The sequence below is a fragment of the Gopherus evgoodei genome, unplaced genomic scaffold (assembly GCF_007399415.2).
Source record: "Gopherus evgoodei ecotype Sinaloan lineage unplaced genomic scaffold, rGopEvg1_v1.p scaffold_31_arrow_ctg1, whole genome shotgun sequence".
NCBI lineage: Eukaryota > Metazoa > Chordata > Testudines > Testudinidae > Gopherus > Gopherus evgoodei.
The window spans coordinates 4757513-4825994 of record NW_022059983.1 but is presented as its reverse complement, the minus strand read 5'-3'; the positions used below and the strand labels follow the sequence as shown (position 1 = coordinate 4825994).

At 54.3% G+C, this 68482-nt stretch overlaps 6 protein-coding genes across 7 annotated transcripts; 1 reads left to right on the top strand and 5 right to left on the bottom strand.

Annotated features, from left to right (window-relative positions):
- Nucleotides 1–9201: 9201 nt before the first annotated feature.
- On the top strand, nt 9202–10257 carry LOC115640492 (free fatty acid receptor 2-like). Its single transcript, XM_030543309.1, has one exon. It carries the CDS (start codon nt 9229–9231, stop codon nt 10255–10257), a length of 1029 nt encoding a protein of 342 aa, XP_030399169.1. The 5' UTR covers nt 9202–9228.
- Nucleotides 10258–17116: 6859 nt separating this feature from the next.
- On the bottom strand, nt 17117–18159 carry LOC115640491 (free fatty acid receptor 2-like). The gene has a single exon (XM_030543308.1). It carries the CDS (start codon nt 18143–18145, stop codon nt 17117–17119), a length of 1029 nt encoding a protein of 342 aa, XP_030399168.1. The 5' UTR covers nt 18146–18159.
- Nucleotides 18160–32814: 14655 nt separating this feature from the next.
- Nucleotides 32815–33772, bottom strand: LOC115640411 (free fatty acid receptor 3-like). The gene is given in 3 exon segments (XM_030543152.1): nt 32815–33143; nt 33146–33295; nt 33298–33772. Coding segments are annotated over 3 exon segments (954 nt in total).
- Nucleotides 33773–40184: 6412 nt separating this feature from the next.
- On the bottom strand, nt 40185–45124 carry LOC115640497 (free fatty acid receptor 1-like). Its single transcript, XM_030543315.1, has 2 exons — nt 43123–45124; nt 40185–42274 (listed from the first exon to the last, which is right to left on the bottom strand). The coding sequence occupies exon 2, from the start codon at nt 42225–42227 to the stop codon at nt 41241–41243; it is 987 nt and encodes a 328-aa protein (XP_030399175.1). The 5' UTR covers nt 42228–42274; nt 43123–45124; the 3' UTR covers nt 40185–41240.
- Nucleotides 45125–46102: 978 nt separating this feature from the next.
- On the bottom strand, nt 46103–62604 carry LOC115640470 (B-cell receptor CD22-like). 2 transcript variants are annotated; one of them, XM_030543243.1, is made up of 14 exons: nt 62380–62604; nt 61050–61145; nt 60206–60610; nt 57973–58263; nt 57373–57639; nt 55952–56215; nt 53976–54239; nt 51369–51632; nt 50919–51191; nt 50652–50751; nt 50373–50436; nt 49573–49712; nt 49307–49400; nt 46103–46582 (listed from the first exon to the last, which is right to left on the bottom strand). In XM_030543243.1, the coding sequence occupies exons 2-14, from the start codon at nt 61081–61083 to the stop codon at nt 46403–46405; spliced, it is 2640 nt and encodes an 879-aa protein (XP_030399103.1). In that variant the 5' UTR covers nt 61084–61145; nt 62380–62604; the 3' UTR covers nt 46103–46402. The 2 variants fall into 2 exon arrangements, with proteins under 2 accessions (XP_030399103.1, XP_030399102.1); XM_030543242.1 differs by lacking the exon at nt 62380–62604 and having other exon boundaries at nt 61050–61373.
- A 2251-nt stretch (nt 62605–64855) lies between these two features.
- LOC115640506 (protein NKG7-like) lies at nt 64856–66819 on the bottom strand. The gene is made up of 4 exons (XM_030543332.1): nt 66511–66819; nt 65758–65904; nt 65414–65542; nt 64856–65122 (listed from the first exon to the last, which is right to left on the bottom strand). Exons 1-4 carry the CDS (start codon nt 66683–66685, stop codon nt 65076–65078), a joined length of 498 nt encoding a protein of 165 aa, XP_030399192.1. The 5' UTR covers nt 66686–66819; the 3' UTR covers nt 64856–65075.
- Nucleotides 66820–68482: the final 1663 nt, after the last annotated feature.

Sequence of the window (68482 nt, the reverse complement as noted above, 5' to 3'; positions counted from 1 at the left end):
CTCCCCAATTTTTTTTTAAATGGTTGATCGGCAGCTGCTGCTGGGACAAAGAGGGAGGATGAGCTGCGGGCAGCAGCCGTCAGCCCAGGGTGTCCCCCGGGTCAGTGCGCCGCCACGGCAGCCGGCAGTCCAAGGGATCCCCTGGCCCAGGGAAACCCCAGGCTGCCGGCTGCCGTGGAGGCGCGCTGACCCTGAGTCAGTGCTCACCGCCACGGCAGCCGGCAGCCCAGGGAGTCCCCTGGGTCAGGGCGCCACTGCGACTGCCCAGAGGTTCAGGCTGCCAGCGGCGCGCTGACCCAGGGGAATCCCTGGGCTGCTAGCAGAGGCTCAGAAATCAGAATCCCTCTCCCTCCCAGAGCAGGGGCTCCAGCCTATGCAATTTTTCTCATGGGGGGGGCAGTTGGGCAGAGCTGCGCAGCTCTGCTTAGCGCATGTGGTAGGAGCCCTGTGAGCGCGACACAAGGGCTTTTGGAGGAAAGCGGGGGCTACCCCCTGGCTCAGTCTCCACATCAGCCCCAGCGAGGGGCAGGAGAAGAAAAGAGCCTCAGCGGTGGTCTGGTGGAGTGGAGGAAGAAAGAAGACCCTGACTCTCATGTGCTGGGCAAGGCCAGCAAGTGCTTCCCCACAGCTCGGCCTCAGGCGCCTGTGCTCCTGCCCCCTTGGTCCTTGGCTGGTCCCTGCTCCTGCTCCCCTTGTATGTGGGCAGCTGGAGAGAACAGCAGCCTGCAGAGCTGAGCTGCCCCAGTGCCCCCAGGCACCCCTCTTGACCCCATCCCCCCCCCCACAGCCCTGTCCCCCAGCTCCGAGCCCAGCCCCTCTGAGCTGGACACCCCCCTGACCCCATCTCCCCACATCCCTGAGCCCAGCCCCTGTGAGCTGGGCACCCCTGAACCCAGAGCCCAGCTCCCCACCCAGCCATGGGCAACAACAGCACCAGCCCCAGACAGCAACAGCCCATTGGTACCAACCGTCACAATCACCCATCATCTGCCCATTATGTAATTGCAAACGTATACAGAGCATTACAGCTTTTAATGTTTTTAAATAATGTATTTAGTGTATTTTCAAATTATTACAAGTTAATTTTTGAATGTATTTCACTAGTTATTTTTTACATTTCCTAATACATGTTACTATAGTATTGCAAATGTTTTATGGAAGGAGCCCCCAATTTTGCTTTTCCCAAGGCCCCCTGAATCCTCTGGGCAGCCCTGTCTGAGTTTTAAGCCCTGCTGCTGTGTTTTGCCTGCGACAGGCAGGCCTAAGCCTGTGAGTGACCCCATAGCAGCTGCCTGAAGAAGTGCTTGGGGGAATCATGCAGAAGGAGCGTGATATTTATTTGAGTTCTCTCCTCATGGAGGCTGTGCTCCACTTGGTGCAGGACAGCAGTCTCAGCGGGACTCTAGGCCCAGCATCTTGCCTCAGTTTGTGGACTTGTACTGCACCCATCATCGGGCTCAGTCTGGCACCGCTACCCCTCACCAGTGCCTAAGAAGCAGTCAAAAAAGTTGGATGGACTGGTTAGGTTAGTTGTCGTGCTGTTGCTTGGCCAGTGTAGAGGCCACTGAATGCATAATATTCCTCTGTGATGTTCTGTCCTGAGCACAATTGGCATGTTACGAGGTAGTGCCTATGAGGGACAGGTGTCTGTTTATGTCATCCAGCCATCATGTCTTAGGTCTTCTGGGGGGGAGCTTTTCCATCCTGCTTTCATTGGATCAAAGTCAAAGATTATTTTCACAGGGAAGTTAGTAGGCATTTAGAGCAGATGAACATACCACCACAGAGAGCACTTGGCAACCATTTGAGTGTGTGTGACCTATTTAGTTAGAAAATGGAATTCTTCATTCAAATTCAGTTTGTACCATTTGATGTTTTTAATCATTTGGAGGTGCATGGCTGGTTAGGCAGAATGGGTTCCGCAGCACTCCCAGTCAGATTTTGATATGAAGGAAGGACGTATATGTGACTAAAAAAGGTGTATTTCTGATTACAATCAACATTGCTTAATTTTAAGGGAAAGTCATCTTGATCTCTTAATCAATATTTACGTCAAACAGTTGATGAAATTCAAATAGTTAATTATAGTAAGTGACATGCATTCTCTAGCCTTTACTTTTAATAATGAACAAGAAAAAGGACTGATAGGAATAAAATTTCATTTTTTTTCATTTACAGTTGATGCAGCCTCATGGCAGATTAAAAAAAAAAGGTCTGGGACACAATTTCGTGATCGTGTATTGTGTATAATGTATGTGATTTTGGGGGGGGGGACACAAGATGGAAGTTTCGCCTAGGGCGCAAAATATCCTTGCACCAGCCCTGAGCACGAGGAAGTAACAATTGTATCTCTCGTCCTTTCTGCGTGGATTTCCGAGGAGAGGGACTGGTGGTGTTTCCTGGGGCACAGCCACAGACACAACATAACCAGCTGACTGGGCTACAAAACACTCACTCCCCAGCTGGGATGCAGGAAACCAGCCACCAGCTCGTCCCTTACATATTGCCTGGGGTGGCTCCCAGCCTGGACACTTGGGTTCCAGCCCTTCTCAAGTCCCCAGTGCACTGGCTGGTGGAGAAGAGGTGAGGATGGGTTCTCTAGCTACTTGGGTCAGGGCTCATTTGGAAGGGAGTGGGGACTAGTGGTTAGGATGGGGGAGCATTGGGAGCCAGGACTTCTGGGTTCTATCACTGGGCCTGGAAGAGGACTTGATCAGAGCAGAGAAGGATCAGAGAAAGAACTGATGGATTCCTTTCCCAGACCTGGGAAGTGAGTGGGGTCTAGTGGTTAAAGCTACGGGCCAGGATTCCTGGGTTCTGTTCCCAGCCCTGACCAGTATGCATTTGCCTTCATCAGTCATGGCCAGGCCTCTGTGCAAAATTTAATTTAATTTTTGCAAAATTAAAACACAAACAAGCAACAAAGTAAAATGGAGATTGCTGGCTCAGCTGACCAGGGGATTCTAGCTCCAGTGTGGGAGAGGACTGGAGTGGAGTGGCTAGAACAGTGGGGGTAGCGAGTCAGGACGCCTGAGTTCTATCCCAATCTGAGATTGGGGAGAGTGTAGTCTAATCATAGAATAATAGAATCTCAGGATTGGAAGGAACCTCAGGAGGTATCTAGTCCAACCCCCTGCTCAGTGCTGGACCAATTCCCAAGTAAATCATCCCAGCCAGGGCTTTGTCAAGCCTGACCTTAAAAACCTCTAAGAAAGGAGATTCCACCACCTCCCTAGGTAACCCATTCCAGTGCTTCACCACCCGCCTAGCGAAATAGTGTTTCCTAATATCCAACCTAGACTTCCCCCACTGCAACTTGAGACCATTGCTCCTTGTTCTGTCATCTGCCACCACTGAGAACAGTCTAGATCCATCCTATTTGAAACCCTATTTCAGGTAGCTGAAAGCAGCTATCAAATCCCCCCTCACTCTTCTCTTCTGCAGACTAAACAATCCCAGTTCCCTCAGCCTCTCCTCGTAAGTCATGTGCTCCAGCCCCCTGATCATTTTTGTTGCTCTCTGCTGGACTCCCTCCAATTTTTCCACATCCTTCCTGTAGTGTGGGGCCGAAAACTGGACACAGTACTCCAGATGAGGCCTCACCAGTGCCGAATAGAGGGGAATGATCATGTCCCTCGATCTGCTGGCAATGCTCCTACTTATACAGCCCAAAATGCCATTAGCCTTCTTGGCAACAAGGGCACACTGTTGACTCATATCCAGCTTCTCGTCCACTGTAACCCCTAGGTCCTTTTCTGCAGAACTGCTGCTTAGCCACTCGGTCCGTAGCCAGTCCATGGGATTCTTCCGTCCTAAGTGCAGGACTCTGCACTTGTCCTTGTTGAACCTCATCAGGTTTCTTTTGTCCCAATCCTCTAATTTGTCTAGGTCCCTCTGTATCCTATCCCTACCCTCCAGTGTATCTACCACTCCTCCCAGTTTAGTGTCATCTGCAAACTTGCTGAGGGTACAATCCACGCCATCCTCCAGATCATAAATGAAGATATTGAACAAAACCGGTCCCAGGACTGACCCTTGGGGCAGTCCACTTGATACTGGCTGCCAACTAGACATGGAGCCATTGATCTCTACCCATTGAGCCCGATGATCTAGCCACCTTACTATCCACCTTATAGTCCAATCATCCAGCCCATATTTCTTTAACTTGCCAGCAAGAATACTGTGTGTCATGGTATAATTCCTGACTCTGAACCTTAGCGTCCAAAAGATGGGGTACCAGCATGAATTCCTCTAAGCTCAATCACCAGCTTAGAACCTGTAGCGCTGCCACCAACCAGGAATTCCAGTGCCTGGTACACTCTGGTCCCCCCAAAACCTGGCCCAGGGACCCCAAGACCCAGACCCTCTGGATCTTAACACAAGGAAAGTAAACCCTTTCCCTCACCGTTGCCTCTCCCAGGCTTCCCCTCCCTGGGTTACCCTGGAAGATCACTGTGATTCAAACTCCTTGAATGTTGAAACAGAGAGGAAAATTCACCTTCCCCCCTCCTCCTCTTTCCCCCTCCCAGACTCTCCCTGAGAGAGAAAGTAATGGTCCTGCCATGAGGGCAGGGGACTGGACTCGATGACCTCTCAAGGTCCCTTCCAGTCCTAGAGTCTATGAGTCTATGAGTAATCCTATCACAGAGAGAAATTAACCTCTCTTTCCCACTTCCCTCCTTTCTCCCCACCAATTCCCTGGTGAATCCAGACCCAGTCCCCTGGGGTCTCACCAGAATAAAAACAACAATCAGGTTCTTAAACAAGAAAAGCTTTTAATTAAAGAAAGAAAAACAGTAAAAATTATCTTTGTAAATTTAAGATGGAATATGTCACAGGGTCTTTCAGCTATAGACACCGGGAATACCCTCCCAGCCTAAGTATACAAGTACAAATTAAAATCTTTTCAGCAAAATACAAATTTGAACTCCTTCCAGCCAAATACACATTTGCAAATGAAGAAAACAACCATAAGCCTAACTCGCTTTGTCTACCTAGTACTCACTATTCTGACCCTATAAGAGCCTGTAGCAAAGAGATTGGAGAGAAACCTGGTTGCACGTCTGGTCACTCTGAGCCCCCAGAACAAACACCAAAAACTTACAGCACACACACAACTTCCCTCCCTCAAGATTTGAAAGTATCCTGTCCTCTGATTGGTCCTCTGGTCAGGTGACAGCCAGGCTCACTGATTTTGTTAACCCTTTACAGGCAAAAGAGACATGAAGTACTTCTGTTCTATTAACTCTTACTTATCTGTTTCTGACACTGTGGGAGACCGTAATGGTTACAGCAGTGGGAAGCCAGGACACCTGGGTTCTTCCCCGGGCATGGCCATCTCCTCTCCCTGCTCTGACTCTCTGTTCTTTCACTGGTTAAATGAAGATGAAAAATTATGACCTACTTTTGCAACGATGCTCGCTCATCAGCAGGCAATCAGGGCTGAGTGAAGCTGACCCGGGGGTGGAAATTTGTCTAGCTCAGCTAAGTAAGCGCATGGTGAGGACAGGGAGAGGGGAACCCCAAGACAGGAAAACACAGGCGTCCACATACAGAGGGCACCCAGCACTGGGATGGGCAGGTGCCAGTCAGGATATGGGGCATGATCATTAAATCCCCCACAGAAAGGATCCTCCACTCGGAGAAAGAGACTCGAGGGGGCGATTCCTTCCCGCCCAGCAGTGGCTCCATTACCAAGGGTTCTGGGAACAGACCCACCAAGTCTGATCCGCTCGCGGTTCCATGTCCTGCCACCACTTCTCACCAGTGAGACAAGCTAGGAGGGAAAGTGGGTTTCCCACCATTAGGGAGAGCGGAGGAACTGATGGTTTCTAATTGTAGGAGGACACAACTCTTGGAGAGATGTGATGGCTGGAGCATAAACCCAGCCCTGTTCCTAGAACCAGGAACCCTGGCTCCCAGCCCCCCGCTCTGATCACTAGACCCCACTCCCCACACAGAGCCAAGGATAGAACCCAGGAGTTCTGGCTCCCAGCCCCCTGCTCTAACGCACTATGCAATTGGTAGGGGAGCGAGGGACTGGTCGGGCTCAGACAATGGTTTATTTTATGGAAGAGGCTTATTAACATCGCTTTAATGAGGCTGTTTAACGATTGATCCCCACAGCTAGGAGGCGGGAGTAGAGCTACCTGCACCCTGGGGAAGGAGGGGCCCATCACAGCTTGGTGTGAGGGCACCCACAGCCTATCTGGAGCATGGGTTCAGGACGCCCTGGCCCTGGGAATGGCTCAGTGGGTAGAGGGGGGAGCCAGGACCCCTGGGTTCTCTCCCTAGCTCTGGGAGAGGAGTGGGGTCTAGTGTGTTGAGTCAAGAAAGGTCAAGAATCCTGGGTTGTATTTCCTACTTCTGTGCATTGACTCCTTATCCCTTATTTTAAGCAAAAAAATCACCCCTGAGAACCAGGGATAGAACCCAAGAGTCCCCCTTCCCCCGCTCTGACCACTAGACCCCACTCCGCTCCACCTTTGATAATATTTATGAAAATTTCCCTAACAACCACTTCCACGTTGTCTGAGCTGCCTGCTTGGCCCCCACCCCCCACGCCCATTCCCTGTGTGTTTGCTTACATGATCTCATGCATCCCAGGTCCTCCGATCTCTCCGACTTTCACATCTGCGCCTGCCTCGGGCTAAACAGGAAACCGAGCTGAATAAATACGGGAGCCGACTACATAAATTCCAGCCATATGTCTAGTGTCAGCTAATGGAATGGGAGCCGGGAGGTTGCTCTCATGGCTATGAGTAAGGAGGGATGTAAGCCAGGACCCCTGGTTTCTAGCCACATGTTTGGGAGGAGAGTGAGATCTACTGGGTTAGTGCAGCCAGGACTCCAGGGGTCTATCTCCAGTCCAGGCAGCATGTGACAGATGCAATGGGTTCTATCCATGCCACCTGGAAATGGGGTACCACTGAGCCCCCTGACCCACCAGCCTGGGCTCCCTCTCACACTGTGCTCCTATTGACAAGCTACAAAGCCCTCCAGCCTGCACTTACACCAGCATGTATACAGGTAGGGACACAGCCAGCTGCTCAGGCACACACCCCCCCTCTGGAGTATAAACCCAAACTGAACATCATAAGCTCATAAAATTCGCCTCCTCCCTCAATGTGGAGAGGAATATGCAACAGCCTTTTGCCCCTGAGTTATGATTCCCAGACACTGGTTTAGATGAAGCAAAAACAAGTTTATTAAATACAAATGATAGATTTTAAGTCATTATAAGGAATAGCAAACAGATCAAAGCAGATTACCTAGCAAATAAACAATAAAACACAAACTATGCTTAATATTGTAAATCGATTGGATGTGAGCAGCAGATTCTCAGCCTAAGAGCTGATACAAGCAGGCTGCAGTTTCTAAATGAACAGCTTGGAATCCCCAGGCTAGAAATCCCTTTAGCCCAGGTCCAGCACTTCCCCCAGTTCAGTCTTTATTTCTCACACATTTCCAGGGATCTTCATGTGTGGGGGGTGAAGAACCCCAGATGATGTCACTCCCCGCCTGGTATAGCTTTTGCATATGGTGAGAACCCTTTGTCCCCAAAGCTTGGTTCCCGTGCCCGGTTAGTGGAAAAACAGTGTCATCCCAAAATGGAGTCTAGAGCCATGTGATCACATCTCATGGCCTTGTAGAGTCACAGCAGCCATTACTCAGAGACTGTCTGTAACGTTCTCAGGAAGGCTCCCCAGATGGGAGATAAGCTTCTTCTAAGGCCTATTGCTTTTTCCTAATGACTCATTGCCCTGAACAGGCCCTTCCCCACCCACTAGACTGAAAGCATCTTGGCTAGTGGGTGTTACCCAGGTGTAACTACATTTGAAATACAGATTCATAATTAATAGTCATAACTTCAGATACAGAAACGATCCATGCATACAAATAGGACAATCATATTCAGCAAATTATAACTTTTCCGATGACATCTCACATGAGCCATCTTGAATAAAATGCATCATAATTATGCCATAATAATATCACTGTGAAGAATATGGGGTGCAGTGTCACAACGGGGTCCCTGGGATGCAGCCCGGAACTCAGGTACCACTGAGCCTCCTGTCCCACCAGTCAGGGCTCCAACTCACACTGTGATAAGCTACAAACCTCTGGCAGGTACTGGACTTACACAGCCATCCCCAGGCAGGGACACACCTTAGTTACATGAATGCTGCCTTCAGCTGCTCATGAACCAACAACAAAGAGGATCCAGCCAATTCTCCCCAGCTCCCCAGCCTAAGATCCCACACCTGTACTATCCTGCCGTGGTCAGAAGCCTGAGCAGTGCAAGTTCTTTACCCAGTCCGTCCCCCTCGCCCCAGGCCTCTCCATGTGGAGAGGACGTGAACACGCCTTTTGTTAACTGAGCTAAGATTTCCAAGCATTTCAACCAAAATTCATTATTTTAGATAAAGTGTAACACAGATTTGTTAACTGCAGATAGAGTCTAAGTGATTATAAGTGGTAGTTGTAAAAAGCATTGACAGTTTACCAAAGAAAACAAACTAAACTTGCAAGCTAAATCTTCAACCTCTAAGACATGAGGCAGTATTTAGATCTAGCAGTTTTCTCCACTCAATGGATGTTACAGTTCACAATTCGCAGGTTTCTCTCTTGTTGCCTCTGCTGAAGTTCTCTCTCTTCTTCGTGTCCTTGTTGCTTGCAGCTTAGGTGAGGGAGGAGAAGAAGCGAAGCCATGCAGCCTCTGTCCCTTATTTTATATCCTTAGCCCATGTGCTTAGAAGACACTTACCCAGACCCATCCTGGTGGGCTTTGCTGAGTCACAGTGAACAAGTAAATCCCACATTGTGTGATGCTTGTGCAACTGTCATTGAATTGTAAATCCCTTGATTGCAACTCCCCTGTAGATGAATGGCCAGTGAATGCTCACCTGAGCGGGGTCACCACCCTTTTAGGAAACACTTTCAAACTTACAACATATTTCACTGACAACAATACAGTAAAATCTTAAAAGTCCATACACAATAAAGATACACATATTTGGACAGAACAAAGGCTTTCAGCAGATCATGACCTTTAATATGATATCTTACATGGCATGCCTTGTATGACACATAGCAATCATATGACATTGGTGAATATGGGGTTCCAGGGTGTTGCTTTGGGGTACAGAGTGCCACAGAGGGGAGTGGGATCTTGTGGATTGGAGCAAGGGGGCTGGAGCCAGGACTCCTGGGTTCCTTTGGCAACTGATGAGCCCATTCTCCCCTGTAGGAGCCGAGAAGATGAGTTTGAACGTTTCCATCCCGTTGATTCTCACCATCTACATCTTCACCTTCCTGACCGGCCTCCCATCCAACCTCCTGGCCTTCTACACCTTCCTGGTGAAGGTCCGCCAGAAACCCACCCCTGTCGACATCCTTCTCCTCAACCTCACTGTCTCCGACATCTTCCTCCTCATCTTCCTGCCCTTCAAGATGGTGGAGGCTGCCTCAGGCATGGAGTGGTCCTTGCCTGCTTTCCTCTGCCCATTCACCAACTACTTCTACTTCAATAGCATCCACATCAGCTCCTTCTTCCTCATGGCTGGCAGTGTTGATCGCTACATGGGGGTGGCCTTTCCCAGCAAGTACAAGCTCCGGCGCCATCCAGGTTACGCCGCTGCCACCTCCGTGGTCTTCTGGGTGGTCACCTGTGCCCACTGCAGCTTTGTCTACATTGTCCAATACGAGGTCCTGAGCCCCAATGGGACCGCGACCTCCAATAACATGTCCCACTGCTATGAAGATTTCTCCCCTACACAGCTCCAGATCCTGCTCCCTGTCCGGCTGGAGTTCTTCATCGTCCTCTTCTGCCTTCCCTTCACCATCACCATCTTCTGCTACGTCAACTTCGTCCGCATCCTGGTGGCCCTGCCCAACATCCCGGCCCGGAGGAAGCAGCGGGCCGTGGGCCTGGCTGTGGCCACCTTGTTCAACTTCATAGTCTGCTTCACCCCCTTCAACTTGTCCCACGTGGTGGGCTTTGTCCAGAACAAGAGCCCCTCCTGGAGGGTGTATGCTCTGCTCTTCAGCACCCTCAACGCCGCCCTGGACCCCGCCAACTTTTACTTCTCCTCCAGTGCCATCCAAACGGCCTTCGCCAACTGCCTAGCCACCCTGTGGTACAAACTCAGCACCATCTTGTCCCGGTGCCATCTCCCCTGCTTCACTCGCTGCGGGGAAGGGGGCAGAGAGGTGAAAGTGACCAGTGGGATGAAGGCTGAGGAGTTGATGACTTGATTTCCTGGAGGAGACCGACTCTTTGCTTCCTCCACAAAACCTTCCTTGTCCCATGCTCCACAGAAGCAAGAGATCCTTCACTTGAGTTTGGTGTGATGGGTTCCCCCTCCCCTTCCAGAACTGGGGTACCACTGAGCCTTCTGAGCCACCAACCTGGGCTTCCTCTCACACTGTGTTGCTGTGACAAGCCATCAAACCTGCCAGGCTGCACTTTCACCAGCATACATACTGGTAGGAACCCACCCAGCTGAGTTACAAGCAGCTCTCGGACCAGCCCCTGCATGGGAAAGCTACTCCCAGGTGCTCAGGCCTCACTCGCGCGCACACACACACACACACACACGCTCACACACACATACACACACACAGTATAAACCCAACATGATAAGGCAACTGTACAGCGTAAGCTCATAAAATTCGCCCCCACCCTCAATGTGGAGAGGAATATGCAACAGTCTTTTGCTCCTGAGTTATGATTCCCAGACACTGGTTTAAATAAAGCAAAAACAAGTTTATTAACTACAAAAGATAGATTCTAAGTCATGATAGGGGATATCAAACAGAGAAAAGCAGATAAACAAAGAAACAAACATCCATTGAGTGGAGAAAACTGCTAGATCTAAATGCTGCCTAAAGTCTTAGAGATTGAAGTTTCAGTGGTGCTGGGTCCACACTCAGAACGGGCTCTGGCACCTGCCCCTCCACCCTGCTATGCCCCGAGGCTCCACCCCTGCTCGGCCTCTTCCCCCCAAACCCCGTTCTCTGTTTGCTCCTTCCCACCCCCTATGCCCTGTGTGAACGAGGCTGAGCAGGGGCAGGGCTTTGCGGCAGAAGGAGGGGCCATGGTCTGGGCACCAGGGCCCACAAAAGATTAATCCGGCCCTGGTCCCGCCGGACTTCGGCCTACTTCAGCTTTGGAGTAAATGTCCCAATTTCCACAAGGATCCGGTCTCTCTCTGTGTCAGAGTCACCACGGCATCAAGGGCGTTCCTAGACCTATTTCAGCTGGAGTGTCCCCCCGGTGCCCTCCACCCACTCCAGGTTTTCCCTTCTCCATGGTTGGGCCCATGGGCAAGCAAGCTACAAGCAAGGGGGGAACCAGGTGGGGTTGCTTGAGGGAGAGCAAACAGGCTGGGCTGAGCTTGTCCCATTTCAGGAGACCATTTAGTGGCAGATGAACAAGGACCAGACTCCGTGAGGGGCTCGTGGCCCCGAGTTTGCCCTTGTTGAGCTATGGAGAGCGCCTCCTTCTTGGCCTCTAGTATTAGTGCATGTTGGCCTCTGTGGAAATGTTGTTACTGCCTTGGTAGGACTGGAACGTGAGAGGCTGCAGCCCAGCTCGCTACTGCTTGAGCTAAGGAAGAAATGCCGTGTGTTGGCAGCAGTAGTAAGGCTATTATCTGCCATGTGGATGGGAAGGACTTGGACTCTGGACCTCAACCATCAACGCATGGCACAAGTGGAAGGGCCCACACCACTTGGTAGCAGTAGTGGGAACAGGCTGTTATTAACTAGGATTTGAACGCAGGACTTCCAGCACCACAGTGAATGGCTCCCGTGATCTAAAAGCGAAGTGCCTTTTGCAGCAGTAGTAGGGCTGTTATCCTCCAGGATGGTGGGGGATAGGCGATTAGCAGGCACATGTACAATGGACACTGGTCCCTGCGGGTCTGTTCCAGGTCTGTACGTAGAGCTGAGATCTCCCTCGCCCAAGGTCCTGCACCTCCTCCCTTCACTGGTGGATTTGGTGCCCCCCAGGGGAGTGGCTTATCTACATATTAAATAAAATTATTGATTTATTACCCAATTGAGATTATATTCTTATTATTCTTCAGGGCTAGTGGAGTGGGGTCTGTGGGTTAGAGTCGGGGGCGCTGGGGACCAGGACTCCTGGGTTCTATCTGTGGGAGGGGACCATGTCTAGGAAGTAGGACACACACATTGTCACTGGTGACTTTTAATTAACGGCAGGGCTAGCACCGCAGGTGAGCAAATAGCGTTTCCGTGGCGCCGATATTAACCAGGGGTTAAGGGACAACTGGGCCGAGCAGTGCCTGGGGCAGCTTGGTGATCTCGCATGGGCAGCTGGAGGAACCACTGGCTTCCAGATCATGGGACACTGCCACGGAGATGACACTCCCCACCCCGGGCTTCCGCAGAGCTGGAGCCCACTCACACAGCCCCCTGTAAACACAAACTGTAAGCAGTGGCAGAGCGGGGGGGGGGGGGAGCCCAGGGCTTGCCTAGCAGGGGGCTGCGGGTCAGAAGTGAGGGACACCCACAGAGTGCAGGGGGTGGGAGGGATCCCCAGGCTGGGAGAACAGGGGGCTGCAAGCGGAATTGGGCTTGTTTTTGTTAAAGTCGCTTTCATTTTTGGAGCGTTGGGGATTTGGGCTTTTTTAATTTGGAGGTGGCTGATTTGGCCTTGAAGATCGGCTGGGCTGGGCTGCCTCCCCTCCAAGGTCTCGACACTCTGCTTACACCCTGTGCAGGGTCCGGGCGGTGTGGGGGGAGGCGGGATCTGCTGCCGCTCAGTTTGCTCCGGGTGGGGCTCTACAGCGGTCACTGAGTGCTGGCAGCCTGAGAAGGGCAGTCCCAGCCCAGTGAGTGTCCTGGGGGAGGCGGTGAAACCCGACCAGCCAGGCATGGCCCAGCTCTGGACTAGCGCCTGCTGGGTCTTTGCCCAGAGAGGGGTCAGCGGAGGAGGGGCCAGCAGATAAGGTTGCCAGGCCAGAAAGCCCGGTCAAATAGGGACCCTGGCACACATTTCTTATTGTCATATTTTTACTGGGTCACTGGATGTTGTAGGCAGTAAAACTACTAAAATAAATTATGAATCCCCACCCCACCCGCTTCCCTCCCTCTGAAACGGGCTGGGCTCGGCTTAAAAGGCAGAGTCACTTTTTCTTCTTGTGACACCCCTGCTGCACAGTGCCCCTAGCGCCACCCTGGGATCTGCAGGCGTGCACACACTGTCCCATACGGCTGCTGTGAGCATGTGGTGTGTGAATGTCCTATGAGTGTGTTAGTGTGGTGAGATTTTGTGCAGCTGTGGGTGTGTGTATCGCCCTGCACTGTGTGTGTATAAACAGGCACACCTCCCTCCCCACACACCCCTTCCCACCCCAGCCCATTACACACACACACACCCTGACGGGACAGGCCCAGGGACACAACCACACAGCCAGCTGCACCACACTCCCCCCACCCCACACATCCTCCTAGTGCCAAGATGGGAACAGGCGTCCAAGGGAGAGACAGCCCCTGATATAAACCCTTGTGCTCAGCCTGACACTCCCCCCAGCTCTGCCGGTGCCCCTCACTCAGTGCCAGGTTTACAATGGCACCAGTGGCTCCATGGAGCAGGGCCCATGCTCAGAGGGGCCCCAGCCTGCTCTGCTTGCACTGCACCCCAAGACCTCGCTGGCTCCCCCCGCCCCCACTTGCTCCTCGGGCTGAGGGCTCCTCTCTGCCCCCTGGCCAGACGTCAGTGCCCCTCCGGCTCCAGGCAGTCTCTGCTTCCCAGCATCTGTGGGGCCCTACCTGTGTCCCCAGAGCTGAGTTGCCTAGGACTGGTGCAGAAGCCTGGCCAGTCTCAGCCAGGTGTGTGGGGGGAAGTGACAGTGGTGGGGGCTTGGTTGGGCCCCTCCATGCAAGAGGGGCCTGAGGGAGCCCGGGCAGAGCAGGCCCTGGCCTGGCTGATCGCGGCACTGCCGAGGGGCCAGAGCGGTTCCCCGCCCCGGGACTAACCCTGGCTGCGCTGCTGGCTCAGCCCGGCACACACAGTCACCTCCCAGCAGGGCCAGTGAGTGCAGCCGGGAGCCAGGAGTGGGGAGTGGGTCTCTGGGGGTGCTGGGCTGCGAGGTGACGGGGAAGATCTGTGTGTGCTGGGCACTAGGGAATGGAGCTTCTGTGCAGGGTGCTGGGCAGTTGCGGTGGGCAGGGCTGTCCTTAGGCATTCGCAAATGTGTAGGGCACCCGAAAATTTGGGCCACCACCGGGACAGCAGGGGTTCTTCTGGGGATCCACAGGTGGGGGTGGTGGCTATGCCCCAACTTGGGCATAGGGACCCCAGTTTAATAATACTGTGTAGGGCCGCACAAATCCTAAGGACGGCCCTGGTGGTGGGGCTGTGGGCAAGGAGGTGCTGGGCGAGGGTGGTGTTGTGCAGGGTGCTGTACATTTGTAGGGGGTGTGAGGGGAGGTGCTGGGCATAGCCAGTCCGGGCGGGCTCTGGCTATAGGGAATTGTGGGGGAGGGGGGGTGTTCCAGTGTTGCGGGGAGGGCTGTGTGGCTCAGCATGGGCCTGCCCCCAAGAGGAAGGGGAACCTGGCAGCACAGGGCAGGTTGGGCACTGTACATCTGGCAACTGCCCGTTTGTAATCAGTGCCCGTGCCATGCCAGGCCCCATTGCCTCTGGCTGGCCCCTTGCTCTGGGGACCAACCCCCCGCACCAGGCTCCATTGCCTCCATGGGGGCCCACAAATGTGTTTGTCACCAGGCCCACAAAACTTTCATCCGGCCCCGCAGGGCCGCAGCCCCTGCTAGCCCAGCCCTGGGCTCCCCTAGAAGCTCTGCCAGTGCCCCTCAATATCAACCTGCAGCCCCCTGCTGCCCCAGCCCTGGGATCCCCCCTCTCCCTCTGTCCACACACAGCTCCCCTCCCCGCTGCCCATGTGCATGAGGGGTTGGGGGCCCCTGTGTGGGTGTGGGGGGGGGGTTGCAATGCAGCGTGGGGGGGAGGGGTGCTCCCGGTGCATGTCTGCACCATGCTCATTTGTTTATCTGCTAACAGCTGCTCTTGGGAGCTCGCTGTGCAATGAGGTTTGCTGGGTCTCAGCCTCATTAGGAGCAGGAGCCAACCTGCACCCAGCTTCTCTCCCCCCCCCCCCCCCCTGGCCCCCTGCAAGGAACTGGACAGGCCTTGGTGACTGAGCCCAGGAGAGGAGGCTACATGTGTGATTCAGGGGGCTCTGTGTGGGTGGTAGGGTTGCCAGGCATCTGGTTTTTGATCAGAACGCCCAGCCGAAAAGGGATCCTGGCGGCTCCAGTCAGCACCACTCACCGGGCCGCTAAAAGTCCAGTTGGCTGCAGCCCCAGCAGGGCAGGCGGGCTCCATACCTGGCTCCACGTGGCTTCCGGGAAGCCGCCGGCATGTCCCTCCAGCTCCTAGGCGGAGGGGCAGCCAGGGTGTCTCTGCGCACTACACCCACCCCAAGCGCTGGCTCCACAGCTCCCATTGACTGGGAACTGAGGCCAATGGGAGCCGCAGCTGAGACAGCGCGCGGAGCCCCCTTGGCCGCCTCTCCATCTAGGAGCTGGATGGACATGCCAGCCACTTACTGGAAGCTGCACGGACCTCCTCTGTCCCCGGGAAATGCCGGGGCTGCCTGAGGTCACCGGAGCCTGCACCTCAACCCACTGCTCCAGGCCCGAGTCCTCCCCCTACACTCCAAACCCCTCAGCCCCAGCCCGGAGCCCCCTCCTGCTTGCTAAACCCCTCATCACCAGCCCCACCACAGAGCTCACCACACCAGCTGGAGCCCTCACCCCCTCCTGCACCCTAACCCCCTCCTGCACTCTGAACCCCTCAGGTCCAGCATGGAGCCCCCCCTGCACCTCAAACCCCTCATACCTAGACCCACCCCAGAGCCCTCAGCCCCAGCTGGAGCCATCACCCACTCCCGCACCCCAACCCCCTGCCACAGCCCAGTGAAAATGAGCGAGTGAGCAAAGGTGGGGGGATTGAGGGAGCGGGGTCAGGGCCTTGGAGAAGGTGCAGGCAGGGACGAGGCCTTGGGGAAGGGGCAGGGCAGGGTGCAAGGCAAGAGTGTTTGGTTTTCTGCAATTAGAAGGTTGGCAACCCTAGTGGGGGTGCCAGATCCACCAGCGAAGGGAGGAGGTGCAGGACCTTGCATGAGGGAGAGCTCAGCTCTACTTCTGGACCTGGAACAGACCCGCAGGGACCAGTCTGCCCTCCCTTAACCAACCCCCACTTGGTCGTCCCCTTGCAGTTACAGCCCACAGTAGCTTGTTTGCCCGTGGGCCCAACCATGGAGAAGGAAAGACCTGGAGTGGGTGGAGGGCGATGAAATATGCCAACCACTCATGAACCAGCCGTGGCAAAGGAAGGCCCTTGACGCCTTGGTGACCCTGACACTGAGAGAGGCCGGATCCTTGTGGAAGTTGGGACACTCGCTCCAAAGCTGAAGTAGGCCAAAGTCTAGGGGGTGCTTGGCCAACCACTCATGGCCAGGGCCAAGGATGGACCGTGGCCCAACCCCTCGCTCTGTCCCAAGGCCAGACCCTGCTCAGCCTCTTCTCCCTTGAGGCCCTGCTCCCACTTGGCCCCTTCCCCCCGAGGCCGCGCCCGCCACTCGCGCTGGTCGTAAGGGGTGGAGAGGACTGAGTGGGGGGAAGCTGAGGAGGGGGTGGAGAGGAGCTAACAGAAAGTGCAGGATTGGGTGGAAGAGGCTCAGGGGGGCCTCAGGCTGCAGCAGGGTGGTGAGGTCATGGTCCCAGCACCAGGGCCCCTTCTAAGTGTGGGCCAGCTCCTTTGGCACCACTGTAAAGCCAGTACTGCTCGTGGCCCGGCAGTGGCAAAAGAAGGACCTTGACGCCAACTGGAGGTCGGCCAAACCCCTGTGCAAGTTTGGCCAACCAAACTGAAGCTCGAGTAGGCCAAAGCCTTGTGGAAGCTGGACACCAGCTTCAAGCCCCGCCACATGCTGCTGTCTAAGGAGGCCTATGGCCCTCTCGGGAGGTGCAGGGAAGGATAGAAGATGCCGTCCCTGGCTAAAGTGCAGGATCTCTAGGAAGGCTCTGCGGAAGAAGCAGAGAGTCCGTCTCATCCTGGGAATCAAGTTGTTGACTCCTCCACCATTTTCCCACTGGCTGCCTTCAACTCGCTGCCCCCTTCCCCGTAGCGAGTGAAGCAGTGGAGATGGAACCGGGACAAGATGGTGCTGAGTTTGTGCCACAGGGTGGCCAGGCAGTTGGCGAAGGCCCTTTGGACGGCACTGGAGGAGAAGTAGAAGATGGCGGGGTCCAAGGCCGCGTTGAGGGTGCTGAAGAGCAGAGCGTACACCCTCCAGGAGGGGCTCTTGTTCTGGACAAAGCCCACCACGTGGGACAGGTTGTAGGGGGCGAAGCAGACTATGAAGTTGAACAAGGTGGCCACAGCCAGGCCCACGGCCCGCTGCTTCCTCCGGGCCGGGATGTTGGGCAGGGCCACCAGGATGCGGACGAGGTTAACGTAGCAGAAAATGGTGATGGTGAAGGGAAGGCAGAAGAGGACGACGAAGAACTCCAGTCGGACAGGGAGCAGGATCTGGAGCTGTGTAGAGGAGAAATCTTCATAGCAGTGGGACATGTTATTGGAGGTCGCGGTCCCATTGGGGCTCAGGACCTCGTATTGGACAATGTAGACAATACTGCAGTGGGCGCAGGTGACTACCCAGAAGACCACGGAGGTGGCGATAGCATAAGCTGGATGACGCCGGAGCTTGTACTTGATGGGAAAGGCCACCCCCAGGTAGCGATCAACGCTGACAGCCATGAGGAAGAGGGAGCTGATGTAGATGCTACTGTAGTAGAAGTAGTTGGTGAGTGGACAGAGGAAAGCAGGCAAGGACCACTCCATGCCTGAGGCAGCCTCCACCATCTTGAAGGGCAGGAAGATGAGGAGGAAGATGTCGGAGACGGTGAGGTTGAGGAGAAGGATGTCGATGGGGGTGGGTTTCTGGCGGACCTTCAGCAGGAAGGTGTAGAAGGCCAGGAGGTTGGATGGGAGGCCGGTCAGGAAGGTGAAGATGTAGATGGTGAGAACCAGCGGGATGGAAACTTTTGAACTCATCTTCTCAGCTCCTTCAAAGGAGAACAGGCTCATCAGCTGCCAAAGAAAGCCAGGAGTCCTGGTAGCCAGCTCCCTCCTCCTCCAGACCCCTAGATCCCACTCCCCTCCCAGCACTGGGGATAGAACCCAGGAGTCCTGGCAACCAGCCCCCTCCTGCTCCAACTCATTAGGTCTCACTCCCCTCTGTGGCACTTTGTACCCCAAAGGAATACCCTGGAAACCCATATTCACCAATGTCACATGATTATGTTATGTGTGATTCAAAGCATGCGTGTGAGATATCATATGAAAGGTCATGATCTGCTGAAACCCATTGTTCTGTCCAAATATATGTATCTTTAGTGTGAATGAAGTTATAATATTTTGCTGTCTGGTTGTCAGTGAAATATGTTTTAAGTTTGAGTGTTCTTCCTAAAAGGGTATTGACCTCTGCCTACGTGGTAGTTCACCGGCCATTCATCAACAGGAGAGTTGCAATCAAGGGATTTACAATTCAATGACAGTTGCACAAGCAGCATACAATGGGGGATTTCCTTGATCACTTTGACTCAGCAAAACCTACCAGGACGGGTCTGGGTATTAAGGGACAGAGGCTGCATGGCTTGGCCTTTTCTCCTCCCTCACCTAAGCTGCAAGCAACAAGGACACGGAGAAGAGAGAGAACTTCAGCAGAGGAGACAAGAGAGAAACCTGTGAATTGTGAACTGTAACATCCATTGAGTGGAGAAAACTGCTAGATCTAAATACTGCCTTATGTCTTAGAGGTTGAAGATTTAGATTGCATGTTTATTTTATTTTCTTTGGTAATTATCTCTAACTTTTGTGCCTACCATTTATAATCACTTAAACTCTCTCTATCTGCAGTTAATAAATCTGTGTTATATGTTATCTAAAACAATGACTTTTGCTTGAAATGCTTGGAAATCTTAACTCAGTTAACAAAAGGCGTGTGCATGTCCTCTCCATACAGAGAGGCCCGGAGGAAGGGGGACGAACTGGACAAAGAACTTACACTACTCAGGCTTCTAACCAATGCAGGATGGTATAGCTCCAGGGTCCTAGGCTGGGGAGAATTGCCTGGAGCTTCTCTGCTTTTGGTTCATGAGTGGCTGAGGGCAGCATTTCATGTAACTCAGCTGGGTGTTTCCTTCCCTGGGGATGGCTGTGTAAGCCAGACCTTTGTAGCTTGTCACCGAAACACAGAGTGAATGGGAGCCCAGACTGGTGGGGCAGAGAACGCAGGGGTATCTGAGTTCCAGGTTGCACGCCAGGGATCCTGTCACACCCTCCCAGGACTGCGGATAAAACCCAGGAGTCCTGGCTCCAGTCTCCCTGTCCTAATCCACTAGATCCCACTTCCCTCCATGAGCTGGGAGAGTACCAGGAGTCCTCCTCTTAGACCCTCTGCTCTAACTCTTAGATGCCCCTCCCCTCCTTACCCGTAGCCATGTGTGCCCCAGGCTCCCGTTCCATTAGGAGACATAAGCCTGGAATTTATGTAGCCAGCTTATGTATTTATTTAGCACAGTTTCCTGTTTAGCCAGCGGCGGGCACGGGAGGTCCGGGGGCAGCATCAGAGAGAGACCAGAGAGTGTGGGATGCATGAGAGCCTGTGAGCAAACACACAGGGATGGGCTGCAGGGGGGCAGGCCAAGCAGGCACCGTGAACAACAGGGAAGTGTTTGTTACTCAGAGGGAAATTTTCATAAATATCATCAAAGGTGGAAGGAAGTGAGGTTAGAGAAATGGTCTGAGGTAAACAGGTTGAAGTTCAATAAAGATAAATGCAAAGTGCTCCACTTAGGAAGGAACAATCAGTTTCACACATACAGAATGGGAAGAGACTGTCTAGGAAGGAGTATGGCAGAAAGAGATCTAGGGGTCATAGTGGACCACAAGCTTAATATGAGTCAACAGTGTGATACTGTTGCAAAAAAAGCAAACGTGATTCTGGGATGCATTAACAGGTGTGTTGTAAACAAGACACGAGAAGCCATTCTTCCGCTTTACTCTGCGCTGGTTAGGTCTCAACTGGAGTATTGTGTCCAGTTCTGGGCACCGCATTTCAAGAAAGATGTGGAGAAATTGGAGAAGGTTCAGAGAAGAGCAACAAGAATGATTAAAGGTCTTGAGAACATGACCTATGAAGGAAGGCTGAAGGAATTGGGTTTGTTTAGTTTGGAAAAGAGAAGACTGAGAGGGGACATGATAGCAGTTTTCAGGTATCTAAAAGGGTGTCATCAGGAGGAGGGAGAAAACTTGTTCACCTTAGCCTCCAATGATAGAACAAGAAGCAATGGGCTTAAACTACAGCAAGGGAGATTTAGGTTGGACATTAGGAAAAAGTTCCTAACTGTCAGGGTAGTTAAACACTGAAATAGATTGCCTAGGGAAGTTGTGGAATCTCCATCTCTGGAGCTATTTAAGAGTAGGTTAGACAAATGTCTTTTAGGGATGGTCTAGACAGTATTTGGTCCTGCCATGAGGGCAGGGGACTGGACTCGATGACCTCTCGAGGTCCCTTCCAGTCCTAGAGTCTATGAGGTCTAGTGGTTAGAGGGTGGGGGACTGGGAGCCAGGACTCGTGGGTCCAATCGCTGATTCTAAGGGAGTGATTTTGTGATAAAAATAGAAAATAAGGAGTCAATGCACAGAACTAGGAAATACAACCTAGGATTCTTGGCCTTTTAGCCCCAGTAGACCCCACTCCTCTCCCAGAGCTGGGGAGAGAACCCAGGAGTCCTGACTCTCAGCCCCTGACTGCTCTAACTGCTAGCCCACACTCCTCTCCCAGAGTTTGGAATAGGAGAAGTTGATAAGCCTCTCCCGTAAAGTAAACCATTGTCTGAGCCCGGCCAGTCCCTTGCTTCTCCATCCATCATGATGGGGCTTGTGGGTTAGAGCAGGGGGCCAGGAGCCAGAACTCCTGGGTTCTATCCTTGGCTCTAGGTGGGGAGTGGGGTCTAGTGATCAGAGCAGGGTGCTGGGAGTCAGGGTCCCTGGGTTCTCCTGGACTATAAGGTGGATAGAAACATGGCTAGATTGTTGGGCTCAGCAGGTAGTGATCGACAGCTCGAGGTCTAGGTGGCAGCTGGTATCAAGCGGAGTGCCCCAGGGGTCAGTCCTGGGGCCACTTTTGTTCAACATCTTTATTAATGATCTGGATGATGGGATTCACTGCACCCTCAGCAAGTTCGCAAATGACACTAAGCTGGGGGCAGAGGCAGATACGCTGGAGGGTACAGATAGGGTCCAGAGTGACCTAGACAAATTGGAAATCTGATGAGGTTCAACAAGGACAAGTGCAGAGTCCTGCACTTAGGACGGAAGAATCCCATACACTGCTACAGGCTGGGGACCGACTGGCTAAGCAGCAGTTCTGCAGAAAAGGACTTGGAGATTACAGACGATAAGCTGGATATGGGTCAGCAATGTGCCCTCGTTGCCAAGAAGGCCAACAGCATATTGGGCTGAATTAGTAGGAAATTGCCAGCAGATTGAGGGAAGCGATTATTCCCCTCTATTTAACACTGGTGAGGCCAAATCTGGAGTATTGCATCCAGTTTTGGTCCCCCCATTACAGAAGGGATGTGGACAAAATGGAGAGAGTCCAGCAGAGGGCAATGAAAATGATTAGGGGGCTGGGACACATGACTTATGAGGAGGGGCTGAGGGAACTGGGGTTATTTAGTCTGCAGAAGAGAAGAGTGAGGGGGGATTTGATAGCAGCCATCAACTACCTGAAGGGGATTCCATAGAGGATGGAGCTCTGTTGTTCTCAGTTGTGGCAGACGACAGAACAAGGAGCAGTGGTTGCAAGTTGCAGTGGGGGAGGTCTAGGCTCGATATTAGGAAACACTATTTCACTAGGAGGGTGGTAAAGCACTGGAATGGGTTCCCTAGGGAGGTGGTGGAGATCCTTAGAGGTTTTTAAGGCCTGGCAGGCATGATTTAGTTGGTGTTGGTCCTGCTTTGAGCAGGGGGTTGGACTAGATGACCTCCCGAGGTCTCTTCCAACCCTAATATTCTATGATTCTAGGAACAGGGCTGAGTGTATACACCAGCCAGCACATCTGTCCAAGAGTCGTGCCCTCCTGCACTTAGAAATCGTCAGTTCCTCCCCTCTCTCTAACGGAAGGAAACCCACTTTCTCTCCCAGCCTGTCTGGCCACTCAGTTGTGGTGGACAGGACCTGATGGTTCCATTCCGAGAATGCTTGGTAAAGCAGATGCTGCTGGGGGTGGGGGAGGAATCATCCCCTTAAGTCTCTGTGAGTAGGAGACCCATTCTGTGGGGGATGGAATGACCACACCCCAGATCCTGACTGGCACCTCCCCATCCCAGTGCTGGGTGCCCCCCGTATGTGGACTGTTGTGTTCTCCTGTCTTGGGATTCTCCTCTCCCTGTCCCCACCATGTACTTGCTCAGCTGAGCTAGATAAATTTCCATCTCCCCAGTCCCCTCCCCCGGTCAGTTTCGCTCAGCCCTGATGCCCAGTGCAGGGCGAGGGTGTTGAAAAAGTAAGTCACAAACCTTCATCTCCATTTTACCAGTGGAAGAACAGACAGAGCAGGGAGAGGAGATGGCCATACTGGGGAAAGAACCCAAGAGCCCTGACAGTTAAGGGTTAATGCCTCTTTTACCTGTAAAGGGTTACAAGCAGTGAACCTGGACCACCTGACCAGAGGACCGATCAGAAGACAAGATACTTTCAAATCTCGGTAGAGGGAAGCCTTTGTTTTGTGTTGTTTGTTTGTCTGTTGTTCTCTCTGGGTTCTGAGAGTGACCAGACGTACCTACAGGCTCTCTAATTTTCTGTTCAAGTAGTAAGTACCAGTAGAAAGGCGGTTTAGTCTTTTTGATTGTTTTCTTTATTTGCAAATGTGTATTTTGCTGGAAGGATTTGTATTTGTGCTGGGGGGAAGGCTTCTCTCTAGTGTCTATAAGCTGAAAGACCCTGTAACATTTACCATCTTGATTACAGAGACAACTTTTACTTTTTTTTCTTTCATTAAAAGCTTTTCTTTTTTAAGACCTGATTGATTTTTCCCCTTGTTGAGGCTCAACGAAATTGAGTCTGTACTCACCAGGGAATTGGTGGGAGACAGGGAGAGAGAAGGGAGGGGGGAAGGTGGAATTCCTCTGTTTTAGATTCACAGAGCTTGAATCTGTATTACCTCTTGGGGAGGGGAAAAGAGGAGGGGAGAAGGTGCATTCCTCTCTGTTTTAAGATTCAAGGAGTTTGAATCACAGTGATCTTCCAGGGTAACCCAGGGAGGGAAAGCCTGGGAGAGGCAACGGTGGGGGAAAGGGTTTACTTTCCGTGTGTGAGATCCAGGGGGTCTGGGTCTTGGGGTCCTCTGGGAAGGTTTTGGGGGGACCAGTGTGTACCAGGCACTGCAAGTCCTGGTTAGTGGCAGCGCTACAAGATTTAAGCTGGTAATTAAGCTTAGGGGGATTCATGCTGGTACCCCATCTTTTGGACGCTAAGGTTCAGAGTAGGGGTTATACCATGACACCCCTACTCTAATGACTAGACCCCACTCCTTGCCAGAGCTGGGACTAGAACCCAGGAGTCCTGACTTCCAGCCCCCACTGTTCTAACCACTACACCCCGCTCCTCTCCCACATTGAAGCTAGAATCCTGTGGTCAGCTGAGCCAGCAATCCCCCTTTTACTTTGTTGCTTGTTTGTTTTTTGATTTTGCAAAAGCAAAATTAAACTTTGCACAGGGGCTTGGGCATGCCTGGTAAAGGCAAATACACACCCATAAAGGCTGGGAGCAGAATCGAGGTGTCCTGGCTTGCACCGCCCTAGCTTTAACCAGTAGACCCCACTCACCTCCCAGAGCTGGGAAAGGAATCCAGCTCTCCAGTCCTTTCTCTGGTCTCTCTCCTCTAACCCAGTCTTCTTCCAGGGTCAGTGATAGAACCCAGGAGTCCTGAATCCCAGCCACAACCCCTGCTCTAACCTCTAGACCCCACTCCCCTCCTTACAAGCCCTGACCCAGGCAGATAGAGAGCCCATCCTCACCTCCTTTCCAGCAGCCAGTGTGCTAAGAGCCTGCAGAAGGGCTGGAATCCAGGTGTCCAGACTGGGAGACACCCCAAGTGATGTGTCAGGGACGAGCTGGTGGCTGGTCTCCTGTGTCCCGGCTGGGGAGTGAGTTTTCTGTAGCCCAGGTGGCTAGTTACGTTGTGGCTGTGCCCCAGAAAACCCCACTGTTCCCTCTGCTTGGAAATCCACGCAGAAAGGATGAGAGATGCAGTCGTTACTTCCTCGTGCCTTGCGGGAGGTGTGACTTGGCACATCCTTGAGAGGGTGTGGTGTCCCCGCCCCCCTCACCTGGTTACTGCATCCTGCTGTGGGCGAGGACTCCTGGGTTATATTCCTGGGAAGGGGAGTGGAATCTAGCAGTTAGAGCAGGGCGGGCTGGGAGCCAGGACTCCTGGGTTGTTTCCTCAGTTCAAGCGGGGGAGGGGGTCTAATGGTTAGAGCGGGGATGGGGGCTGGGAGCCAGGATTTCTGGGTTGTCTCCCCTATTCCAGGAGGGGAGTGGAGTCTAGTGGTTCTACCACAGGGCACGGAGGAGAGGCTGTGCTGAATTTAAGGTTCTTTTGATCCCCCGGGCTGCAGCATCTTTCAGAAGCGTGATATTAAATAAACAAACAAATTCAAGTTCATATTTCTTCGCTCGGGCTCCAGGGCACATACAAATCCTGCACGGAGCACCGAGTCACAAACAGTGGCCACAGCTGAGTGGGAGGGAATCCTGACTGACTGCTAAAGACAGAGGCAATGGGGTCAGATCCCAGCTGGGGTCAATCAATATAGCTCCCTTGGAGTCAATGGTGCCAGATCCCCCTTGGTGAAAATCGGCTCCATCAGTTTGATGAGCTAATGCCTGGAAAACAATGAGACGTCCCAAGACTTTGTGAGCCATCCCAAGGCACCTTGGCCAGGGGGGCTGGGTGAGGGGATGGGGTCCCCAGCCTCAGCCCCCCACACCCAGGGCCTTGCTTTGGGGAGGGATGAATGAGCTCCAGGAATGCAGACCCTCACCCTGGCCTCGTGCACGGCTCTGGGTTCAGTGTCCTGTCCCTCCCCCATGGTGGAGCCGCATCAGTCACTATTTGCATAGTTCTGACAGCATCGGTGCTGTGAGACAAAGGTGAGGTCCCGGGACAGACGGACGTTCATGTGGGAGTGCCATGGGCTGGCTTACCTGTCCTTCCAGAGGGGAGATGGGGGTTACAGATGGGGGCGTTTAGCACTGCAGGGTTCACGCTTGGCATCTATGCACCCACCCTGTGCTCTTTTGCCATGATAGCCCTTGCCCCAGAAGTCCAGGCTCCCAGCCCTCCCCCAGCTCTAACCACTAGACCCTACTCCCCTCCCAGAGCTGGGGAGAAAACCCAGGAGTCCTGGCTCCCAGCCCCACCCCACCCCCCAGCAGCTCCAACCAATAGACCCCAAGCGGAGGAGCCGAATCCTGCCTGTCCCATGGTGGTTGGTTGCCCCATTAGGTGCAGGGAAGTTAGTCTGGGCGGATTCTGCCCTCGGCGAGACAGGAGGAAATGGCTGCCCACAGCAGCTGCCAGAGCTCATGCTGCACCCAGTGCAAGGACTCTGTGGTCAGGGCTGATATGGGGCCTTTGTACAACCCTCAACACCCAGACTTCTGGAAAACCAAACGGCGCTACAAACTTCTGCCCACAACATTTCCACAGATTTCCCCTAGGGGGCACTATGTCCTATCCAGCCCCTGGGTGGGGACTGGTTGGCTTGGGAATGGGGAGTGGGACAAGAGGAGGGGAATCATGAGGGGTGGAGTGGGGAGCATTTAGCCAGCTGGTGCCAGAGGGAGAGGTAACCCTGAGATCCCCTCCTTCCTTTCCTCGCCCAGCTCCCAGCCCCACCTGCTCTAAAGCATTAGGCTTCAATCTTCTCCCGGAGCTGGGGGTAGAACCCAGGAGTCCTGGCTCCCAGCCCCTCTGCTCCAACCCACTAGGTCCAACGCCTAGTAGAACCCAGCAGTCCTGACTCCTGGGCTCTCACGTGTCTCCCCGCCTTTGCTATGACCCCGGCAGGCTGGCGTGGGTGCCCAGCCTCCAGCTGCTCGCTGTGACAGGAGGCAAGGCAGACTCACTGGGGGACATAGCGGGGGGCTACATGCAAGGACCCCAATTCTGAGCTCGCCATGGCCCCCCTTCCTTTGCCCAGTTCCAAGAAACAGACCCCCCCCCTTCCTGCCCCAAGACACGGAGAACTGGTTCCACCTCACACAGGGTGGTGGCCTCATTGGCACGGCCACAGGTGCCCCTGGCACCTCACATTGGACATCAGCCCAGCCAGGGTTATGTTCTGCCAATGAGATTTTTTGTTAGTGACACTGGGGTTTATTATTTCTTTACGAGCCCACCGGGGAAAATCTCATAACATTGGACAAAGGTCATAAAATTCCTTGTGAGCAAAGAGCCCCATTGGGTGAGGTTTCTCCACCATCTTGGGAAGCAGATTGGCCTTGTCACTGGTGGGGCTGGGCCCTGTCTCCCTTGAAAAGGCCCCCCCACTCAGTGGGAAGCCCAAAGACTCCAGTTGGACTAGACTAAACCCTGTGCCCCAGGGACAGATGAGGAGAGACCGAGACCAAGGCCCTTGAGCAGAGGGTATCTCTGGGGCCACTCGAAACATTCCACAGTTCCACAGGCGAAGCCCTCAGCTGTTGTGCTAAACACAGCCGGGCGTCTGGGACACGAGGCAGATATTACTCAGCAGCCTCGACACACCTCCATCTTCCCAGTGCGCGCTCCGCTGGTGCGCTGCAGCTACACAGGGTGGACTCCTTTCTGCAGTCAGGGCTGTCCAGTGACAGGTCCCATCAGCCAGGGGAGTGGAGAAGCTAGGTCTCCTGGAAGGACAGGCAGAAGTCACATCACCCTACCTGGCCGTGGTCCATTGTTCATTGCAAGAAGTTGGGCTAAGTTTCTAAATCTCCTGCCTCCAGCCCACCCCAATATGGGTGAGCTGGCCATAGAGATCAGCCGGGTCTTAGAAAACCATGGAGAGACCCTGTCTTGTTGATGAGCTCTGAGGTCCTGGCGTGGGGAGCAAAGAATAGACAGATGGGTCCCATCAATGCCCCCATTTCAGGAACCTTCAGCGTGCCCCACCAACAACAACCTCCTCAGCATCACCCTCCTGCAAGCAGCATGCACCTCCACAATAACCGCCCCACAGTTTATCTACCAACCCTGAACGGGCTAGGTCCTGACCAGCAGCAATTGTGGGTGACCAATTTCCAGATGACGAGAGCCACGTGCTTCTCCATGCTGAGGGAAACTCTCCTGTTGCTATTCCATTCCTGCAGCTCCGGGGTGAGCTCTGCGCAGATCTCTGGGGGCCTGGCCTGTCGCCCTGAAGTACTGCCACCCCACTGCTGCTCACTCCAGGATGGGTGGTCCCGTCCCACCGGTCAGCTCTAGTTGACTGAGCCCAGAAGTGGTGCCCCACCAAGGGAAGTCACTCCTGGGAGCCCATGGACACAAACTAGCTGCTTGATTTCCTCTCTTATCCGTATCATTATGGCTGTTTCCAGCGCCATCCGGCTCTGTGATGGGCAATACACGTGCATCTGCCTGTTTGTATTACTGACCACCAGGATCCTGGTGTCCAGAATGCTGCCCCATAGCCAGAGGTTTGGAAGTGTATCTGGTTTGCCAAAGCCAAGCCAGAGGACCCGTCAGTCCCAGAATTCTAGGGGCAGCCCACAACATGTGAAATCCCAGGATGCATAGAGGCGAGTGGCGGGAGGTTGCGGCAAGAGACACTTTCCTGGAAGGCTGTGTGTTTATTTGATAAGTGCGTGGCCAGCGGGGCTGTGTGGATGCAATGATTCAAAACATCTGTGGGGTAAGACAGCATCTGTGGGGTAAGTGACTGTCTGCAGTGTTTGGGTTTGTGTGTGTGTTTGGGGGTTACTTGCTGTGTGCTGAGCTTGTGTTTGTCAGTCTGTTTTGGTTTGTTTGTTTGAAGGACCGTGTGCTGTAGCTGGCAGTTGGAGGTGGAGCTACTAGGAAGGTTTGAAAGCTAGAAGCCTCTGGTAATTGGCTGAACCTTAACCAGTGGGCGGGGCATTCACTCAGGCCAGGGCTTTATAAAGCTGCGCACAAGCGACCAGGGAGCTTAGCGAACAGGAGCTGCTAACAGGGAGTTTTGCAAGGGAGTTTTGGAAGGGGGGGGGTCCCTTGTCGGTCTCATCTGTGACCCATTGGTCCCCTGAACCCATAACCTGAGCCACATCAAAAATCTTTCTGTTTACAGCAGAGAGGAGCGGACAGGGAACTGTAGACCGGAATTTGCGAGAGTTTGACAGAGGGAAGCTTACAATGGTGAGGAGGACCCGCAACACCTGTGCCAGCACTGCTTCTGTCTCATCCACCTGCGCCTGTAGCCAGACAGAGCACCAAAGCATGGATGCTTTTACCCAGATTCTGGTGTGGGCTTGCAAAGACTGTAATTTGCAATTTCCACTTACTGATATCCAGGCTGGGGGTGGCATCCAATGTGAAAGGTGCCTGCTGGTGGAATCTCTCAGGCAGCAGGTGGGAGAGCTACAGGAGGAGGTGGCCAGGCTGAGGAACATCCATGTCCATGAGCAATTCCTGGACAGTATCCATGTGGAGACAGCTGATGGTGTTGTCCCAGTTGACAGGACTACCGACACACCAGTGGAGGAGGAGATGCCTCAGGGTGTATCTGACACACCAGTGGAGGAGGAGGCTCAGGGTGGACACAGCCAGCTGGTTACTTCTGGCAGCAGGCAGTGCTCCACCGCTGCTGCGAACCCTCCTGTTGTGGTAAAAGATAACCATTATGCTCTTCTTGATACAGGAGAGAAGAAATCACCCCCAACAGTGAAGGGGGTGAAGCCTCGTACCCCTAAGGCTGGGAGGGCTGCTGCCACCACTGATAAGAAACGTAGGGTAGTGGTGGTTGGAGACTCTTTGCTGAGGGGGACGGAGACACCCATCTGTCGCCCTGACCGTTCATCCCGGGAGGTATGCTGCCTGCCAGGGGCCCGTATCCGAGATGTTACAGAGGCTTTGTCGAGGATTATCCGGCCTTCTGACTACTATCCCATGCTACTCATCCATGTGGGCACAAATGATACTGCGAGGTGTGACGCTGAGCAGATCAAGAGTGACTACAGGGCTCTGGGAGTACGGGTTAAGGAGTTTGGAGCGCAGGTGGTATTCTCTTCGATTCTTCCTGTTGAAGGTAGGGGTCCGGGCAGAAACAGATGCATCGTGGAGGTGAATGCCTGGCTGCAAAGATGGTGTCGCCAGGAGGGCTTTGGCTTCCTCGACCACGGGATGCTATTTGAGGAAGGACTGCTAGGAACAGATGGCGTTCACCTTTCGAAGAGGGGAAAGGCCTTATTTGCGCACAGACTGGCTAACCTAGTAAGGAGGGCTTTAAACTAGGTTCGACGGGGACAGGTGAGCAAAGCCCACAGGTAAGTGGGGAACAAGACCTGGGAGATGGGTTGGAAACAGGAGGGAGCACGGGCTATAATGGCAGAGAGGAAGGAGGGTCAGGGCGAAGCTGGGAGGCAAGATCAAACCAGTATCTTAGATGCCTTTATACAAATGCAAGAAGTATGGGTAATAAGCAGGAAGAACTGGAAGTGCTAATAAATAAATACAACTATGACATTATTGGCATTACTGAAACTTGGTGGGATAATACACACGACTGGAATGTTGGTGTGGATGGGTATAGTTTGCTCAGGAAGGATAGACAGGGGAAAAAGGGAGGAAGTGTTGCCTTATATATTAAAAATGTACATACTTGGACTGAGGTGGAGATGGACATAGGAGACGGAAGGGTGGAGAGTCTCTGGGTTAGGCTAAAAGGGGTAAAAAACACAAGTGACGTCGTGCTGGGAGTCTACTACAGGCCACCTAATCAGGCGGAAGAGGTGGATGAGGCTTTTTTCAAACAACTAACAAAATCATCCAAAGCCCAAGATTTGGTGGTGATGGGGGACTTCAACTATCCAGATATATGTTGGGAAAATAACACCGCGGGGCACAGACTATCCAATAAGTTCCTGGACTGCATTGCAGACAACTTTTTATTTCAGAAAATTGATAAAGCTACTAGGGGGGAAGCTGTTCTAGACTTGATTTTAACCAACAGGGAGGAACTTGTTGAGAATTTAAAAGTAGAAGGAAGCTTGGGTGAAAGTGATCATGAAATCATAGAATTTGCAATTCTAAGGAAGGGTAGAAAGGAGTACAGCAGAATAGAGACAATGGATTTCAGGAAGGCGGATTTTGGTAAGCTCAGAGAGCTGATAGGCAAGGTCCCATGGGAATTAAAACTGAGGGGAAAAACAACTGAGGAAAGTTGGCAGTTTTTCAAAGGGACGCTATTAAGGGCCCAGAAGCAAGTTATTCCGATGGTTAGGAAAGATAGAAAATGTGGCAAAAGACCACCTTGGCTTACCCTTGAGATCTTGCGTGACCTACAAAATAAAAAGGCGGCATATAAAAAATGGAAACTAGGTCAGATCACGAAGGATGAATATAGGCAAATAACACAGGAATGCAGAGGCAAGATTAGAAAAGCAAAGGCACAAAATGAACTCAAACTAGCTATGGGAATAAAGGGAAACAAGAAGACTTTTTATCAATACATTAGAAGCAAGAGGAAGACTAAGGACAGGGTAGGCCCACTGCTCAATGAGGAGGGGGTAACAGTAACGGGAGACTCGGAAATGGCAGAGATGCTTAATGACTTCTTTGTTTCGGTCTTCACTGAGAAGTCTGAAGGAATGTCTAGTATAGTGAATGCTTACGGGAAGAGGGTAGGTTTAGAAGAGAAAATAAGGAAAGAGCAAGTAAAAAAGCACTTAGAAAAGTTAGATGCCTGCAAGTCACCAGGGCCTGATGAAATGCATCCTAGAATACTCAAGGAGTTAATAGAGGAGGTATCTGAGCCTCTAGCTATTATCTTTGGGAAATCATGGGAGACGGGGGAGATTCCAGAAGACTGGAAGGGGGCAAATATAGTGCCCATCTATAAAAAGGGAAATAAAAACAACCCAGGAAACTACAGACCAGTTAGTTTAACTTCTGTGCCAGGGAAGATAATGGAGCAGGTAATCAAAGAAATCATCTGCAAACACTTGGAAGGTGGTAAGGTGATAGGGAATAGCCAGCATGGATTTGTAAAGAACAAATCGTGTCAAACTAATCTGATAACGTTCTTTGATAGGATAACGAGCCTTGTGGATAAGGGAGAAGCGGTGGATGTGATATACCTAGACTTTAGTAAGGCATTTGATACAGTTTCGCATGATATTCTTATAGATAAGCTAGGAAAGTACAATTTAGATGGGGCTACTATAAGGTGGGTGCATAACTGGCTGGATAACCGTACTCAGAGAGTAGTTGTTAATGGCTCCCAATCCTGCTGGAAAGGTATAACAAGTGGGGTTCCGCAGGGGTCTGTTTTGGGACCGGTTCTGTTCAATATCTTCATCAACGATTTAGATGTTGGCATAGAAAGTACGCTTATTAAGTTTGCGGACGATACCAAACTGGGAGGGATTGCAACTGCTCTGGAGGACAGGGTCAAAATTCAAAATGATCTGGACAAATTGGAGAAATGGTCTGAGGTAAACAGGATGAAGTTCAATAAAGATAAATGCAAAGTGCTCCACTTAGGAAGGAACAATCAGTTTCACACATACAGAATGGGAAGAGACTGTCTAGGATGGAGTATGGCAGAAAGAGATCTAGGGGTCATAGTGGACCACAAGCTTAATATGAGTCAACAGTGTGATACTGTTGCAAAAAAAGCAAACATGATTCTGGGATGCATTAACAGGTGTGTTGTAAACAAGACACGAGAAGTCATTCTTCCGCTTTACTCTGCGCTGGTTAGGCCTCAACTGGAGTATTGTGTCCAGTTCTGGGCACCGCATTTCAAGAAAGATGTGGAGAAATTGGAGAGGGTCCAGAGAAGAGCAACAAGAATGATTAAAGGTCTTGAGAACATGACCTATGAAGGAAGGCTGAAGGAATTGGGTTTATTTAGTTTGGAAAAGAGAAGACTGAGAGGGGACCTGATATCAGTTTTCAGGTATCTAAAAGGGTGTCATCAGGAGGAGGGAGAAAACTTGTTCACCTTAGCCTCCAATGATAGAACAAGAAGCAATGGGCTTAAACTGCAGCAAGGGAGATTTAGGTTGGACATTAGGAAAAAGTTCCTAACTGTCAGGGTAGTTAAACACTGGAATAGATTGCCTAGGGAAGTTGTGGAATCTCCATCGCTGGAGATATTTAAGAGTAGGTTAGATAAATGTCTGTTAGGGATGGTCTAGACAGTATTTGGTCCTGCCATGAGGGCAGGGGACTGGACTCGATGACCTCTCGAGGTCCCTTCCAGTCCTAGAGTCTATGAGTCTATAAAAGGGAAGTTGCTTAAGCCGGTGCAAGCCAGTGTTCACACGTAGCTTTGGGAGAGTTATCCCTGATTAAAGCGGAAACATCAAATCTGAAATAACTTGCAAGCGTAGACAAACCCTCGTTTGGGAATATTCCTTCCCAGCCTTCAGTTCAGGGCTGGCAGGAACCATAACATGTCTTAGACCTGGTGGAGGTGGAACCGTGGTCCCTACCCCATCCAACTCACTGCACCATCTGTGAATCCTCCGTGGCCACGGTCTCCGTGGCCTCCATCCAGACCCCAGGGCAGAGCCGGCCAAGCTGGAGCTTCTCCCAGGCAGCCTGCAGACATTCCAGGCAGATCTTCTGGAAAGACGAGGAGGAGAAGTAGAAGATGATGGGGTCTAAGCTGGCGTTGAAAGTGCTGAGGAGCAGTACGTAGACTCTCCACTCTGGGCTTTTATTCTCCACGTAGCCCACCACGTGGGAGATGTTGAAGGGGGTGAAGCAGACCAGGAAGAGGAGAAATGTAGCTGCCACCAGCCCGATGGCCCGGCGCTTCCTCCTGGGCTCACCAGTGGCAGGGAGAGTATGATGATGATGAATCTGGTGTAGCAGAAGGTGGTGATGCCCAGTGGAAGGCAGAAGAGGACCCAGAACATCTGCAGGCGGACGGGCAGCAGGACTGCCAGCTGGTGGTCAGTGAAGGTGGCGTAGCAGCGGTGAGGTTGCCCGCTGTGTCATTGCCCCTGGCTTGGTACTGGACTACGTAGATCACGCTGCAGTGGAAGAAAGCAGTCACCCAGAACAAGGCCACGGCCACCATGGCATAGGGCGGCCGGCGCCTCGCCTTGTAGCGGAGGGGGAAGGCCACGCTGAGGTAGTGGTCAACGCTAAAACCAGTGAGCGAGAGGGTGGTAAGGTAGATGCTGCTGAAGAAGAGGAGGCCGGAGAAGGGGCAGAGGAAATCTGGCATCTTCCACTTCATCTCCCAGGAGGCCTCGGCAATGCGGATGGGCAGGAAGGCCAGCAGCACCAGGTCGGACACCGTCAGGTTGAGGAGCAGGACGTCGGCTGGCAGCAGGCGCCGGCGGGCCTTCACCATGAAGACGCAGAAGGCCAGCAGGTTAAGGGGCAGGCCTGTTATGAAAGTCACTGTGTAGACAGCCCGGGAGAGCCGGGGGCTGCTGATGGAAGGCATGGTGGGAAGAAGGGGGTGGCAGGGGCTGGATTGACAATAGCAGCCAGGGATCCACTAGGCCTTGGGATGAGGATGGAGATGGATCTGGGTTGCCAATAGCAATGGGGCACACACTAGGCCTTGCGATGGGGATGGAGGTGGCTCGGGGTCACTAATAGCAATGGGGGACCCACCAGGCTTTGGGATGGGGATGGAGATGGATCTGGGTTGTCAATAGCAACCAGGGATCCACTAGGCCTTGGGATGAGGATGGAGATGGATCTGGGTTGTCAATAGCAACAGGGGACACACTAGGCCTTGGGATGAGGATGGAGGTGGGGCTGGAGGCAGGGCCAGGTTGCCAGTAGCTACTAGGCCTTGGGGTAGGGCTGGAGGCAGGGTTCCCGCAAGGCTCATTCGCTGCAGAGAAAGGAGAGACAGGTGGGGTTAGCGAGCCCCCTTCGAGACCAGTCCTTAGACCAGTGGTTCTCAAACGTTTTTACTGGTGATCTCTTTCACACAGCAAGCCTCTGAATGTGACCCGCCCCCCCTTTACAAATTAAAAACATTTTTTAACATATTGAACACCATTATAAATGCTGGAGGCAAAGCGGGATTTGGGATGTAGGTTGACAGCTTGCAACTCCCCATATAATAACTTCACGACCCCCTGAGGGGTCCCGGCCCCCAGTTTGAGAACCTCTGCCTTAGACAAACTCCCTGGGGCTGGGGGGCAGCTCTTCGCTCTGTCTGTGCAGTTCCTGGTGCAGGGGGGTCTCGGGGCACCTGGGTGATACTGTAATGCATCTAAATAGCACTAATAACATACAGCGCCTGGCGCATGGGGGTCCTGGGCCAGGGCTGGGGTGCCTGGGTGCACAGCACTAATAACATACAGCACTTGACACAATGAGGTCTTGGTCCATCATTAGGGCTCTTGGGAGCTACCATAATGCACCTAATAAATAGCACTAATATAATGTACAGTGCCTAGCGCAATGGGGTCCTGTGCCATGCCTGGCAACCCCTCGATCCTACTACAGTACAGATAAGAATATTATTCATCATTCCATTTGGTGGGAAACTTGCAAAAGCACTGACCCTGCCCCCTTCCACTCAGAACTTTGTTTTCTGAGAGACAGTTTTGAAAGCTTTTTCCAAGAATTTGGGAGGAAAAAACCCAAGCCCACACCCACACTTTGTCTCAGTCTCTGCCCCCCCCCTTTTTTATTCCCTCACCTCAGAAAAGAGGGTAGGAAAATTACAATAGTGAGTGAAAGTGGGGAAATAAAAACACTTTCATTCCCCCTCCCCCTTTTATCTCACTGGGGGAAAAAATCGCAAATTCATAGATTCCAAGGCCCAAAGGGACCATTACGGTCATCCAGTCCCATTCTGAGCAGCACCCGATCCACGACCCCACGCCATCGGTGACGGATCACTCCATCTCTGAGGCAGCGAGTCCCTGGGCCCAGCGCCCCACGGCGCCTCATCCCGCCTTGACCCCGCCTTTTATGTCCACTCCAGCACTCTAAGTTGTTTACATTGTTCCTGGCCTGGAGCGAAACTGTTACTGTTCCCCAAAAACTGCTATAAATCCTCCCGGCCAACAGCTTGACGTCTCTCCCAGTCACGTTACGGCATGAACAATGTGTTCCACCTTCCTATGTCTCACCTCTAGGGGGCTCTGGTTACTCAGGACCCTGGGGTCTATCCCCAATTCTCTGAGGGGAATGGAGTCTAGTGGTTAGAGCAGGGGAGGCTGGGTAGGGTTTAGTGGTTAAAACAGAGGGCCTGGGAACCAGGACTCCTGGGTTCTGTGCCCAGCTCTGGGAGAGGAGTGCGGTTTAGTGGTTAAAGCAGAGGAGCTGGGAGCAAAGACTCCACCGCAGCCACACCTGTCCCCGGGATAATGGCCCTGCCAGCCAAAGAGCAATGGGCAGAGGCTCCCAGCGTTCTGTGTGGGCCGAGTGAGCACCATGCTCCCGGGGCAGTGGCTGGGGAGCCCTGTGGGGCTTACAGGTTGAGTCCAGACAGAGGAACGAGGGTAGAGAGATGCCCGGTGACCACAAGGCCAGGAGCTGCCACCCAGATGGCTCCTGAGTTCTCAGAGAAACCACAACACTGAGCCAGCCCCTGGGTTATGATGAATGGAGCCCTGGGGGGGGAGAACATGCCCGGAGCCAGCCCGTCCCCCACCCTGGGGCCAGATTGGAACTGGTGCCCCATAGAGGGGAAAAGGCCCCATGTCCCTTTCTCCACCCATCTCTCCTCTGAGCATTCACAGATCTCTTCCTGATCTAAAAACTTACCAGGGCCCATCTCCTCAGGAGAGATATATAGATACAGTGTACAGAGATGGATAGGTAGAGAGGGTGTATGGGACTAGACGGATGGATGGATAGAGGAGGGTGTTTGGGGATAGACAGACAGATGGATAACCTCAGTGCAGTCCCTTACCCCATGGCCATCTCCGATTCTCTACAGACCAGTTCCCTGAGCACAGCAGATCTTTCCTCTGGCCCTAGCTGGGTAAATCAGCCTCCTGTCCGGGACAGGGTCGATGTGAGAGCTCATAGGGAAAACACTTTGGAGCCCAAAATAAACCTAGGTGTCGATGCTTCAGGCAGCATAGGTGGGGGCAGGAAGAGGTGACCAGAGCACCAAAATAGACACCCTGTTCTCTGTAGCTGCTGCTGACATCGGCACTGGGAAACTTCCCCACCCCCTGAGAGTGGAGAACCTGCCTGTTCAACCACTAGACCCCACTCCCCTCCCAGAACTGGGGATAGGACCCAGGAGACCAGGCACGCAGCCCCCACTACCCTAATCCCTAGACCTCCCTCTCCTGCCAGTGCCAGGGATAGGACCCAGAAGTCCTGACTCCGAGCCTCCCTGCTCTAACCGCTAGACCCCACTCACCTGCCAGAGTTGGAGATAGAACCCAGGAGTCCTGTCACCCAGTCCCCATTCCTTTCTAACAAAAGGCACTTCCCCTGAGCTGTAGTAACCAAAGTCCTTTTCCTGGTTCCTTTTCCTACTCACTGGAGCAGTATCTCGCACCCTCACCTGTCCTGATCTGGATCAGCCCCCACACCAGTATCCCGGCCCGGCCAGCCAGTGGGCACAGGATGGACGGCTGGGAGCCAAGCTCTGGAGCCTGCATGGACCCCTTCCCCAACCAGAATTGGAGCCCACTGCCAGGCACTACACAGACACTCAGCAAGCAGCTAAGAGATGAGCACCCCAAACTTGGAAGGCTTTGAGGTGGTGGGCTATGGGACACAGGCCCTTTCCCTTCCAGGAGGTGCTGGCTCCCATCTGGCTCCATGCCAAGTGGACTGGTGGGTTTGCGGGGGCAGGCAATGGGGCATGGGGCCTTTCCCCTTTAGGGGGTGCCAGCTCCGTTTTGGCCCCAGGGCTGGGAACTGGCAGGGTTTTTTTGGGGGGGGGGGCAGGGAATGGCGCACAGGGCCTTTCCCCTCTAGTTTTGCTCTAGTGGCTCAGAGACCAACTCTCCCTCCCCCTGCCAGTGTCCTGGGTCACGAAGCATCGCTAAGCCCTGGGAAACCGCCCTCCGAGCTTGTTGGCTGAACTGCAGAGACAGCAACGGGTGGGGCTGCTAGGCAAGACCTGAGCAACCAGGGCAGAGTTGAGGTTGCTGGCCCCAGAGTCCCCAGCGTAGGACTCCCCTCCCCAAACACCTATCCCCCTTCCCTCCTCCCCAAACTCTGACCCCTTATCAACTGCAGCTGGCTACAAAGCTTAGGCCAGGGGTCGGCAACCTTTCAGAAGCGCTGTGCTGAGTCTTCATTTATTCACTCTAATTTAAGGTTTCACATGCCAGTAATACATTTTAATGTTTTTGGAAGGTCTCTTTCTATAAGTCTATAATATATAACTAAACTATTCTTGTATGTAAAGCAAATAAGCTTTTTTTAAATGTTTAAGAAGCTTCATTTAAAATTAAATTAAAACGCAGAGCCCCCAGGACCCCGTGGCCAGGACCCTGGCAGTGTGAGTGCCACTGAAAATCAGCTTGTGTGCCGCCTTCGGCACACGTGCCATAGGTTGCCTACCCCTGGCTTAGGCAAAGAGGGAAACTGGGGGTGGGGCAAGCTGGTAGTTACAGGGGAGTTGCGACAGTTTCAAGAAGCCCAGAGCTCACCCACAATAGTTTCAAGGGTGCCCTGAGCTCCCTTGACAGTTTCTAGAGACCCAGAGTTAATTGATGTTTGTAGGGAGCCTGGAGCCTAGAACCGATAGTTTTGAGGGAGTCCCAAGCCCCCTGTGATTGTTTTGAGGGAGTCCAATCACCTCTGTGGTGATTTCAGGGAAGCCCAGGGCTCAACCACGTAATTTCTAGAAACCCAACCTTGCTTCCCCTCCTAGCAGTTCCTAAGAACTCCAGTTCCTGCTCTGGACAGTTTCTAGGTGCCCAACCACCCCCTCCCACAGGCCCGCAGCAATTTCCAGCCGCGCCTCCAAACCACAGGGAGGCCTGGCGGTTTCAAGCAGCTTCTGCTTTTGCAGAGCCCTAAAGTGGAACCAAAGGGAGGGAGAGGGATGAAGGGGGGTGGATTGGTCCAGATCCTCCTGTGATGCTCTGTACCTCAGAGGAACACCCTACACCTCCATGTTCATCTTTATAAAATGATTGTGTGGTATCCAATGCAAAGTGTGTCATGTCAGGTGTCTTCGGAAGGCTCATGATGCACTGCTGTTATAGTGATGCAATTGCAGTGTCATAGGTTGTAATTTCATGTATATAGTTATGAGGCTGAAAATGTGTCCTCGTGGCTTAAAACAAGCCCAGGCAAAAACTCTCCAAGAGCAGAGGGGCAGTTCACACCTCATCAAGGCATGGATGGGACAAACCCAGCCCAGCCTCACAGGAACAACGGACGCTGGCCTAGGCAGCAACAAAAGAATCTGTTAGACCCTCGAAGGAGTCACCCCCCTTCCTTTGGGCAGTTTGGGACTGCGATGAGGCAATGCTCATCTGACTCTGAAGGGGGGGGCAAAGCCAAGAAGGAGGAAAGGACATGATAAAAGGAGAGACGTTTGCCATGCTCTCTCCCTTCCGCCTACATCTACAGACACCACCACCAAGTGACTGAACCACTGATCAAAGGGGAGAGCCTGGCTGAAGAGCAACCAGCCGGCCTGTGGTGAGAAGCATCTAAGTTTGTAAGGACACTGGAAGTGTTAAGATCAGCTTAGAGTGCGTTTTGCTTTTATTTCATTTGACCAAATCTGACTTGTTCTGCTTTGACATATAATCACGTAAATCTACTTGTTTATTCTGCCTGAAGAAATGTGTTTGGTCTGAAGCGTGTCAGAGGCTCCCCTTGGGATAACAAGCCTGGTACACATCAATTTCTTTGTTACACTGGCGAACTTATAGAAGCTGCAAAGAGTCCTGTGGCACCTTATAGAGTAACAGACATATTGGAGCATGAGCTTTCGTGGGTGAATACCCACTTCGTCGGATGCATGTAGTCAGATGCACATAGACGCTTGCAGCGTCCAGCGGGCATAACTGGACACTGCAAGACGGAGGTTCCTAGGGCTGTGTCTGGGACCGGAGATGTTGGCTAGTGTCATTCGCTTGCAGATAGCTGGGAGCAGCTGACATGCTGGAGGCTGTGCAAGAACAGCCCAGGAGTGGGGTTCTCACAGCAGAGCAGGGTAAGGCTGGCTCCCAAAGGCAAGGATTGGAGTGACCTAGCAGATCACGGGTCCACATAACCCCGAGGGGAACGTCACACCACCCCCTGCTGGCAAGCTGCAGAACTGCTGAGCTCAGCACGGCTCCCAGCAGCGGGAATGAGGTCTAGGCCCGAGGGGCCAGGCAATACACTTCTCATCTGCTGCCACCTAGCGGGCAGAGGGGAGACTGGAGGGTGCCTGGTCCTTGATTCTCGCCTGCCCAGGCGTGTTGGATGGGCAGCGCTGAACCCAGGCCGAGGGGCAGCTGGGCCAGGCTCAGAGACTGAACGGGGAAATCGGAACTAGGAAGGGAGAGGCTGCATCATCTGCACCTCCGGCTGGGCCCTTCTCCCCAGTTACATAGAGGGAACCTGAGGCACAGAGCGAGGCAGGGACTCGCCCAGGATCACACAGACAGCTGGCAATAGGACCCAGGAGTCGTTTCTCCCAGGTTCCCCCGCTCTAACCACTAGGCATCACCCCCTCTTATAGCTGGAAATAGAACCCAGGTGTCCCAGCTCCCCCACTCTAACCACTAGACCCCTCCCAGATCTGGGAATAGAACCCAGGAGTCCTGGCTCCCAACCCCTGCACTGTGCTGTGAGTTCAACACACCTGTTTCAGTTGGGTCCTGATCTCAGTTGAATGATAACTACAATAATTATATTAATAATAATGACCCCACTGGAGCTGGGAAAACTTTATTAAATCAACACGGATCCATTAGTGGAATGCAATTTACAGCCACTGGGCAAAAGAGTCAGTGCTCAGGTGGAGTGGTGAGACCCCTGGGTGATCCCGATTGGCCCCAGCTTGGGGGTCTGGCCCCACTGACTCCAATGGAGCTACAGCCCATTGACACCAGCTGGGATCTGGCTCCATTGACTCTGTTCCTATTAACTCATTAATCAGTCCTGGGACATTCTTGCAGGAGCTGGGACTTTATTGACAGGAGATTTAGGATTTCCCCTGAATTGTGTTTTGGAATATTTCTACATCCAAGTTACACAGATCTCCCAGTTACCTTGGACATATCTCTAGCACCCTCCATCCACAAAGGGTAGGAATCATGGCCTCAGTGCCAAAATGCAGCCACCTCTGGGGCAGGGCAACTGGGGAATAACTGCACAGTGACACCCCATAGACTGGCTCACCCAGCGCAGATCTACAGGACAGAGTTTAGTCTATTTTCCCAGCAGCAGCGTTAGCCGTACAGTCTATTTCACCCTATGGGGGTGAGGGGGTCTGGATCATCCTCTATATCCAATTCTCCCACAGCAGGATCCGTCCCATGGGGGTATGAAATGACCACAAGAAATTTGGACCCTGCCATCACACCCCACCTGGCATCTCCTTGCCCTCCGTCCCAGCCCAGTCAGGGATGTCCCCATCCTAAGGGGTCTTTCAAGACCACTAATGGTCAAGGTCATGACCATGCACCCATGTTGCAGTGGAAAACGGCTACCTCACCTCCTAGTCCTGTCAAAACCAGACACCTCCTTGTCCTAAGGAGGATGTGTACTGACCCGGTTCTTGGACTCACGTGCCATCCAAGGTCGGGGACTCTGTAAAGACATGAATTTCCCGATCCTTGGTCCTGTGTCCTATCCAAGATTGGAGGTTCCGGGTGCCATGGGAAATCTGTAATGGTCATGAATTTCCCAGCTCCGTGGGGAATTTTTAAGGTTCATGAGCAGCTGGGTCCCATACCCCATCCAAAGTTGCCAATCTCCCCGAATCCTGTCCCAACAGAGTTTGGTGTCTCCTTGTCCCATGGTCACTTGGAGCTCCCCACCTCAGGGCCTGTACTTCCCAGCGATGCAGCCCCCTTTTCCGGCTGCCCCTTGCCTGCCTCCTTGTGAGCCATGGTCATCTTCTGCCAGAAGCAGCTGCAACGCTGCCCCATTGAGTGCCACACCCAGGCCAGGCCCTGGTCCTTGGCCGAGGAGAGGAAGTAGAAGATGAGCGGGTCCAGGAAGGCGTTGCAGGCACTGGGCAGCAGTGCCACCCTGCGCCACCAGACGTCTTCGCCGCGGGCATAGCCCACCACGTGGGACAGGTTATAGGGCCCGAAGCAGAACACGAAGACAGAGAGCGTGGCCACAGCCAGCCGCACCGCCCGGCGCTTCTTCTGCTCGTGGAGACGGGACTTGATGAGGACATGGATGCAGCTAGCGTAGCAGAAGACCATGATCGCCAAGGGCAGGAAAAATAGAGCCACGGAGAGCTCCAAGCGGACAGGAGCCAGCAGGGCCAGCTGCTCTGGACTGAACTCCTGGTAGCATGCGCTGCCGTTGCCCATAAAGAGGGTGGTGTTGGCGCCCAGCGAAGTCTCCAGGATGAGCAGCAGGATGCCGTGAAAGGCCACCACGGTCCAGATGGCCACACAGACCAGGCCGGAGTAAAGGGGCTTCTTGTAGAGCTGGTAGCGGATGGGGAAGGCAGCGCCCAGGTAGCGCCCGGCACTGACCGCCGTCAGGAAGCAAGTGCTGGCGTAGAGCGTGCCGAAGTGGGCCAGGCTGTAGAGGGGGCATAGGAAGCTTGTTGGGGACCAGCCCGGCGGAACAACCTCCAGGATCTTGAGCGGCAGGATGAGGACGAAGGCCAGGTCCGAGAGGCAGAGGTTGATCATGTAGATGAGGTTGGGGGTGAGGCGGGCACAGGCGCGGCGGTAGAAGATGTACAGCGCCAAGATGTTGGCGGGCAGGCCCAGCAGGATGGTGACGGAATAGACAGCCAGTGCCAGGGTGTCCACCAGATCCATGGTGCCAGCTCAGCGAGGGGTGGAGGAGGGAGGCATCTCAGCTGGGGCTGGAATGATAACAAGGATGAGCCCGCTGCACCTTGTCCCCTAGATACACCCCCCATCCCTGCCCCACATTCCCTAGATCCACATCCCAGATGCGTGCCCCATGTCCCATCCCCTAGATCCACCTCCACATCCCTGTCCCACAGCCGCATCCCCTAGATCCACCCCATCCATGCCCCATGTTCCCTAGAGCCACACCCCAGATCCCTGTCCCACGACCGCGTCGCCTAGATCCACCTCCTCATCCCTGCCCCATCATTACATCCCCTAGATCCACACCCCCCATCCCTGCCCCATGACCATGTCCCTTCGATCCACTCCCATCCCTGCCCCATGGCCACATCTCCTAGATCCACCTCTCATGCCCGCCCTACGGTCGCGTCCCCTAGATCCACCTCCACATTAAGAACCTAAGAACGGCCGTACTGGGTCAGACCAAAGGTCCATCTAGCCCCGTATCCTGTCTACCGACAGTGGCCAATGCCAGATGCCCCAGAGGGAGTGAACCGAACAGGCAATGATCGAGTGATCTCTCTCCTGCCGTCCATCTCCACCCTCCGACAAACAGAGGCTAGGGACACCATTCCTTACCCACCCTGGCTAATAGCCATTTATGGACATTCCTGCCCCACAACCACACACCCTGGATCCACCCCCCATCCCTGCCCCATCGCCGCATCCCCTAGATCCACCTCCATGTCCCTTCCCCATGGCCGTGTCCCCTAGATCTACCCCCAGATTCCTGCCCCACGGCTGTGTTCCCTTGATCCACCATGATCTTTGCCCCACAGCTGTGTCCCCTAGATCCACCCCCCATCCCTGCCCCATGGCCACATCCCGTAGATCCTACCTCTCTGGCTCAGCTTCCCACAGCTGTGTTCCTGCCTGGCCTGGCCCGGGGGATGTGGCGAGCAGCTCTGCCAGCAGTCGCTGGGTGCGTGGATCTGCCTGCTCCCAGGTGGGATGAAATTGCCCAGAAGGAATTGTTCAACCAGGGCAGCTTCATCCCCTGGCTACGTGGCTGGGCCATAAAGCCATAAAAACCCAGGGAGGCACAGGGGGCCACCCTGCCCCACAGGCCCTTCTGCCTCGTGCCCCCCAGCTGGAGTGACTGAGAGGGAGAGAACAGCTGCTGAGGCGGGGGCACGGCTGGATTATCCCCCATGGGGAGTGGATCCCTCTGTGTGGACCCGGAGCTGGGACCCCAAAGTAGGACAGACACCCAGCGCCACAATGTGAGCCAATAAATGGGACTCACCCCCTCATCCTGGGAGGAGATTTTCCCCACTACAAAGGCAGCTGCTGCTCATCGATCCCTGCATGGTGGCTTCCTAGCTGCCCTGCCCCAGAGGTGGTTGCATCTCGGTGCTGGGTGAGCCATCCCTGTGCAGTGTCGCTGTGCGGCTCTTCCCCAGCTGCTCTGCCCCAGAGCTAGACGCGTTTCTTGGGGACTCCTTTAAAAGCAGCTGGATCCCCCCCTTGTTAGTGAAAAGCAGCATAGCATGGCATCCATGTGTGCAATAGGTGCTTTCTGCCAACATAGTGGTTTCCCCTATTGCCAGAGCCAAGGCTAGAACCCAGGAGTCCTAGCGCCCAGCCCCGCTGCTGTCAGCCCATCAGTTGTCAGGGCCTGTTATTTTGGTGGCTGATACAAAGCTCAATGAGCAAACTCCCCCCAGATCCATATCGCTCTGTTTGTTTCCGTGACTGTGTGCTATTTCCGCTGGGAGAGATAACGTGGTTTTAGAGACACACAGGAAGGCAAGGTCAACTCACTAGAGTGAATTTCTCCCTCTGATGTGCTCCTCCAGGAAACCCCCAACATGATCTCATGACAGAGCTGACTGCATCTCAGGCCCGGTGAGCTGTCCCCATGTGGCGTTATGTGTGGCTGTTCCTGAGCTGCCCCACCCCAGGGGTGGCTGCATCTCAGCACCAAGCTAGGCCTCCCCATGCAGTGTTGTGTGCAACTGTTCCCCAACTGCCCCACCTGCATCTCAGGGCCCATCAAGGCATTCCCAGCTGCCCCACCCCTTACAGGTATTAAGTCACTCGCACCCACACCATAGCAGGAAACTGAGGCACAGTTTAGGGAAGGACAGAATGGAGGAGAACCCAAGAGTCCGGATTCCCAGCCCCCCCTGTGCCACGCTCTGGCACTGCATCCCCTTGAGATCTCTCAGATAAATACAGCTCCTGGCAAACGCTCATCGATCAATTTGTTTCTTTTTCTGCCGTAGCAGCTGTGCCTCTTTCTCTTGGCAGCGGGGGCCGAATGCTCCGGTGCTTTCAAGCTGAGAGCTGTTTACAGAACTTGCTATTTGACCAGTTCCTGCTGCAGTTAATAGCCTGTAAAGTATTTTTATTGCTGATCCTACGGTGGGAAGAGATGCCAATTACATCCCTGATTCCTCGTGCCAGGCGCGTGCTGGCCCAGGCACTCGTTAATCGGAAAGGAAAGCACTGACTGACTGCATGCGGCTGTTCCCTGGCTGTCCCACCCCAGAGCTGGCTGCATCCCAGCACCAGATGAGCCATCCCCGTGCAGTGTTGCTGTGAGGCTGTTAAACAGACACTACTCTTACAAACATTTTCAGTGAGCACTGCTAATCCTCCCCCTCCCCCCCGCAATTAGATCCCACTCCCCTCCCAGAGCTGGGGCTGGAACCCAGGAGTCCTGGCTCCCAGCCCCCACGCTCCAACCTATAGCGCACTAGAAAAGCTACAGCAGGTTGATCTGGCTCTTGAGCGACAGTTGTGAGGTCCCCATCCCTTGCCGTGTGTGTGCGTGTATGTGTGTGTGTGTGCTGCCCCCTGCTGGCTGGGACACCCCATCCCTTGCTCTGTGTGTGTGTGTGTGTGTGTGTGTGTGTGTGTGTGTGTGTGTGTGTCCCTGCTGCCCCCTGCTGGCTGGAATATCCCATCCCTTGCTCTGTATGTGTGTGTGTGTGCGCGCTGCCTCCTGCTGGCTGGAACATCCCATCCCTTGCCGTGTGTGTGTGTGTGTGTGTGTGTGTGTGTGTGTGTGTGTACTGTCCCCTGCTGGAGGGGCTGAGCCCTGCTTTGTGTGTGTGTGTGTGCTGCCCCCTGCTGGCTGGGACACCCCATCCCTTGCTCTGTGTGTGTGTGTGTGTGTGTGTGTGTGTCCATGTCCCTGCTGCCCCCTGCTGGCTGGGACACCCCATCCCTTGCTCTGTGTGTGTGTGTGTGTGTGTCCCTGCTGGCTGGGACACCCTATCCCTTGCTCTGTGTGTGTGTGTGTGTGTGTGTGTGTCTCTCTCTCTGCTGGCTGGGACATCCTATCCCTTGCTCTGTGTGTGTGTGTGTGTGTGTGTGTGTGTGTGTGTGTGTGTGTGTGTGTGTGTCCCTGCTGGCTGGGACACCCTATCCCTGGCCCCTGCGTCACATCTCCTGTGTTTAGCTGTAGCTGCACAGACTCTGCCCGTCCTGCCCCCGCTCTGCTCCCCTGTCCAGATCCAGCGCTAGAGCCACTGACCCTCCCCCGCCCCCCTCAGGCTCTGGGTCTCTAGGAGGGGCCCAGACTCCAGAGCTCAGCTGGGGCTGAGAGTCCAGAGTGGCTCAGGGCCACACTCTGTGGGTCCATGGCTGGGCTCCATGGGTCTATGGCCAGGCTCTATGGGTCCATGGCTGGGCTCCGTGGGTCCGTGGCTGGGCTCTGTGGGTCTATGGCCAGGCTCTATGGGTCCATGGTCGGGCTCCGTGGCTTGGCTCTCTGGGTCTGTGGCTGGGCTCCATGGGTCTATGGCCAGGCTCTATGGGTCCATGGCTGGGCTCCATGGGTCCGTGGCTGGGCTCTGTGGGTCTATGGCCAGGCTCTATGGGTCCATGGTCGGGCTCCGTGGCTTGGCTCTCTGGGTCCGTGGCTGGGCTCTATGGCTATATGACAGGGCTCCGTGGGTCCATGGCTGGGCTCCGTGGGTCCGTGGCTGGGCTCTATGGCTGGGCTCCGTGGGTCCGTGGCTGGGCTCTGTGGGTCTATGGCCAGGCTCCATAGGTCCATGGTTGGGCTCTATGGGTCCATGGCTGGGCTCCATAGGTCCATGGCTGGGCTCCGTGGGTCCGTGGCTGGGCTCTGTGGCCAGCGGGGAGCCGGCCCCATCCAGGGAAGGTCAGTGCCTCAGGGCCGCGTACTGCACACTCGCCTCCGACTCCGAGTCCGACTCCGACTCCCAAAGGCCACGTGGGGCCCGGGTGCGCGGGGGCAGCACCAGGGTGCAGTAGTTTAGCTCCTCCTCCTCCTCCTCCTCCAGCCGGGCCCCCACATTCTCGTAGTCGCCCTTCGCTTCGCCCTGGGAAGGCAGGTGGGGGTCAGAGAGGGACAGCTACAGACATCAGCCCCCAGCACCGCCTGCTGGGACCCCCCCAGCTCGCAGCCGCAGCCCCCTGCCAGCCCGGCCCTGGGCTCCCCACCCCCAGCTCTGCCGGTGCCCCTCACTCCCGACCCGCAGCCCCCACCAGCCCAGACCTGCTGGTGCCCCTCACTCCCGACCCGCAGCCCCTGCCAGCCCAGCCCTGGGCTCCCCACCCCCCAGCTCAGTCGGGGCCCCTCACTCCTGACCCACAGCCCCCTGCCAGCCCAGCCATGGGCTCCCCACCCCCCAGCTCTGCCGGTGCCCCTCACTCCCGACCCATAGCCCCCTGCCAGCCCAGCCCTGGGCTCCCCCCACCCCCCAGCTCAGTCGGTGCCCCTCACTCCCGACCCGCAGCCCCATGCCAGCCCAGCCATGGGCTCCCCACCCCCAGCTCTGCCGGTGCCCCTCACTCCTGACCCACAGCCCCCTGCCAGCCCAGCCCTGGGCTCCCCACCCCCAGCTCAGTCGGTGCCCCTCACTCCCGACCCGCAGCCCCATGCCAGCCCAGCCCTGGGCTCCCCACCCCCCAGCTCAGTCGGGGCCCCTCACTCCTGACCCGCAGCCCCCTGCCAGCCCAGCCCTGGGCTCCCCCCACCCCCAGCTCTGCCAGTGCCCCTCACTCCCGACCCACAGCCCCCTGCCAGCCTAGCCCTGGACTCCCCCCACCCCCAGCTCTGCCGGTGCCCCTCACTCCCGACCCACAGCCCCCTGCCAGCCCAGCCCTGGGCTCCCCACCCACCAGCTCAGTCGGTGCCCCTCACTCCCGACCCGCAGCCCCATGCCAGCCCAGCCATGGGCTCCCCACCCCCAGCTCTGCCGGTGCCCCTCACTCCTGACCCACAGCCCCCTGATAGCCGAGCCCTGGGCTCCCCACCCCCAGCTCTGCCGGTGCCCCTCACTCCTGACCCTCAGCCCCCTGCCAGCCCAGCCCTGGGCTCCCCACCCCCAGCTCTGCCGGTGCCCCTCACTCCTGACCCACAGCCCCCTGCCAGCCCAGCCCTGGGCTCCCCACCCCCCAGCTCTGCCGGTGCCCCACACTCCTGACCCACAGCCCCCTGATAGCCCAGCCCTGGGCTCCCCACCCCCCAGCTCAGTCGGGGCCCTTCACTCCTGACCCACAGCCCCCTGCCAGCCCAGCCCTGGGCTCCCCACCCCCCAGCTCAGCTGGTGTCCCTCACTCCCGAGCTGCAGCCCCCTGCGAGCCCAGCACTGCCCCCCAACCCGCGCTGCCTGAGGAGATCTGATGTTAAATGAAGATGCCTCAAGACATCATAGGCCCGTTGCAAGCTCCCCAGGGTGTTCATGGCTGGTTTCGATTCCAGCTGCTCGGGGGAAGGGCAGGGTATTTTTATGTTATCTCAACTGATGATTTTATTTTGAGAGCAAAAGTTTATTCTAAGTCACGTGAGAGACACGAAAAGGGAACTAGAGGCAGAAAAACAATCTGTCCAGCCTGCTATTCCTGGGTGTCTTAGCCGCATATCTAGTACGATACAGTCCCATCACCCCTGCGATCCCAGCCCTGGGCTCCCCCCCAGCCCTGCCGGTGCCCCTCACTCTCGAACCGCAGCCCCTGCCAGCCCAGCCCTGGGCTCCCCCCAGGTCTGCTGGTGCCCCTCACTCCCAAACCGCAGCCCCCCATCAGCCCAGCCCTGGGCTCCCCCCCAGCCCTGACAGTGCCCCTCACTCCCGAACCGCAGCCCCCCATCAGCCCAGCCCTGGGCTCCCACCCAGCCCTGACAGTGCCCCTCACTCCCAAACCGCAGCCCCTGCCAGCCCAGCCATGGGCTCCCACCCAGCCCTGCCGGTGCCCCTCACTCCCGAACCGCAGCCCCCCATCAGCCCAGCCCTGGGCTCCCCCCCAGCCCTGACAGTGCCCCTCACTCCCGAACCGCAGCCCCCCATCAGCCCAGCCCTGGGCTCCCCCCCAGCCCTGCCGGTGCCCCTCACTCCCGAACCGCAGCCCCTGCCAGCCCAGCCCTGGGCTCCCCCAAGGTCTGCTGGTGCCCCTCACTCCCAAACCGCAGCCCCCCATCAGCCCAGCCCTGGGCTCCCCCCCAGCCCTGACAGTGCCCCTCACTCCCGAACCGCAGCCCCCCATCAGCCCAGCCCTGGGCTCCCACCCAGCCCTGACAGTGCCCCTCACTCCCGAACCGCAGCCCCCCATCAGCCCAGCCCTGGGCTCCCCCCCAGCCCTGCCGGTGCCCCTCACTCCCGAACCGCAGCCCCTGCCAGCCCAGCCCTGGGCTCCCCACCCCCCAGCTCAGTTGGTGCCCCTCACTCCTGACCCACAGCCCCCTGCTAGCCCAGCTCTGGGCTCCTCCCCCCAGCTCTGCTGGTGCCCCTCACTCCCGACCCACAGCCCCTGCTAGCCCAGCCCTGGGCTCCCCTCACACACACAGCCCAGTTGGTGCCACTCAATCCCAACCCAGAGCCCCTGTGATCCCACCCTGGGCTCCTTCCCAAGCCCTGCCGGTGCCCCTCACTCCTGACCCACAGCCCCTGCGATCCCGGCCCTGGGTTCCCCCCTCCCAGCTCTGCCGGTGCCCCTCACTCAGCAGCAGACGGGCATTGCCCAAGCATCACAGTTAAGGGGCCCCGAGGACACAGGCTCTGAAGTGACGGGGCTCTGGGGGACCCAGGGTAGCCCCAGGCTGGTACCTTGGGTGGCAGGTGGGGTTTCTTCACCACACTGTAAATAACAGTTTCATCCGGGGGCCCTAGCTTCACTCGCTGCCTTGAGTTTCCTGGCACACTGGGAGAAAATCGACAGCTCTGATGAGAAGCAGCCAGGACTCCTGGGTTCCCTCCCCACCCCTGGGAGAAGCAGGACTCCTGGGTTCTCTCTCCAGCTCTGGGAGAAGCCAGGACTCCATACTAGGGGCAGGGAAACTCATTTCTGCTCCCCTGGTTCCTTTCCTTTGTACCTGGCAGGGGCAGTTGGCCCTTGGAGGTGACTGGGTGGGAACTGGAGTGTAGCATAATTGACAGCATCTCCGGATACTCCATTCAGGCACCCCACTGAGCTGGCGGGCCGCTGGGTTTTCAAAGGTTCCCGTCTCCTAGGCTGAGAGAGAGACAAAACATTCCATTGAGTGCATGGGGATGCCTCACCCAGCACCGAGATGCAGCCACCTCTGGGGCGGGGCAGCTGAGGAACAGCTGCACATAACACCGCATGGGGATGGCTCGCCCAGCACTGAGATGCAGCCGCATCTGGGGAACAACTGCACATAACGCCGCATGGGGATGGCTCGCCCAGCACTGAGATGCAGCCACCTCTGGGGTAGGGCCTCTGGGGAACAGCTGCACATAACGCCACATAGGGATGACTTGGCCAGTGCTGAGATGCAGCCACTTCTGGGGCGGGGCAGCTGAGGAACAGCCACTCAGTGATGCCACGAGTTTAGGATGGGAAGTGAAGAAAAATCCTCTTTCTTCTTGTAACGTCTGAGAGGGCTTGGCAGAGGCAGAACAGAATTTCCCACGCTGGGGTTTCACCCACACGCTGGGTTTGATGTCCTGAAGTTTAGGGAATGGTCTCAGGAATCTTTAATGACCCCAAGGGCTCAGGACTAGAAATTCAACTCTGATCTGCTATAGGGAAACGCCCTGCAGCACAGTGTCCCCTAGTGCCGCCCTGGGGCATCGGGGCCAGCCCTGTCTCAGGGGAGAGCCCCCCACCCCGCCCCCAGCAGCACAGCGCCCCCTATCAAAAATCTCTCACAAAGAACGATCGCCTTTGCCTGCCCAGAGGTGCCACAACCAGCTCGGGAAGACGCCGCTTCCTCCTGCAATGACAATGTGGAGCACGGTCAAGAGCCAGGATTCCTGGGTTCTACCTCTGGCTCTGGGAGGGGAGTGGGGTCTAGTGGTCAGGGCAGGGGGGGTGGGAGTTTCCCAGCTGCACGAGCCTGTCGCAGAGGTCAGGCTGCTTGGCTCCGTGGGTGCTGATCCCTTGGGATTGGGATGTCCGGGTTGGGGGTGAGAGGAGGTTTCTGCTTACCATCGCTTAAGGGTGAAGACCAGCGCCAACAGCAGGGTGATAAACGCTACCACCACGCCGACCCCTAGAGCCGAGTTCTTGGCTATAGTCATGGAGCTGACTGCAAAAAACAGAGACAAGGAATGCAGGGCACGGGAGTGAGGGCCAGTGGTTAGAGCAGCTCAGGACTGAGGGGCACCAGCAGAGCTGGGGGTAGGGTGAGCCCAGTGCTGGGCTAGCAGAGGCTGTGGGTTGGGACTGAGGGGCACCAGCCCACAGGTCTCTTACAGTAGACGGTGAGGAGGATGGGCGAGGAGTCCCCGTAGGAGATCTGGTTTCTGGCCCGACAGCGGTAGTGCCCGGACGCCTCGACCTTCACAGCCAGGATGCTCAGCACGGCCTGGCTCTGCCGCTCCTGCCGCTGCTGCAGTTGGCCATCCTGGTACCAGTCGTAACCCAGCACGGGCGGGCGGGCATCGGCCCAGCACCGCAGCATCACCTCCATCCCCTCCACAATCTTCCCCTGTGGGGCCACAGACAGCTGTACATCCCGGGGGCCGTCTGGGGAGAGAGCCAGTGCCAGGGGTTAGAGTGGGGGGCTGGGAGCCAGGACTCCTGGGTTCTCTCCTCAGTTCTGGGAGGGGAGTGGAGTCTAGTGGTTACAGTGTGTGGGGGGGGCAGTTTCTGTGAGTCAGGACTCCTGCATTCTCTCCCCAGCTCGAGGGGTGGGTTACTTACACCAGACGTCCAGCGGGATGGGCTCAGCATGGGTGCTGCCCACGTCGTTCTTAGCCTCACACCGGTACTGGCCTGAATCAGCCGACAGCACGGCCGCCAGCTGCAGCCTCTTGGAGTTCTCGCCCTGCTGTTCCTCGTCCTTGTACCAGGCGTAGTGCAGGGCAGAGGGGTTGGCGCGGCCCACGGAGCACTCCAGGGTCACGGTCTCGCCCTCCTTGATGGACCCTGATGGCTGCCGCACCACGGCAACGTGTTGGGGCGCATCTGCAGAAAGACACACGGCACCCTGAGAGCCCCGGGCAGCCAGCCCATTGACCCCAGCTGGGATCTGGCCCATTGACCCCCCGCTGGGATCTGGCCCACTGACCCCAGCTGGGATCTGGCCCACTGACACCCGCTGGGATCTGGCCCACTGACCCCAGCTGGGATCTGGCCCATTGACCCCTGCTGGGATATGACCCACTGACCCCCGCTGGGATCTGGCCCATTGACCCCTGCTGGGATCTGGCCCATTGACCCCGGCTGGGATCTGGCTCACTGACCCCCGCTGGGATCTGGCCCATTGACCCCGGCTGGGATCTGGCTCACTGACCCCCGCTGGGATCTGGCCCATTGACCCCGGCTGGGATCTGGCCCACTGACCCCCGCTGGGATCTGGCCCATTGACCCCGGCTGGGATCTGGCTCACTGACCCCCGCTGGGATCTGGCCCATTGACCCCGGCTGGGATCTGGCTCACTGACCCCCGCTGGGATCTGGCCCATTGACCCCGGCTGGGATCTGACTCACTGACCCCGGCTGGGATCTGGACCATTGACCCTCGCTGGGATCTGGCCCACTGACCCCCGCTGGGATCTGGCCCATTGACCCTGGCTGGGATCTGGCTCACTGACCCCAATGGAGTGACGGCCCATGGCTGGGGTCTGATGCTATCTAGATTTTAAAGGCCAGACCATTACAGCTTCCCATACCACTCCTCTGGGTTCCCTTCCAGCCACTGGCCCCTCCTGATCCTGCTGAGCTTCAGAGGTACAACAGGAGCCTAGTGACCCAAAGATCACACGCAGGGCCAATGGGGGAGCCGGTACAAATTACTGGGGCCCAGCGGTTCGAAAGGGGGCCCAAGGCCCGGTTTCCCCCCCACTGGCCCTGTTTAGCCGGTCCACCCTTGCTGAGGGGCCCGAAAAAAATTTTCAAGGGGGCCAGAAGCCGCTCTCGGTGGCCCTGATCACACGGCCTCTTGGGCCAGCCTCTCGCTGCTTAGCTTTACAGGTGGGACAAAATTCCAGAGCTCTGCTCCTTCAGTTCTCTGTCTCCATCACCCAGGAAGGCCTCGTGTCCGCGCACTGTGTGACCCTAAGGCCGACGGGACGAGAGTCCAATCCAGCTGGGCTCCTTCTGGTGCTCTGCTTGTAAGCGCTTCCCACGGCAGTGTCCCCTCCATGAGCCAGGCGTGTCTAGCCCAGCTTAGATTCAGGGATCCCCCTCAACGCCCCTGAGATGACAACCAGACCTGCCAGACAGTTTTTCAGCAGATCTATTTTTGCCAGAAAACTGGGGGTTCACCCCCAAAAGATTTGTCTCACAGGGAACAACATCATTTCTGACAACAAAAAATTGGTTGAAAAAAATATTCTAAATATAACATTTTGGGGGGAGGGGGGAATCATTTCTTTTATGATTTTGGACAAGTTTTGGTTGTGAGATTGTGGTGAAGTTCTCACCATTGTTAAGTTATTCACTGGAAAAAGCTGGGAAGGGGTAAAAGAGGGGGATAAATTATGGGAGAAACACTTTCTGGTCATTTCTAAACATTAAAAAAACACTTTTTCCTCTATTTTTTCAGTGGAACAAAGTCCAAAAAGTCACTTTCCTCCCTGGAAAGTATAAAAAGGGGTTGTTGTTTTTTAATAAAACCCACTATATAGTGAGACAAAATAACCCTTTTCAAAACTTTTCTGATACTGTTCCAGTGAAAAATAAAGTGAATTAAGCCATGAAAAATATATTTTTAAATAAAAAGCTAAATCATGAGCGTAAATAACACTTTTCAAAATGTTTTTGCACGCTTTTTCAGTCACAATAAAATGGAGAAAGCCAGTAAAAAGCAGACAAAATTATTTTCAGTTTTTGTAAAGGCTAAGTGGCGAGAGAAAACCACGGCTTTTCAAACTTTTTGTCTCCCTTTTCCAGTGGATAATCAGGCAGAAATTTTTTTAAAAAGTCACTTTCCCATTGGAAAGTGTGAAAAAGACTTTATAATAATAACAATAATAATAATAATGAGAAAAGGCCACACAGTGCAACCAACGCACAATTTGGATTGCTTTTCACCCCTACTTTTCTGTTAGAAAATAAAGGGTGGGGGTAAGGGGGGGTTAAGTCTCTTTTCTCATTAGAAAAGCATGAACAAAATGTAAAAGGCTAAATAATGAGAGACAAAGACCATTTTTTCTGAGGGGAGAAAACTGAATTGTTTTGCTCTTCGAAAAGCACCAAGGGAATAAAAATGTTGAGCTGGAAGAACAAAACGATATTTTTTATCAACATTTTGCAGTGGAAAATTCCAAGAGGATTTTGCCTGAGAAGCCAGGAGGCGATTACTTACACTGAACATCCACTGAGACAGGCGGAGACTGTCTATAGCCGATTGCGTTCTGAGCCTCACAGCTGTAGCTACCGGACCGCTCCTTTGTGGCAGGGAAGGTCAGGACGCTCTCCTGGGTCTCCTGATACCGGCTGTTATCCTTGTACCATGTGTACTTGGTCACCGGGGGGTTACTTTTGCCCACGGAGCAGTTCAGCGTCACCGCGTCGCCTTCCCGGATGAGCTGGAGGTTTTCAAGAGTGATTCGTACCTCCTTGGGGGGGTCTGGAAAAGAATCGAGATCAGGGTGTGTCTCAGTGTTTGGAGGGGGAGGATTATAGGCAGGAAATAAAAAGGAGGGAGCTGCCTGAGTGTAGCAGATACCTGCCTGAGTCTGCAGAGAGCCTGAGCTCATTGCTGGGAGAGGAGGGTGTGCCAACCTGGCACCCCAATAGTCACCACTGTCATGTAATTAGGATATGTTTTGTACAAAGTATTCCTTGTGAGGTATCATGTTAAAAGTCTTGATCTGCTAGACATTAATATCTCATTGGATTGTATGTGCTATCGTCGTATGTGGAGTTATGAAGTTTGGCTTTGTATGTGTTACTGAAACATGTTGTGAGACTGAAAACACCCACAAGCAGCATTTCAGGTACAAGAGTAACAAGGCCAAACAATGGTAATGGCTTATTGAGGATATGCAGACAAGCCCAAGGATCACCCCAGGAACTGTGTGCAATGGAAACCTCTCAGAGATAGCACTGCACAATGGTCACAGCAAAAGAGCTTTCCAGCAAGTGAGAAGGAGATATACAAGTGGGGGAATGATGGTACCTCACTCTCCCGACAACACCACACCTGGAAACACCTGAAGGGCAAGGACTGAACTGTGGGAAGTGATGGTCCCAGGCTGGAAGGATGTTTAGCCTGTGTATGAAAACCTGGGAAAGCCGAGGCAACTTGTGCCTTAAGAATCTGCCAGCCTGTTTATCACTCAGCGTGAGAATTTGCTAGTTCATATCCTACCTATCTACTGTGTTCAGCTCGGTTTGTGGTTTTGTTTATTTACTAGCTTTGAGCTGTTTGCTGTCACTTATAATCACTTAACATCTGTCTTTTGTAGTTAACAAACTTGTTTTGGTTTTGCCTAAAATCAGTGTGTGGGAATTATAGCTGAGGGCAGAAAGCTGTTGCATCTCTCTCACCACATTGAGGGAGGGGGCGACTTTTCTGAGCTTATGCTGGACAGTTCCCTGTGCAGTGCAAGACGGTATCATTTGGGGTTTACACTCCAGAGGGGGGCTCGTGCCTTAGCAACTGAGAGGTGCCTTAGTGGAGCCTTCCCGTGTGGAGCTGATCTCAGCACGTGTGCGTGAAGCTGCAGCTCGGTGCATCCCTACCTGTGTGTAGGCTGGTGAAAGACCAGGCTTGAGGAGCTTGGCAACTGATCACAGCCCCACAGGGTGACAGGGAGCCCAGGTTGGTGGGTCAGATGGGTTCAGTGATACCCCAGTTCCAAGTGGCACCCTGGGGGGAACCTGTCACAGAGAGAGCTGCCCCAAGTGCGACTGACAGAGCAAGACTGCTTGGGTCTGCAGAGAATCTGAGTCTGTCGCTTGGAGAGGAGGGAGCTGCCCTGAGTGTGCCTGAGTCTGCAGACAGTCTGAGCTTGTTGCTTGGAGAGGGGGGAGCCATCCCAAAAGGGTGTTAACTCTCAGCACTGCTGTGTTGAGGCCCTGTGCCAACTGGGAGCTCTGTGAAGCAGGAGGAGGAGAGTATCCCTCTCGTGCACAGATACCCTGGATGCTGAGGTGCATAATGGGATCCCACCGTTCACACCAATGCCTCTTCAGAGGCAGGAAAGAGGTCCTAGAGGGAGGCTACAGTTCCTGCCCCTCCAGGATTCATGCAGGCTCTGCCCTACCAAGCTGGAGTGCAGATCCTGGATACCCCACCCAGCTGCAGTGCCCCCTGCTGGTCCCCTGGCTACTCACACTGTACATCGACTGTAATGGCTGGCGACTCCAACACCCCGACTCTGTTCTGAGGCTTGCAGTGGTAGGAACCGGACTGGTTGGGATGGATCTTGTCGAAGCGAAGCTCCTGCTGGGTTTGTTCTGGGATGTGCTGCCCGTTTCTGTACCATGTGTAGCTGCTGACGGGCGGATGAGCCTTGCAGGAGCAGCTGAGCACAACCGTGTTCCCTTCCTGGATCTGAGAGCCTGTCACCAGTTCCACACGCACGTCTTTTGGGGCGTCTGGGGAATAAAAAGTTCCTGACTTAAATGGGTTATTCCGTGGGAAACCCTAAGTGATTTGACCAAGGTCACTTTGGGAGTCCAGTGGCAGAGAACAAACTGAACTTAGTTACTCTGTGAACACCTAACAAACCAATTGTCCAGTGAAACAAATTATCTGTCTGTGGCAAAACCTCCAAAAGCTGCGGGGGTGGGGAGAAGGAAAGTGTTTTTTGGTCTGTGGGTTTTTTAGCACAATCCGGGACATTTCACCCCAAAAGCAAATGTTCTTCTTGCATCACACATTGTTTTTTCTGCAAATGCCATGGACCAGGTGTGGCCCACCGATTTCATTCAGGAGCAAGATGCTCTCTGGCTCTTCCGAAAGGTGATAGGTTGAAAAAACTTTCAAACGTCTGAAACAGCCAAGTCACTTCTGCTTCAAAATGGGCCAATTTGGGAAGGGGCAGGAGAACGTCACATTTTTTAAATGACAAATTTTCTGTTTTCTCCTTTTTGCCCCGAGTGAAATAAAATAAGTTGTTCCAGTGTTTGCAGGTTTGTTTGTCTTTTTCTCCCAACTCTGTGTGTGTGTTTGTGTGTGTGTGTGTGTGTATAAACCCGTCTCCTTGCTGCCCCCTGCTGGAGGGGTTGAATCCTGCTCTGTGCATGTAAGCACTCCCCCTGCTGGAGGGAATGGGTCAGATCTGCCTTTGTGTGTGTGAGATTAGGCAATTGCCGTCTTCTGGCTGGAACCAGAACTGCCATGCTGTGTGTCATAGGCTTTATACTGCTAAGAGCTAATGGAGAGTCCCCTTTAACTTCAGTTCCTGTCTTTTCCAATGCCACAAGCCCTGCCTATTTCACCTCCTCTGATGTCCACATCACATGTGTCTAGAGAAGTACAATAACATCCTCTCTTAGCCCCCCTCCTTGTGCTCAGCAGTGATATCTAGTCTCAGGCAGTTCCACAAACTTAGTTTTACACACACACACACACACACACACACACACGCACGCACGCACGCACGCACGCACGCACAGAGCTGGGAGAAAAAGACAAACAAACCTGCAAAGGCTGGAACAACTTATTTTATTTCATTCAGGGGCAAAAAGGAGAAAACAGAAAATTTGTCATTTAATTTGCCTTCCCGTCTGGCCCCAGCCCCCACACTCACACTGGACGTCTATCTGCAGCGTTGGGGATCGGATTGAGCTTATTTCATTGACGGCTTCACAGACATAGGAACCGGAATGCTCGTCCCCCTTGGCTTCAAACTCCAGCCTCTGTTCCTGCCCCTGGTGCAGCCGCTGTGAGTCCTTATACCAGTTGTATGTGAAGACGGGAGGGTTGCTGCCATTGGTTATGCACATCAGCACGAGTCTGTCCCCCTCTCGGATGATCTCTCCGGGTGTCGCTTTCACCTGGACTCCCTTAGGGGCATCTGGAGCAAACCAACACGCAGGTGAACAGCTGAGATATGGACACTGTCCAGACTTGGGACAGGAAATGGGACACTGGGCCTTTCCCCTCTAGGGGGCACTGGCTCTGACCTTCGTGTCCATCCCTGCCCAGTAGGACGGCCCCCCTCTTCCTTCAAATACAGTCAGCTCCCAACTCATTGGCCAATCTGCTTCCACCCAGCTGGACCCCAGTCCACCTCCCTGGTGCCCCCCAGGAATTGCAGCCCGTACAAGATTTTACGGGTCAGTGCCAGAGCTGCTGGTGGGATGGTGCTGTCAGACCCAAGATACTCAGTTCAAATCCCCCCACTCACATTTCACGTCCAGCACCACGCTGCTCTCGGAGCTCGGTGTCCCAGCCCGGGTGCTGAGCCGGCAGGTTACATTTGTCCCATGGTCCTGCCAGGTGGGCGTGAAAGTCAGTGTGTTCTCGGTCCTTCCACTGTCCGTCCTTGTGGTGGGCTCAGGGGTCTCATGCATCAAACCGACCCACGTCAGGGTTATGGGGTAGTCAGGGCAGTAATAGGCTATGGAGCAAACTGCCTGGGCCAGGATTGACTCCCTGAGCTCGCTGGGTGCTTTGATTTGAGGAGCTGGAGGCGAACCTGTGTCAGGGAGGCAAAGGGGAAAGTGATTATGGAGAACACTTTATTATTAGGTGGTGGTAGATGTTCGGCTGTGTGTGTATGTTCTCTCTGTGTGCTGCCCCAGCTCTGCACAAACACCTTCAGTGAACTGCCCAATGACCACAAGATCCGTTAAGGTACAAAGGCACTGGACCAGGTTTATCGTCGACAAAGCATGATAGTAGCAATGGACGCAGCTCAGTTCGGGGCAAGACTTTCCACTGAACCCTCGGCTGGCCAAAGTTTCTCCCTCTGAGGCTGTGTCTACACTGGAACTTCATTGGCAAAACTTTTGTTGTGCAGGGACGTTAAAAAACACACACCTCCCGAATGACAAAAGTTTTACCGACGAAAAGTGCTGGTGTGAACAGTGCTTTGTGGGCAGGAGCACTATCCCGCTGACAAAGCCGCTGCCACTCCTTGGGGATGGAATTTTTTTGTCAGCAGGAGAGCTCTCTGCTGCCGACAAACAGCAGCTAACTGCACACCTCTTAGCAGCAGGGATGTTGCGGCACAGCTGTGTCGCTGAAAGGTGCCTAGTGTAGACAAAGCCTTAGACACATCTTTATGCCCTGTTATAAACAAGTTCCGTACTGTCAGCCTGATCTTATCTGTTAGGAGGGGTCAGTGTGTTCCCCTTATCCTGGGAGAAGGTTTTTGTACCTTCCTTGGTACCACTTAATATCGGGCTGTGTTTGCGTGAGTGCTCTGTGCCTAGCACTTCTTAGCAATGTGAATCTCTGCAAGATCAGCCCTGTTCTTGCCACATTCTGTGAGCAGGGCCTGTCTCATACCAGGCCTCTGATACAAGGGCTCACGTCACAGGCTCTCTTCCTACTGCATTAGGTATGTTATGGTAGAGTCCCTGTCCCAGGTGCGATCTGGGCCCTGTTGTGCACGGCGCTGCCCAGACACAGCGAGAGACAGTCCCTGCCCCAAAGAGATCACAGTGGAAATAGGCAAAGGATTATTCTCTCTGATTTTCAGATGGGGAAACTGAGGCACCAACAATTGAAATTACTTCCCCTGGGGCATCCGGAGGAAAGAGAAACCATGAAATAACAAAACCCAACCCCCAACATCCTTCCTTGTGCTGCACTTGAGGTGAAAAGAGAACAAAAAGAAAGTGAGAAATTAAATTAAAAAATTCAAAGTTTGTGGGTAAAATATTTCAGGAGAAATGTGGAGAAACACAGTAAAACAGAAACAACTTGGAAGTTTTCTATCCAAACTGTTGTTCTGTTTTGCTAAAGTATCAGAGGGTAGCCGTGTTAGTCTGGATCTGTAAAAGCAGCAAAGAATCCTGTGGCACCTTATAGACTAACAGACGTTTTAGAGCATGAGCTTTCGTGGGTGAATACCCACTTCCTCAGATGCATGTCTCATACCTACCTCATGCATGCATCTGAGGAAGTGGGTATTCACCCACGAAAGCTCATGCTCTAAAACGTCTGTTAGTCTATAAGGTGCCACAGGATTCTTTGCTGTTTTGCTAAAGGCTCTGCTGAGCAGCAAAGAGGATACCAACCTACTGCTTCCGCTGGGTAAGAAGCCATCTCCTTTAGCTCGACTGGCAGAGGTCAGTGCTGTTCTCATGCAGACGGGGAGTTCAAGGCTGGCTGTAGCCCCAGACTTTAGCAAGAGTCATTACCTCATTAAATGGATGGGACAGAGGTGGAGAAAGTAGGAACAGCCAGCCTGGATGTCATCCCAGATGCACTGAGCTGCATCCCCAGTGATGGCTGCTACCAGAGTGGGGTCTAGTGTTTGGGGAGGCTGGGAGCCAGGACTCCTGGGTTCTCTCCTCAGCTCTGGGAGGGGAGTGGTGTTGAGTGGTTAGAGCAGGGGGGTGGGCTGGGCTGGGCTGGGCTATAAATCTTTAGTCTGTTCCTACAAGGAATCCCAGGACTTTCCCTCTTACCCGTCACATTCACACTGATCTGAGTCATCCACTTCTTCTCCTCCTCCTGTTTCCTGGGGTTCGAGACAACCAGTCTCAGCCCGTATGAGCCGTTCTCGCTGGCCCGCAGGTCAGACAGCTGTAGGCTGCAATCTCTCTCCAGATCCCCCAGGAACCTCACGCGCCCTGCAAAGGCCGGGCTGATGGCGACGTTGTGTTTATACAGGACGGTGCCACTAAAATCTTTCTTCTCAAAGACATACACAGGGTTCAGGTACCAGGTCAGGGAGCTGATGATCAATTTCTTTGTCTTTATGGAGTTCACGATACAGGATTTATAGCGGCACGGGATGGACAGACAGGCCCCCGTCCAAGCGATCAGGGACTCAGGGACCTCGACAGGTGGGTCACATTGACACAGGAAGCCTGGAAGCAGCAGAGTGACAGAGATGGCAGCGAGGGGCAGGCTGGCCAGGCGCTTCCAGTGCCGAACTGAGACTCAGGAGATCGGGGTTTGATTCCCAGCACTAAACTCCCTGTTCTGCTCATGGTATGGCTCTGTGCCTCGGTTTCCCCATCAGCACACTGGGAAGAACCCAAGATTCCTGATTCCCAGCTCTAAACCACTAGACCCCACTTCCCTCCCAGAGCTGGGATAGAACCCAGGAGTCCTGATTCCCAGCCCACCCCCCACCGACAATCACTAGATCACATTAGTGTGATGCAAGAGAAGTAAATCTCACATAGGAAAACCTCCCTCTGAGCTTGTGACCCCTCCCACACGGTTGGGTCCCTTCTGCCCTGACCCCAGCGCTCTGTGGGGCTGAAGCAGCCAGACATTCAGGGCGAGGCGAAGGAGCCTTACCTGGTAGGAACAGCAGCCAGACGAGATGCCTCATGGTGACCCTGGGGCAGCCGTGGCACCAGGGAGCAGAGGAAAGAGCAGAGGGCTGGTTGGTTCCTGCAATGACGCAGAGCAACATCAGCCACCCAGAGTGGAGAGAGACCAGCTAGAGGGGAGACTGCAGGGAACCTGCTACCTGCCCTAACCACTAGACCCTGCTCCCCTCCCAGGGCTGGAGAGAGAACCCAGGTGTTCTGGCTGCCAGCCCCCCTGTTCTAACTCACTAGCTGCCTGATGGGTTTGTCACACATGGCGCGGTGCAAAGGGCGTCATGTTTAGGCAGCTAAATGCATGGGGACCGTTACACACCCCACTGGGCTGGGTTGTGTTATTATAGGTCTTGGTACAACCCCACCCACACCCCCCCCCCGGGATCTCAGACCGGATGCCTCTAATCGGTTAGGGGGTGGGGGCTGGAAGCCAGAACTCCTGGGTTCTATCTGTAACTCTGAGTGGGGAGTGGAATCTAGTGGTTAGAGCAGCAGAAGAGCCTAGAACTCTGAGCCCACTTGTGTGAGAGGCTCTCCAAGTCACCCCCGTGCCTCAGTTTCCCTAGCTGTGCAGCAGCTGTCAGGCTGTGTGCATCGCTGCAGGCCGGGCACGGCACAGTCCAGAGTCAAATGCTCCTCACGTTTGATCCCCCACTTGGGTGATGGGGGTCAAAGACTCCTGAGAACACTCCTCCCCCAATTCTGAGCAGCGCAGGGTGCCAGAGCAGCTGTTTCCCCTGCGTCAAGGGCCACTGGCTGGGCCTTGGCCTGGGGTATTTTTGTCACAGAGATGCTGCCACTTCCTCTGGGCATTGAGCCAACCAAAGTGAGGTGGAGGACCTGGGAGAGTGGCCTCAGGGTGTGAGAACTGGCATTATATGCCCCTGCCCCCTAGCACCCCCCTAATGCCCACACCCTGCAGCACAGCACCCCCTAGCGCTATGCTGGGGCATTGGAGTCAGCCTTGACGGCCCAGGGAGAATGCCCCCACCCTGCTCACTTCAGCACAGCCCCCCTAATGCCCCCACTTCACCCCCTGCAACCCAGCACCCCCTAGCACCTCCACTCTGCCCCCGTACATGTTTCCCTGCAGGTCTCCCCTCCAAGCACTAAACAGGCCCCTTTCTTCCCGCGTAGCACTGGAGAGCCAGCCTACACCAGCTCCAGCTCCTAGCCCCCCACCATTACCCCTAGACTCCAGTTCCCTCCCAAAGCATGGATAGAACTCAGGAGTCCTGGCTCCCAGCCCCCTGCTCTAACCACTAGCCCCCACTCTAGCCAGCAGGAGAAGGTGCAATTACCTTATAGTGCGTCCTGCAGCCGCAGTTCCCGCAGCCAGTCTGGCTGTGGGGAGCTGAGCAATCAGTCCGGCGGCTTTGGAGGGTGAAAAGGGAAGTGGAGGAGGGGGTGAGATTTCTGTGGGTCCCCCTGGGGGCGAGCTGCAGGGAGCCGGGCCCCAGAGCACCTTAAAGGGCGACTCCAAACTTCCCCCTTTTGGTGCAGCTGCAGAGGATTGTTTAGCAGCATCTGAGTTCTTTCACTTTCCTCTCTCTGGCTAAGCAGGGGTGGGCAGAATCTGGGCATAGATGGGAGACAAGAAAGGAGTGGGTGGGGCTCTCCCTTGGCGGTCAGGGCTGGTCCCGATGCCCCAGGTGGCACTAGGGGGCGCTGTGCTGCAGGGAGCAGGGTGGGGCTCTCCCTTGGCGGTCAGGGCTGGTCCCGATGCCCCAGGTGGCACTAGGGGGCGCTGTGCTGCAGAGGGTGGGGGGTGCCACCCCTGCCACCGGGGAATAGAAAGGTCACTAATTGCTCAGAATATCTCAGTCCAGACCTGCGATCAGTCTGGGGCAGGGACAGTAGGGGGCGATCGCACCCTGGGCACGGCGGCGGGGCGGAATATGTGATCGCTCCTCTTACTACAGTGCCCTCGGCCCCGTCCTTCTCCAGCCCTGTGTCTATGTCCCCCCATATGGGCAGGGACAGAATCACAGCCAGGGTCTGCAAGATTCAGTGTTTGTTTCTTGATCATTTCAACAGATAAGGTCAACGTTTATTTTCAAGGTTTTTTTTTTTTTTTTTTCAATTCTCATGCTGGAAATTTTCACAATTTTTTCCTGATTTTTATCGATTTCCCGTGGGCGGGGGGAGCAGAGAACAGCGAGGTTGGCCGAGAATTACTTCCTGACAGCAGCAGTTGAGATGCTAAAAGTTGGTGCTTTCTAACCCTTAAAACACAAATGTCGCTGGTGCACATATGCAAAGTCAATATCCTGAAATCAAACGCCGAGACGTTCTCAAACGGTGTTTGACTTACTCTGTAAATGTCAATTATTATCAAGGGAGATATTTTTCCGCCCCTTTACATCAACGTTCACCGATAAAAATGCCTCTCTGCCAAGCCTAGATAGAAACTTGTTCAGCAGAACTCCATGTTTACTTTTAAAAAACTTTGCTGGACAATTTACCATGTTTTTCTTTAAGCATTTGTTAAAATGTGTCTCTGTCAGTCGCGTGACGTTGCGGGGCGGTTAGTCGGTGATTTTATCTGAAGGCAGCCGATCTTGGGGCTCTAGAAGCTACAGCTTTATAACTCTTTACAATATCCACTGTCAACATCACGTGGCAAAATACACAAAGGAGACAGCCATCAAGCAACAAACCAGACCTGTTCCATTTGTAACAGGTCTAGTTCAGAAGTCCAAATCGCTGGATTTTGACTCAAAGAAATTTTTTGTCAGCAGTTTTCTTCCTTTGCCTGGCTGTAAACTTTGATTAATACCGATGAGGACATACTTTCTCGTCCGTTTGTGTGTGAACAGTGAAATCGGCGTTAAAACCCTGTTGTTGAAAGCAGCTTACAGCGCGGCGTGAAAGGATTAGATAAAACTTTACCGACATTTACCAGTAAAAATCTAATCTTCTTTGCTTAGCTCTAAGCTGCTTTCCACAGCAGGTTTTTCAAGTGGGATCTCTGCTCCCGCTCACATTTACCAGCTGCTAGCAGTCACCGAGCTCCCAATATTAATTCTTTTGCCGGCCTGTCACCTTTCTCCACCCCTGTGAAATCTCTGCCGTGAATTTGGGAAGGACTGAAATTTAAAGAAGGCTAAATGTGGATGATTTTGGAGATGGATCAAGATGTAAAAGCAAGAATTTGGGGGGATATTTTCCACGTAATTTCAAAAACTGGTATCTAAAGAAGGAAAAAACCCTCCATCTATTCAGACCCTGATTTACCCTGGCTACGCACCCATCTCTTTCCCCGGCCTCTCCCTGTTTGAGTCACCCCCCTGCCCACCCCTTCCATCTCTGACACTGCAGATGTCAGCGTCTGAGAGGCCTCAGCCTGCTGGAGTTTGGTCAGGGTCAGCGACGAAGCAACTTTGGACAGGGAGTGTTTTATAACATTGCAGCCCCGACACCCCCAGAAACGGAGAGTGAGCTCCCAGAGCTGATGTGAGCCAAACCGACTCCCCTGCTCTCATTGGTCGTCTCCCCACTCCTCCCAGCACTAGGAATAGAACCCAGGAGTCCTGACCCCCATTTCCTGCTCTGACCCACTAGACCCCGCTCCCCTTTCTGAGCTGGGGAGAGGACCCAGGAGTCCTGCCTGTCTTTGACACTCATCCCAGGGGAATGGTGGGGGTGGGAATGGGGAGTGTTGTTGAGGGGCCAGAAATCACCAGACAGAAGGCTTGGAGGACAGGCTCTTTAATCTCCATGGAAGAAATGGGGTTCAGCTGGGTGCCCCGGGAAGGAAAGAGGAGGATGGGGGGGTCTATGTGAAGGGGGGTAATTGCTGCGATGGGGGTTTATGGGAGCCCAAAGTGACATATGCATACAGCAGGGCTCATCCCCTCCAGCAGAGGGCAGTAGGACACGCACACACACACACACACACACACACACACACCCACCCCTGCTTGGGGTTCGTCCCCAAGATGCTGCAGGCTCCATCCAGCCCTCCCAGCTCCATCCCTAGGGGGCAGTGTGGGCCTCACACTCGACTGTAAGAGGATCCCGGGGTGAGCAGCGTTACCGCACCTGGGGGTGGGGCAGAGGAGAGAAATGGGTTAAGGACAGTGATGGAACCAATGGAAGCATCATTCTCTGGTCCCCAGCTGCCCCGCCCCAGAGGTGGCTGCACCCCAGTGGTGGGCAAGCCATCCCCATGTGATGTTACGTGTAGCTGGTCCCCAACTCCCCCACACCAGAGGTGGCTGCATCCCAGTGGTGGACAAGCCATCCCCATGTGATGTTATGTGTAGCTGGTCCCCAGCGGCCCCACCCCAGAGGTGGTTGCATCTCAGCCCACAGAGCCCTAGGGGTGCTCACCAGTTCCAAGACACAGGAAGAAGGACAGCCAGCCCAGGCCGTAGGACCAACCGTAGGAGAGGATTCCTGGCATGATGAGCTGGCAATCACCATTGGTGAACACGGCCAGCGCGATAATGGCGCAGACACCTAGGGCCAAAGGGAACAGCACGGACACCCATCAGTGTGTCCCATGCTCAGTCCCAGCCCCTGCCCCGGCCCGCCACCAGAGAGAGCTGCAGAGCCCAGGGCAGGATCCCAGGTGAGAAGGGCATCTCCTCAGGGATGGCTGGGGGGATCCATAGAGCTCTGGGACCCGGGGTCTGGGAGTGGCCGGCGAGGAGGGGGCCCTGTGGGGGCGGTACCTGCACTGAAGCTGCCCACGGTGGAGACCAGGAGAAGAGACACGGAGCGAAAGTGGGAGCAAAAGAAGGAGGCGATGAGAGCGAAGAAGGAGAGAAACCCGGCAAACATGGCCAGGATCATGAAAAACCTGCTGGTGTGGAAGAAACCTGTGGGGTGGGGAAGGGGTTAAATCATTAACTGCACAGAACCCAGGAGTCCTGACTCCAAGCCTTCTAACCCACTAGACCCCACTCCCCTGTCCCCTCCGAGAGCTGGGGAGAGAACCTGACTCCCAGCCCCTCTGCTCTAATCCACTAGACCTCATGCCCCTGTCTCTCCCCACCCTCCCCACAAAGCTGGGGAAAGAACCCAGGAGTCCTGGTTCCCAGCCTTCACTCTGGTCTAACCTAGACCCCACTCCCCTGTCCCCTCCGAGAGCTGGGGAGAGAACCTGACTCCCAGCCCCTCTGCTCTAATCCATTAGATGCCACTCCCCTGTCCCCCCACACCCTCCTTCCAAAGCTGGGGAAAAAACCCAGGAGTCTTGGTTCCCAGCCTCCACTCTGGTCTAACCCACTAGACCCCATGCCCCTCCCAGAGCCGGGGAGAGAACCCAGGACTCTGGACTCCCAGTTCTCCACTGTAACCTACTAGATCCCACTCCCCTCAGAGCTGGGGAGAAAACCCAGGAGTCCTGGCTCCCAGCCCCCTGCTCTAACCACTAGACCCCAACTTCCCTCCCAGAGCTGGGGACAGCCCCACAGCTTCCTTACCTGGTACTCTGGTTAGACACAAGATGCAAATCTGCGACACACAGATCTTCCACAGCCCAAGATGACTCTCCTCTTCTTCATTAACCTTCACCCAGTTGTCTGAGACCAGGGCCACCACCAGCAGCACCAAGCTGAGCAGAGCCAGGATGACGCTTGCGATCTGGATAAGCACCATGGCTGGGGGGTCCCTGGGGCCTAATCCTCAGGGGGGAGGGAGCTGCTGGAAAGCCAGATGGGAAATAGGGATGGTCACAGACCAGCCTCCCTGTGCCAGGTAGGGGAGAAAGTGAGGGACCGATGAGAGCGAGAGGGAAGAAATGAAAGAGGGGGAGGAGGCCATGACTTCAGCTGTCCCTTCGCGCTGGCCGGGGCGGGCAGGATACGAATAAGGGGCTGCAGAGAAGGGAAACCTGGGATGGAAAGAGAGCGAGATCCAGGCTTGTCATTTTGGCTGGGACGTGTTCCTGGAGGTTTCATCACATGACAGAATAGTTCATTCAAGGTTTGTTATTCCTGGAGAAGCCGGGACAGTCCTGGAGAGGGGGGACGACTCTAGCGAGATCCCACCCAGACCACGGATGGAGAGAACCTGCAATTAGCCTGATTCTGCCTCAAAACTGATTTCTGATGCAGAGCTAAGGCTGCCCGGGTGAAGGGAATCTTGGGCCCTTCCCGAACACCAAGATCAACCAACCTCTGCAGACCAGGAAATACAGCACTTGGGTCCACGCCCATGTGCCACCTTCACACTGCTTTTTTGTGCCATGGCCCCTTCACCCATAACACAACCCCCACCACCACCTGCCTGCCTCCTCCTACAGTCAGGTAGCCAGTCTTTCTCAATGACCGGTCCCTAAGATCTCCCTGACACTCACAGTCTAGGAATTCAGCAAGCCAGTTGAGAAGCTGTGAAACTCAGCCAGGGGCCTACATTTCACAGCCCATTCAGCGCCTTTCCCTCACGTGCCCCACACCATCTAACTCACCTTTCATTTCCCCTTCTTTAAACCCACGCACCAGGCTTCTCTCCTGCCCCACAGCTGCCAATCCCCACGGCAGGATAAGCCGACGCCCTGCTGTGGACACACCCTATGCAATGCAAAGCGTTCGGTTTTCATCTGCTGTCAAGCGACGTCGATTTCCCAGTACCCACCAGGCACTCCAGACCTCAAAATCGCACCCGGGAACCCCCAGGTTCAGCACGGTTATGAAGGGTTTTACACAATGCAAGCCCTGTGAGGTATTGGTTAAAAAGTCTTGCTCTGTTGAACATTAATACCCTGTTGGATTGTACGTGCTAGCCCTGTATGGGGAGCTATGACGTTTTGCTACGTGTGTGTTACTGAAATACGTTGTGACGTTGGGAGACGCCCACAGCCGGCCTTCCAGTGGTAACAAAGGCGCAGCGACCGTTGGCCAGACAGGCGATCGTGGCCCATCAGGAAGAATCCTCAGAGAGGGCACATATGCAGTGGGCGCTACCTGACCCTTACATCAGGGCAAGGATCTTTCTAGCAGCTGGAAGACAAAGATATGGAACTGAGGAGATTGGTCCCGGGCTGAGAGGGAATCCAGCCTGTGTATCACGAACTGTAAGCTGCCTGTAACATCTATAAGGGTGAGAAACTGCTTGATCCAAATCTTGCTTAGTCTGTAGAATGTAGACTGTGAATTTATTTTTATTTTTACATAACTGACTCTGACCTCTGGGCCTGCAACTTATGTTCACTTAAAATCCAGCTCTCTGTAGTCAATAAATCTGTTTTATATTTTACCTAAAACAATGTGTTTTGGTGGAAGTGCTTGGGGAGTCTTAGCTCAGGTTAACAGGGGCTGTTGCACGTCCTCTACCCTTTAACGAAGCATTGAATTAATTAGTGAACTTTCACCGTCCAAGGTAGTCATGAGCTGTGTCAGATGGGGTGCAAAGCTTGTGGGTGGGGTGAATGGCTGGTGCCTCTCTGTATGATCC

Excerpts from the sequence above, each read along its gene's own strand:
- LOC115640492 (XM_030543309.1), top strand. The coding sequence starts at position 9,229 with ATGAGCCCATTCTCCCCTGTAGGAGCCGAGAAGATGAGTTTGAACGTT.
- LOC115640470 (XM_030543242.1), bottom strand. The coding sequence starts at position 61,167 with ATGTTGCTCTGCGTCATTGCAGGAACCAACCAGCCCTCTGCTCTTTCC. Across the intron at positions 58,264-60,205 it reads GATCAGTGTGAATGTGACGG|GTTCGCCTCCAGCTCCTCAA; the intron begins GTAAGAGGGAAA and ends TCCCTGACACAG. Across the intron at positions 51,633-53,975 it reads TGTCTCAGTGGATGTTCAGT|ATGCGCCCCAACACGTTGCC; the intron begins GTAAGTAATCGC and ends GTCTTTCTGCAG.
- LOC115640491 (XM_030543308.1), bottom strand. The coding sequence starts at position 18,145 with ATGAGCCTGTTCTCCTTTGAAGGAGCTGAGAAGATGAGTTCAAAAGTT.
- LOC115640506 (XM_030543332.1), bottom strand. The coding sequence starts at position 66,685 with ATGGTGCTTATCCAGATCGCAAGCGTCATCCTGGCTCTGCTCAGCTTG. Across the intron at positions 65,543-65,757 it reads CGTGGGCAGCTTCAGTGCAG|GTGTCTGCGCCATTATCGCG; the intron begins GTACCGCCCCCA and ends CTTTGGCCCTAG. Across the intron at positions 65,123-65,413 it reads CTTCCTGTGTCTTGGAACTG|GTGCGGTAACGCTGCTCACC; the intron begins GTGAGCACCCCT and ends CCCCACCCCCAG.
- LOC115640497 (XM_030543315.1), bottom strand. The coding sequence starts at position 42,227 with ATGGATCTGGTGGACACCCTGGCACTGGCTGTCTATTCCGTCACCATC.